The sequence below is a fragment of the Cricetulus griseus genome, chromosome 3 (assembly GCF_003668045.3).
Source record: "Cricetulus griseus strain 17A/GY chromosome 3, alternate assembly CriGri-PICRH-1.0, whole genome shotgun sequence".
Lineage (NCBI taxonomy): Eukaryota > Metazoa > Chordata > Mammalia > Rodentia > Cricetidae > Cricetulus > Cricetulus griseus.
Genome location: NC_048596.1, coordinates 22,579,200 through 22,640,147, shown reverse-complemented (window position 1 = coordinate 22,640,147; position 60,948 = coordinate 22,579,200). Strand labels below are relative to the sequence as shown.

Here is a 60,948-nt window from a genome sequence, read left to right as displayed (position 1 = left end):
CAGAATTAATCCATGCTTCTCAAGAGTAGTTTCACTTTATAAATACATTTTTTTATTTTATTAGCACTATTTGGACAATAATCAGTATAGCTAAACCACAAATTCAAATGGGTACCCTGTAAAAGAAAAGTGTAAACAGCATATTTTTATCTCTATCAAAAGGACAAGGTCTACTTGAGAGAGATTAAAGGTTATCTGATTGGCCAGTCAATGATGTTTCAAGAGGAACGTGTTGATCCAGCAGGTGTTATAAAAGCCCTGTGCTGGCTGATCACAGCTGTGTTAGTGAGAAGGGTCTCCATGGATCCAGTTTTGGTGTTGGTGTTTATTCTCTCCTGTCTGGTTCTCCTCTCACTCTGGAGAGAGTGCTCTGAGAGAGGGAAGCTCCCTCCTGGCCCCACTCCTCTCCCACTTATTGGCAATTTCCTCCAAATAGATGTGAAGGACATCAGAAGATCCTTGACCAATGTAAGTATTCTTTGTGCTCCTCCAATACATTGATGAAGAAGATTCATTAAAAGCTGCTTTTCAGAGAAACCCACAGAGACAACTGACCTGAACAAGGGGTTGCTCATGGACCCCAGACTGATAGCTGGGAAACCAGGATAGGACTGTTCCAGACCCCCTGAGTGAGAATGTCAGTTTGAAGATCTGGGAAATCTATGGCGCCTCTGGTAGTAGATCAGCATTTATACCTAGTATATGAATGGATTTTGGGAGCCCACGTCATGTAGAGGGATACTCTTTCAGCCTAGGCACACAGGGGAGGCTATAGGCCCTGCTACAAATGATATGACAGACTTTAAGATCCCTCATAGAAGGCCTCTCTTTCTCTGGGGAGCAGAAAGAGGTTGAGATGGGGGATGAGGGGCAGGAGAGGAGGGGAAGGAGAGGAAACTGGGATTGACATGTAAGAGAAGCTTGTTTCTAATAAACATCAAAAAAAAAAAACGAAAGCTGCTTTTAATGAAAATCTAGTATCAGAGGCAGTATTGGTATAAATAATCATGAAGCCAAAATGCTTTCAAAGGATTGTGTTCTTTATGACTTAAACAACAGGCCTTTTCAGTAATTCAGTAATGAGAGAGGTTTCAGGTGAAAGGACATTTATATCATTGCATTTTATAAAAAAGAAAAAAATCCCATAAAATTGCAAAATTTGTGATTATTTCCTTTCTTAAACAGCTTTTTTCCTATGATGTTTGGTTGAAGGTCAATATTGGGTAATAGGTTATTCAGTAAGTCAGGTAGAATTTTAGATATCCTTTTTTACTGGGCTTATCTATTTGATGCTGGCCTCTAAAAGAACTGATGCCTAATTTAACTAAATACAAATGGACATGGAATAACACAAGAAATTCAAGAAAGAAGTCAAGCTTCCAGCATATTTGGTGATATTTATATCTAGTTTTAATATTTGTAAAATCCAAGTCTGGAGCTAAGAATGCTGCCAGAGCAGGAACGATTTTTCCAGAAAATATTGCATGCCTATGTACAGTGTCAGTGGCACCCACACTCTATGTTTGTAGTAGCAGACTGCCAAACTTGGACTACTCAAACAAATTTTTTTTGTGCTGACTTACAAATTTTCATCTCATATCTAAGTGGGCCTGTCTTAGTTGCTTTATTTCTGCATCAGCTCATCTGTTTCTTTGGTCTTAATGTCTACTTTTTGTTAGTGCCAGACTGCTGATATCACTATAGCTCCATAATATAATTGGAGGTCAGGTCTTGTTATACATTGAACAGATTTTTTGTTCCTAGGAGTCCCTTGATTATTCTTGTTTCTTTGCGGTCCCATATGAAGTCCACTGTTGTTTTTCTAAAACTGTAAATATGGCATCAGAAGTCTGATGCATAGCATTAAATGTATAAATACAGAAGTATGGGTTTAGTAGATTGGGTGTTTTTATCCTTGGTTTCTGGTTCTTCTCTGGTCTACTGGCTGGAGTGTTAGAGTAGAGCATCTCCACACCTGTGGCTGGACTTCCGCATGTTGGAGTGGAGTGACCTTTGTTCAAACAGGGCATTTCTGCCCAAATTGGGGGACTGGGACATGGTGGGAAGTATGAGAGGGGTAATTGTGGGTAGGGTAGGCAGGCACTGAGAGACTTGGGGCAGTCAACAGTCAGGTGGCCTACATGGAGTTTTGGTGGCCAGCTTCTTGCTGACTGTTTTAATGTGAAAATTCCTTGTAATCTTTGTGCAACAAATACCTGAGCCCTTAGAAGTTAGTTCACTGTAGGTGATCAATAACTGATTATCACCATAATGTGATATAAAATAGGCTTCTGAACCATTGGAAGCTGAGTTTTGCCAGAGTAAAAATATTAAAATACAGTGAATGATAATGTTACTGTGAAGGAGGTTGACTCCATGGAGATTAAAGTGACTTTTACTTGCTAGTATTTACAATTTTCTTTCCTATTTCCAGTTCTCAAAAGTCTATGGCCCCGTGTTCACCCTGTACCTGGGCACGAAGCCCACTGTGGTGCTGCATGGGTATGAAGTAGTGAAGGAAGCTCTGATTGACCATGAGGAGGAGTTTGCTGGAAGAGGAAGCTTACCTATGGCAGAAAGACTTAATAAAGGTCTTAGTAAGTAACTGCACATGTTCTTGTGAGTGCTGCCTAGTGTTGACTGTGAAGGTGAAGACTGAAAAGAGGGGCTGGACTTCTTCCTGAGGTACGGGTTGGCCCTCTCTATGGTTTCACCTATCAGGTCTCTCACCTGTTCCCAGAATCTATTTCTAGTGTTTTACCATTTCTTCAGGCATTGTTTTTAGCAATGGAAGCATATGGAAAGAGACAAGGTGCTTCACAGACATTACTCTGAGGAATCTGGGCATGGGCAAAAGGAGCATTGAGGACCGTGTTCAAGAGGAAGCACAGTGCCTTGTGGAGGAACTGAGGAAAACCAATGGTAAGTGCAGGTTTAAACATTTACATTTCAGTTAGGTATGTGTGCACATCATGTTAATCATATCCTATCTAAAATTTTTGTTGTTTTGAACAATGATTATAGGTTTCATATTAATTTTCTGTTAACCTGCAGGACTAAGCACTTCCATTATGCAGGAGTAATTTGTCTTTGTGGTTCATTTCATCACGGAATAAGTGGTTGTGTTAATGGTGACAGAACCCAGTCAGAGGATATTTGTTTACGTTTTCTTGGACCATAGTGGTTTGACCAAATTAACTAAGCAGTACAGGGATTCTTCTAGGTCTGTGTTTTCATTCCTGGGTAACAATGATGTTATTTAAGGTTTTTCTTTCTCAGTTGACTGTAATACATTTTCACCAATAACTGTGTCTTCTACAGCATGATATAAAATTGTATTGTTATTTGTTTAAAAATTATTTACTATATTGTGAATGTTACATAATATGTTTTGATCATGATCCCCCAGCAACTCTTCTGAGACATACCCCCACTTTCCAATCTATCCTACTTTGTGTAGTTTCTTTATTTAATATCAACTAAACCTGATTTGTGCTTGACATATATGATTTTTAAAGAAAAATTTTTAGTGCTTTTACAATTTTGTACTTGTTTAAAAATATGTTTTAAATTGAAATAGAATTACACAATTCCTCCCTTTTCCCATTCTATTCCTTTCCAGATACTCTTCCTTGCCCCCTTTTCATTCTTTTTCCGTTCTTCACTCATTAGCCACTTGTCTTTGAGTATTATTGAATATGTGCATGTACATAGACACATATCTATATAACTTCCACCCCACCCAACATATCAAGCCACATAATGCTCACCCACAATCAGAGAGTCTAGTTCAGTCCCATGCAGGTTCCCAAGCTGTCAGTACATAGTGCATGAGCTCCCACTAGTTCAGGTCAGCTGTCTCTGTGGTCATCCCCATCATGCTCTTGACCCTGCCTTGTTCATATGATTCCTCCTCCCTCTCTTCAGATAAACTCCAGGAACTCAAACCAGTGCTTGTCTATGGATCACTGCATCTGCTAAATTCAGTTGCTGGATATAGGTTCTATGATGAAAATTAGGGTAGTCACTAATCTGATTAAAGGGGAAGGCCCATTCAGACTCCCTCTACACTATTTCTAGGAGTCTTAGCTGAGGTCATCCATGTAGATTCCTGAGAATTTCTCTAGCATCAGGATTCTCCCTACCCCCATAATGGCTCCCTCTATCAGGGTATCTCTTTCATTGCTCCCACCCTCCACCCCCTGACATAACTCTTCTTCATCCCTTATGTTCCCATTCCACATCCCCTCCTTTGTACCAACCTTCCCTGACCCAGCAGATCTTAACTATTTTCCCTTCCTGGGGCCCTCCATGTGTGTCCCTCTTAAGGTTCCCTTTTTACCTAGATTCTTTGGGTTTGTAAACTGTAACCTGGTTCTTTCCCCTTCCATCTAATATCCACTTATGAGTGGGTTCATGATGTATTTTCCTTTCTGGCTCTGGGTTACCTCTCTCAGGATTTTTTTCTAGTTCAATTTATTTACCTGCAAATATCAAGTTGTCATTGTTTTTTTTTTTCTGATGAGTAATACTCCATTATGTAAACGTACAACATTTTCTTTATCTAGTGTTTGGTTTTGGGGCATCTAGGTTGTTTCCGGATTTTGGCTGTTACAAATAATGCTGCTGCTATGAACAAAGTTGCACAAATGTCATTGTGGTATGACTGTGCATCCTTTTTGTATATACCCAAGGGTGGTATTGGTGAGTCTTGAAGTAGATTGATTCCCAATTTTCTGAGAAACTGCAATTCTGATTTCCAAAGTGGCTCTATAAGTTTTCACTACCATCTGCAATGGAGGAGTGTTCTCATTACTCCACTGTCATCAATGTTCTTAACCTTAGCCCTTCTGATAGCTGTAAAATGGTATCCCAGAATTGTTTTGATTTGTATTTCCCTGATGGCTACAGATGTTGATCAATTCCTTAGATGTTTTTTGGCCATTTTAATTTCTTATGTTGAGAATTTAGTGTTTAGGTCTGTACTTGATTTTTTACATTTGATTATTTTTGTTTTGTTGTCTGGTTTCTTCAGTTCTTTATATATTTTGGAGTTCAGTCCTCTGTCTGGCATGGGATTGGTGAAGATACTTTCCAGTTCTGTAGGCTGCTGTTTAATCTTGTTGACCATGTCCTCTGCTTTAGAGAAGCTGCTCAGTTTTAGGAGGTCCCATTTATTGGCTGCTGCTCTCACAGTCTGTGCTATTGCTGTTAATTCATGAAGTGTTCTCATGTGCCCAAATGTACAAGGTTACTTCCCACTTTCCCTTAAATCTGGTTCAGTGTAACTGGATTTCTGTTGAGGTCTTTGATTCAATTAGACTTGAAGTATGTGAATGGCACTAGATATGGAACTATTTGTATTCTTCTATATGTCAACCACCAGTTAACCCAGCAATATTTGTTTAAGTTGTTTTCTTTCTTTCCATTGTACAATTTTGGTTTCTTTGTAAAAAAATCAGGTGTTCATAAATGTGTGGATTAATGTTTGAGTCTTTGATTCAATTCCCTTGATCCACTTGTCAGTTTTAATGCCAATACCAAGCTGTTTTTATTACAGTAGCTCTATAGTGGAGCTTGAGGTTAGGGATGTTGACCCTGAGGGTTTTGTTTTCCCATATGAAGTTGAGTATTCTTTCCAGGTTTGTGAAGAATTGTTTTGGGATTTTAATGGGGATTTCATTGAATGTGTAGATTGCTTTTGGTAACATTGCCACGTTTACTATGTATATCCTAACTATCCAAGAACATGGGAGATCTTTCAATTTTTGATATCTTCTTCAATTTCTTTTTCAAAGACTTAAAATTCTTTTTGTATATTTTTTCACTTGTTTGGTTAATATTACCCCAAGATATTTCATGTTATATGTGGCTATTGTGTAGAGTGATGTGTCTCTGATTTATTTCTCATCCATTTTATCATTTATATATATGAGGGTTACTGATTTTTAAAATTAATCTTGTATCATGCTACATTACTGAATGTGTTTATCAGCTCTAGGAGTTTCCTGGTACAGTAGTTGGCGTTACTTAGATTATACCATCATGTCCTCTATAAATAGTGGAAGTTTAATTCTTCCCTTCTAATTTGTATCCCCTTGATCTCCTTTTGTTGTCTTATGTCTCTAGCTAGAACTTTGAGTACTATATTGAATAGATATGGAAGAGTGGACTCTCTTGTCATGGTCCCGGTTTTAGTGGGATTGCTTTGATTTTTAATTAGATTGTTTGGTGTTTTGGTGACTAGCTACTTGAGTTCTTTATATATTTTGGAAATCAGCCCTCTGTAGTTATATGGTTGTTGAAGATCTTTTACCATTCTGGGGGCTGCTGTTTTGTCTTGCTGACTGTGTCCTTTGCCTTACAGAAGCTTCTAAGTTTCAGTATGTCCCATTTATTAATTGTCAGTCTCAGTGTCTGTGTTACTGGTGTTAAGTTCAGGAAGCAGTCTCCTGTACCTCCCACTTTCCATTTTAAGAGGTTCAGTCTGTCTGGGTTTATGTTCAGGTCTTTGATTCATTTGAACTTAAATTTGTGCCTGGTGATGTGTATGGAAATATCTGTCATTTTTTACAAGTCAGCATTCAGTTATGCCAGCACTATTTGTTGAGGGTGCTAACTTTTTTCCATTGTATAATTTTAGCTTCTTTGTCAAAATTGCGTGTTCATAGGAGTGGGGGTTAATATCAGGGTTTTAAATTAGATTTAATTGTTCTACTTGCCTATTTTTGTGTCAATACTAAGCTGTTTTAATTACTATAGCTCTATAGTAGTGTTTGAAGTCAGGGATGCTGATGCCTCTGGAAGTTCCTTTATTGTTCAGGGTTGTTTTGGCTATCCTGGGTTTATTGCTTTTCCATATAAATTTGTTCTTTCAACTTCTGTTAAGAATTGTGTGGGGGTTTTGATGGAGATAGCATTGAATCTTCAGATTGCTTTGGCAAGATTGTGATTTTTACTATAGTGATTCTACCTTTCTGATGTCTTCTTTGATTTCATTCTTTAAAGACTCAAAGTTCTTGTTATACAGGTCTTTCACTTGTTTGGTTAGAGGTACTCCAAGATATGTTATGTAGTTTGTGGCTATTGTTAGGGATGATTTTTCTCTGATTTTGTTCTCAACCCATTTATTTTCTATATATAGCAGGGTTACTGATTTTTTGAGTTAATCTTGTATCCTTTCACTTTACTGAAGGTGTTTATCAGGTTTATGAGCCTCCCTGTAGAATTATTTGGGTCACTCATGTAAACTATCATACCTATCTACAAATCTTAAAAGTTTGACTTCTTCCTTTCCAATTTTTATTCCCTTGATTTCCTTTTGTTGTCTTGTTGCTCTAGCTAGAACTTCAAGTACAGTATTGAAGAGATATGGAGAGAGTGGACAGGATTGTCTTGTTCCTGGTTTTAGAGGAATGCTTTGAGTTTCTCTCCATGTAGTTTAATGTTGGCTGTTGGCTTGCTATATATTGTTTTTATTGTTTGGTTATGTTCCTGTTATCCCTGATCTCTCCAAGACCTTTATAACGAAGGGGTATCTACTTTTGTCTCAGGCCTTTTCAGCATCTAGCGAGATGATCATGGGGTTTTTGTTTTTCAGTTTGTTTATATGATGGCTTACATTGATTTGATTTTCATCTCTAGGATGATGTCTACTTCATCATGTTGGATGATTTTCATGATGTGCTCTTTGATTTGATTTGCCAGTATTTTAGCATTAATGTTCATGAGAGAGATTGATCTGTAGTACTCTTTCTTAATTGTGTGTTTATGTGGCTTGGGTATCAATGCAATTATAGCCTCATAAGAAGAGTCTGGCAATGACCTTTCTGCTTCTATTGTGTGAAGCATTTTGAGGAGTAGTGGTATCATGTCTTCTTTGAATTTCTGGTCAAATTCTACACTGAAACCATCTGACCCTGAGATTTTTTTGTTTGGGAGAGTTTGATGAGGGATTCTGTTTCATTAGGAGCTATAGATCTGTTTAAATTGCTTGCCTGTTCTTGATTTAATTTTGGTAAATGATATATATCCAGAAAATTGTCTATTTCCTTTAGATTTTTGAGTTTTGTGGAGTACAGGTTTTCAAACTATGACCTGATGATTCTCTGGACTTCTTTTGTGTTTGTTATTTTGTCCCCCCTTTCCTTTCTGATTTTGTTAATTTGCATGTTCTCTCTCTGCCTTTTGTTTAGGCTGGATAAAGGTTTGTCTATCTTGTTGATTTTTGCAAAGAATCAACTATTTGTTTCATTGATTCTTTGTATTATTTTCTCTGCTTCTACTTTATTGATTTCAGCCCTCAATTTGATTATTTTCTTGCATCTCCTCCCCAGGGGTATGTTTGCTTCTTTTTGTTCTAGAGCTTTCAGGTGTGCTGTTAATTCTCTAGTATGACTATTCTCCAGTTTCTTCATGTGGGCACTTAGTACTATGAACTTTCCTCTTAGCAATGCTTTCAAAATGTACCATAAGTTTCAGTATGCTGTGTCTTCAATTAGAAATTCAGTCAATCTTAAGGATTGACTAGAAAGCTATACTCCACCAAAGTGTAAAATCTAAAAGAAACATATTTATATATATCCTATACATTCAAATCAAATTGAAATAAAGAATTCAAATAGACGCATAATATCCAATGAGATGGAAGAAGTCATTAAAATTCTCTTAACTATCATTAACTATCATAGGCCAGGAGGAGTTGTATTCAGTGTGTAATTCTACCATAGCTTTAGAAAATTTTCCTGAAATTATTTGGTAAAATAAAAAATGATGAAATATTTCTAAAAATCTTTCTACAATGTTGGTATTGCCTTGAAACCAAATGTATGCAAAGCATAGAAAAGAAAGAAATGATGGAATCAAGAAAGAATGTAAATTTTAGGCTAACATCTCTGATGAACGTGGAGAAAATATTTTGTCAATAAAATATTTCTAACCAAATACATAATGAATCAACAAGATTATCCAATGTGATCTAGTTGGTTGAATTCCAGAGCTTCAGGAATGGTTCAACACATGGAAATCAATAAATGTAAACAATTTCATTATTTCTTCTTACATGTAACCTATCAATTTGCCTTACATTCTACTGACACATGTAGGACAACACATATCTGAAAGATGCACAAGAAGGAAGCAAGGACTTTATTTCTTAATTATATGATGTCTTTAATTAAGCAGAAACTATTTTTGTTAACCTTTTAACTCTGTCTTTAATCCTGCCTGTCATTTCTGCTCAAGTTCACCTTTTCATTTGTGTGTGTGTGTGTGTGTGTGTGTGTGTGTGTGTGTGTGTGTGTGTGCGCGTGCGTGCACACGCAGAAAATGAATCACTTTTCTTTTGCTACTTCTATAGATGCTACTTACCTAAGAAGTTCCTATTCTGAAAAAAATCAGGTTAGATATTTGATTTCTAAGGTCTATGAGTTATTTCTTCCAAATAAAGTGAAAGGAAAGACTAAAAATCAAATTTAATCTGTGAATGGTATGTATACATATAAGAGTAGTCCCAATATTTTACCCTTCATTGTTTTTGGCTTAAATAAAATATTTCATGATAGCATAGAATATAATCAAGTTTCTAAACCCTGGCATAGTGAAAACAATATTAAGGAGTTTCCTGTTACTTACTTGTTTAATAATTTATTCACACACAGTTAATTCATGTGATTCTTATGTGATGTCTAGAGGTTTAAATTTTGATAAGCTTGAATGTAAAGTGTATTTATCATTTGATCAAATTAAATTCACTATAGAAAGGACATCAGAAGAAAATGCCCTGGGACCTGGAGAGCTGGCTTATCACTTTGGAGAGAATGTTTCTTCTGAGTAGCAGCAATGGCTTCCCAGTGCCCATGACATGCAGCTCCATGAGATTTGGCATGCTCTCCTAGCCACCACAGATATACACCACACATACCACACACACCACACACATCACATCACACCACACCACACCACACACACCATACCACACACATCACATACACATACTCTCACGCATGTGAGCACATGCACACAGATAAAAGTAAGACTAAAAAACAAATTTCCTTATGATTTTTCAGCCTGTAATATCACACACGTGTCTGCCACACAAATTTTAAGTATTATACCAGCATAGTCATTTAATAATGTGATTTGGGGAAATGTTTATAAATCTGTAAACCACACTTTCCCCCAACTATGCTGTGTAGATTTTTTTTTAATATAGTAATTCATTTTGGTTTCAAAACCACTTTTTATTTTGTTTTTAAATTAATTTTTGTTAGTTCAAATTAGAAATAAGCCTGCTTCACATGTCAATCCCTGCTCCCTTTCCCTCCCCTCCTCCCCAGTACTCCACCAATCCCCAACCCATCTGCTCTCTGTTCTCCTGGGAGGGTAAGGCCCTCCATGGGGGATGCTCAAAAATCTGTCATGTCATCCTGGGCAGGGCCAAGGCCCTCCCCTGTATGTCCAGGATGAGAGAGCATCCCTCCTCATGGGATGGGCTCCAAAGTCCTTTCTTACTCCAGGAATAAATACTGATCTACTACCAGAGGCCCCATAGAGTGTTGAGGACTCCTCACTGACATCCATGTTCAGGGGTCTGGATCAGTCTTAATGCTGGCCTCCCAGCCATCAGTGGGGGGGTCCATGTCACTCCCTCCTTGTTCAGGTCAGCTGTTTCTGTGGCTTTCACAAGCCTGGTCTTGACCTCATCACTCATCACTCTTCCCTCTCTGCAACTGGTTTCCAGAGTTCAGTTCAGTGTTTACCTGTGGGTGTCTGCCTCTGCTTCCATTAGCCACTGGATGAAGACTCTAGGATGGCATATAAGACAGTCATAAGTCTCATATAGGGGAAGGGAGTTTGGGGTAGACTCTCCCCTATTGCTTTGATTGCCAGTTTGTGTCACCCTTGTAGATTTCTGGAAAGCTTCCTAGTGCCAGATCCCTCTTCAAGAACCTATAATGGTTCCCTCTGTTATGGTATTTCTCATTGTGCTCTCTTCTATACTTCCCCAGACTCAACCTTCCTGTTCCCTGTTTCCCTCTTGTCCACTCCCTCCCTCTTCTTCCCCTCTCTTTCTCCCAGCTCCCTCTCCTGTATCCCCATGCTCCACATTAGCTCAGGAAATTCTGTCACCTTCCCCTTCTCTTGGGGTCCTCCTTGTTTCCTAGTTCCATTTGGTGAAATGGATTGTAGGTGGGAAAACATTTGCTATATGTCTAAAACTCATATATGAGTGAGTACATACCATGTTTGTCTTTTTGTGACTGGGTTACCTCACGCAGGGCGTTTTTATCTAGTTCCATCCATTTGCCTGTGAATTTCAACATTCCATTGCTTTTCTCTCGTGAGTAGTAGTCCATTGTGTAAATGTACCACATTTTCTCTTCAGTTGAGTGGCATATAGGTTGCTTCCAGGTTCTGGGCATTACAAATAGTGCTGCTTTGAACATTGTTGGACAGATGTCCTTGTGCGAATGTGCATTCTTTGGATATATGTCCAAGAGAGGAATTGCTGCATCTTGAAGTAGACTGATTTCCATTTTCCTGAGAAACCACCATACTGATTTCCAAAGTGGTTGTACATATATGCACTCTCACCAGAAATGGAAGAGTGTTCCCTTTTCTCCACATCCTCTCTGGAACAGACTGTTATTGGTGTTTTTGATTTTAGCCATTCTGGCCGGTAAAAGATGGTATCTCAGAGTTGTTTTGACTTGCATTTCCCTGTTTTCTAAGGGTGTTGATCACTTTCTTAAGTGTCTTTCAGCCATTTTAGATTCCTCTGTTGAGAATTCTCTATTTAGTTCTGCACCCCACTTTTAAATTTCATTTTTTTGGTGTTTTGGTAGCTAGCTTCTTGAATTCATTGTATATTTTGGATATCAGCCCTCTATCAGATGTGGGGTTGGTGAAGATCTTTTCCCATTCTGTGGGCTGTTGTTTTGTCTTGCTGACTGGGTTCTTTGCCTTACAGAAGCTTCTCAGTTTCAGGAGGTCCCATTTATTAGTTGTCAGTCTCAATGTTTGAGCTACTGGTGTTATGTTCAGGAAGCATTCTACTGTACCAGTTCGTCCAAGGGTACCTCCCACTTTCTCTTCTAAGAGGTTCGCTGTGGCTGGATTTATGTTGAGGTCTGTGATCCATTTGCACTTAAGTTTGTGCATGGTGATGGATATGGATCTATCTGTAATCTTTTCCATGCCCGAATACAGTTATGCAATCATTATTTGTTGAAGATGCTTTCTTTTTTCCATTGTGTAATTTTAACTTCTTTGTCAAAAACCAGGTGTCCATAGGTGTGTGGGTTAAATATCAGGGATTTCAATTTGATTCCATTGGTCTGTCTGACTACTTTTATGCCAATACCAAGCTATTTTCAGGACTATGGCTCTATAATACAGCTTGAAGTCAGGGATGGTGATGACTCCAGAAGTTCCTTTATTATACAGGGGTGTTTTGGCTATCCTGGGTTTTTTGTTTTTCCATATAAAGTTGAGTATTGTCCTTTTAAGTTCTGTGAATAACTGTGTTGGTATTTTGATGGGGATCGAGTTGAATCTGTACATTGCTTTTGGCAAGATTGCCATTTTTACTCTGTTCATTCTAAGTATCCAAGAGCATGGGAGATCTTTCCATTTTCTGGTATCTTCTTTAATTTCTTTCTTTAAAGACTCAAAGTTCTTATTTGTACAGTTCTTTCACTTTTTTGGCTGCTGTGTAGGCTTTTATTGAACATAATCATCATTTACTTATTTTAAAAATAAACATTATTGTCGCTAACACTGAATGAAGTGTGTGCCTTATGAAGATTTTACAGTAGTGTAACATGTGCTTTGGAAATGCCTCTATACCATCTTCCTTCTGGGCCACTCCATCCCCAGTTACCCTATTGTATCCTTCCCCAGGCTTCTTTGTTATAATCAAAATATTGTGTATATTCTTTTATGTGTATGTTTGCCTGCAAATCCACGTGTGAACCACTTGTGTACCTGGTGTCACAGAAGTCAGAAAAATGTGTCATATTCCCATGGAGCTGAGGTGACAGAAAGTTATGGGCCATCAGGAGGGTGCTCTGGTCTGAATTTTGATTCTCTCAAACAGCAGGAAGTACTTTGAATGCATAACTATCTTTATACCACTGACCTTATTAGACTTTGTGTCTACTTTTCCAATATTTTCTTTACTTCCTATGAAACAAAATGTATTGTAGTAAAAGATGAAATGAGAAAAGGGAAGTCTCTGTCAAGTCCCTAATATTATTTCTACCTCTTGGAATCAACTATAAAATAAAAATTTTCTTTTTATTTGGTAATGCAAACAAATCCACATGGAAGTGGATGTTCTTAAGCTTATACATTACTCTCATTTAACTAGGAGGAATTCTCCTTATGCTTTTCCTTCTAATATGAGAACTCACCTGCAGGGTTGCCATTTCCTCCTTCCTTGGATCAACACTTGCTTTGGTTACTCATTGTGGCTGCAGAGCTTCCAGGTGTACACTCTTCTATTCAAATTCCAGTGTTATGTGGTAATTAGGCATTCCAGTAAGAAATAATTCTGTTCCAAATACTAGAAATGTTGTGTTTATAAAATATTTTTCCTTTTATATACCAGATAATTAAAAGTGCAAAAATCTGTGTAACAGATATGCTCTGTTCTTATTTAACTGGTGAGGGTGAGGCCATCTCAAGTTTAGGTTAAAGTGATCATTGATTCTACATAAATGGATGCTTAGTTGCTAGGAAAACTGTAGATAAGATATGGTCTAAAATTTCTAAAGAATCTTTACCTATAACAAAAGCAAAATGTCTCCTTTGTATATTTTAATAGTATTTCTCCAATTGTTTCTAATGCTCCAGGATCACCATTGATCCCAAGTTCATCTTGAGCTGTGCTCCCTGCAATGTGATCTGCTCCATTATTTTCCAGAAGAGTTTTGATTATAATGATCAGGATTTTCTTACCTTTATGGAAAAAATATATGAGAATGTCAGGATTCTGGGCTCACCCTGGTTGCAGGTGAAGTAAAGATCTTTTCCTTCTGGGAAAACACTTATAGTCTTTCATTCTCATAGGTCAAATTCAATATGGACCAAGAAGTGAGGTGAAAAGACATCATGGTTCTGAACAACGTATTACGGAAAGAATATCTGGAAGTCAGGTCGAATCCCTTTGCTATACAAATAGCAAAACTAAAGGGCAAATTCCAGGTTGGCTCATTTCCAATTGATGTCTCCAGAACTGTTTGTACAAAAGATTGCATTATTTCTAGAAGCGTTCCCAGTTCTTCATAGGACATTATTCTATGAATAATTCTTATCCTGTTTTCTATTATTAAACATATATATCCTTATCATATTACTAGGTAGGAATATTTTGGTTCAGAAAGAATATTCTCTTAAAGGATAAAGATTACCAATGACAATGAAATCTGCCAGGAAACACTGAATAGTTTTAGAGGTTTGATGGGTCAGCTGGAATCCTAGTTGACAAACAGACTGGCAGAAAGATGAGTGATTTAATGCTGTGTGGCCCACATCCTTCTTCTCAGAGTTGTCCTAGGCACAAGTGTCACCTCCTGAACTCTCCTTAAAGAGTGGCCGTGATCTGGGCACTCAGGATAACAAGGTACCAGACAGACAGACACTAATATATTAAGCAAATGTCAAGAGAGTTAGAATGGTTCATGTCCTATGGAGAGACACATAGTTGAAAAGGTGAAGCAGTACAGAGATTGGGCTGAAGGTAGCTTGATTGCCACCCAGCACCATGGTGATGTCTGGGCATTGTCTGCTATCAGAGCACATGTCTGGGTTCATGGCCCTGTTGAAGCCTTTTTCTGTGTTGATGTCCATAGCTCCTGATACCACTGAAGGCCAAGAGGAAAGGGCTGCACAGGTTTGGTACTGGCACTCACTGGCTGCAACACTAGGGAGAGTGGGCCCCATATTTCCTCTGGGAAACACAGTGGAACTGATCCTTTTGACAGTGGAGTGGAGCCAACCCAAGCTTGGGGGATCTGACTCCACCCCTGATCTGCCATATGGTGGCTTGGGTGGGAGAGAACTGCCCTCCCCCTTGACTGCTTGTGGCAGGTGGGACAGCTAGCCCTGAGGCCATAATAGCAGGAAAGCTCCCCTTGCCACCACCACTGCAGAATGCAGGGAGCAGAACCTGCACTTTGCCTGGGCAAAGAGCAGAGATGATAGTATCCACAGGGGTGCAGGTGCATCAACTCTGAAGTTGTGAGTGTGAGAGAGCTAGCCCCACTACTTGTCTGTCATGTGGTGGTGTGGTTGGGAGAGATGTCCCCTTTACCCTTTTTCCCTTACCACCTGAGGCAGATGAGGGAGCTGACCCTTCCCCTTACCAGCTGCAGCACTCAAGAAAGCAGGCCCTGCTCTAAACCTGGGCAGCAAAGTAGAGCTGACCCACTTGGCAGAGGCAAAGGTGAGCTGACTTCACGGGTGTGAGAATGGGAATGATGACCACACCTCTTCATCTGCCATGTGGTGGTAAGGGTGAGGGAAAGATGCCCTCCTCACCTTGCTGCTGCCATCTGTGGAGGGTGAGGTAGTTGACCTTCCTCCTTACCAGCTTCAGCACCTGGGAAAGTGGTCCCTGCACCTCCCCTGGGCAGTACAGCAGAGCTGACCCTATTGACCCCATTGATTGGTGCTGGGGGAGGAGTGTGAACCAGCCTAAAGTATGTGAACATAGGGTATATGGTCACTCCCCTCATCTGTCTCCTGATGGTATGGGTGGGGATAGATTCCCTCCCCTCCATTGAAACCTGTGGCAGATGGTAGGGCTGGCCCTGAGTCATCAGAGTGAGAGAGTTGTCCCTGGCCTTCACCACCTGCCAAATTTGGAAGAGTGGCCCCTGCACCTTGCCTGGGTAACACAGTTGATCTGCCCCTGATGGTGTACAGGTGGAAGAGCCAACTCTGGGGGCATGAAAGAAGCTCATTGCTATAAGGGTTGAACCATCCAGGGCAATGCCATAGAACTCACCCTGGTCATGAGGTCAGGGGGAGAATTGGAGGGATTGGCATCACACCAACTACCCAGACCCAGAACTAGGATTATGAGTAGATGCATCTCAACATCCACTCCATCTATGTTCTGCTGGAGCACAAGGAGGTGCTGGTTCTGCAGGTACAGGGATACAAGATCTTCACAGTGCAGGGCAACAACAGGATATCCAAGTAAACTCCCAGTAATGGCCTGGTATTGAGATTGTAATAGAAACCAAAGTCTTTGAGCCAGACCAATGACTCCTTGCAGTGATCACTTGCAAGTAAAGATATATGGATAAAGGGGTTTACTGTGTGACTCTTTTTGTCACACTGCAACTTTCACTGTGAGATTTTTTTCTCTTAAATTTATTTTATTTTATTTTTTTATTTATTTTATATTGAGGATAGTTATGGTATGTACAGGTAGATAGGATCAAGATGCACAGTGTGAAGAACACAAAGAATAAATACAAAGCAAGTTAAAAAAAGAACAATAGCTGTGATCATAGAGAAAACCCTAAGGACTGTGCTGTACTTTGCTTTCAAAGCCTCTTGGAGTCTCACCCACTTCATTCCATGTCATAGGCCAGTTTACAGGAGTTCAAAATGCATGTGCTATTTTTTGCTATAAATCAAGATGCCTGTCTCTCTTCATTACTGCTATCATCTAAGACTTGTAAACAACAATGATTTACATCATATCATATTTCAGACTTGAAGGAATAAATAGAATAAGTGGTCAGTCAAATTTCATAAATATTCTTTATACTGAAAAGGAACTGTGAATGTGGAACCTTGATTATGATCTTTGATGATCTGGTCAGGATGCCAGAGAATTGCTACATACATGAAATAAAATACATCTTTCATTTGTGGGACACTATTTTTTCTTCACATCAGAATCTATAAACCCAAGTGGGTCTTGGATTTATGGATATGTGTGTTTCCTCCAATATTTTCCTTTAAAATTTTTTTGGCAAGGGCTGGAGAGATGGATCAGTGATTAAGACTGTGTTTTAATCCTCCTAATCTTCCAAAGGACCTGAGTCCAATTTTTATCATCCATGTTAGTTGGCTCAAAAACACTAACTTTCAGGGATCTGTTATCTTTGGCCTCCAAGGCACCCACACATACATGGCACTCACATGTATGCATGAATACACAAGTCACACACACCACTAAATGTAAAACAGTACATATTCTCAAAATTTTCTTTGATTTTGTAGGTCTGCAATAATTTCCCTTCACTATTTGACTACTGTCCAGGAAGTCATCACACAGTAATAAAAAATTACAATTATATCAGAAGTTACCTTTTCGAGAAAATAAAAGAACACCAGGAATTATTGAATGTTGCAAATCCTCGGGACTTTATTGATTATTACCTGATTAAACTAAAGCAGGTAAAATATTAATATAAATTTATTTTATTGTGGCATTTTGTGGCTTTTTGAACACCAAAATGTTTATCAGAGATGGTTTAAGTCAGTTGTAAAATGAAAAGTAAAGACCCAGAGACTGTTACTGAGTTTCAAACTTCAAGCTGAATATCAAAAAGGCAAAGTCACTGGCCACCAGCTTCTTACCTCTACCTCAAGCTGAATTTGTCTAAATTAAAGGAAGGTTTTGTTTTAACATAGTAAAATTATACATGAAAAAATTGTTATCAAAAAATGATTATAATTACAACATTTAGTCCACTAGTATTTGGCAAAATTTAATGAAAATATTCTACCACATATCCTATCTTTGTGAATCTAAACTTTTATATGTAAAATCTTTTATCATAACTAAGGGAAACCATAACCATCACTATCTGTCTTCAACTCCATCCAAGATCCCAGAAGGATAATATATAAACTCTAGAATGATGCAGTTTGGAAAGAACTATGCCACATCCCCATGTAGTGTTTATAAATGTTTGTCTTCATTTAAATGGGGTTGGTTATAAATGATTAATGATACAGTCAGTCTCCATCTAAAGAAAAAAAAGGAATATGTTGTAGAAATGATTACTTTACATTGGTATGGGTTGTGTTTTATTGATAAGATTTTAAGTCATTTTGTTATATGTATATTTCTACTCTTAAGTATTGTGTGATGGGGAATGTACTGTGTATGTTTATCTTATTGATTGTTAAGTAAATTTCTGTTTGGCCAATGAAACAGCAAGTTAGACAGGACTAGGAGTCAAAGAGGATTCTGGGAAATGTAGTAGAAAATGATCCAGGCAGGAAGTGACATAGGAAGGAGACTCATATCTAAGCGAGGAAACAGAAAGTGTCCCTTTTTCCTGTTTGCCTCCTCCAGCGGCAGGATGTGAGCCACCGGCAAGGAGGGATGACAATAAGGCATTCAATAAGATAAGTCTTATAAAATATATAGATTTATGATAATTAAGACTGAGCTAGAAGATGAAAAGTCCTAGTCACTGGCCAAGCAACATTGTACCTAATGTATCTCTGTATTATTTTGTCCATCCACTCGGTGGGCAGAACTCGGGTGGCTGGTGGAGACCGCCCACGTGGAGGTAGGGCTGAGGGGCATTTGGCAGAAAGATTTATCATAACAATTGTGTTTATACAGCTCATTTAAAACACAACTTATACTTAAATACAGATTATAGATAATCACTCAAATAGTTCTGTTACTTAGGTTTTCAAGATATACAAAGATATATTTCAAATGGATAGGTAGTCATCAAAACTTTTCAAATACCTACAGTATATGGCATTTAAAATGGTTTATTAGGGTTTTTGACAATGACAAGACACAAGTGCTCATGGCAACACCACTCTGCTGCAAAGAATGAGGTAGTACTGCCTTCTTGTACTTGCATAAAATGTTTGACATACGTCTAAATTCATTGTGTTTCAGTATTTTCTCTTTTCTTTGCAGCAAAATTCATTTTCACAATTTAATAACACAACACACTTATTCCTCATAAATGGTCATTTGTGTTATTTCTACCCTATATATGAGAGATTGTGAGTCAACTGATAATATCTTTCTTTTTTTTTCAACTTTTTTTTATTTGAATTAGAAACAGGATCGATTTACATGAAAATCCCAGTTCCCTTCTCCCACCCGTCCTCCCCTATCACGCCCCCCCCAACTAAAACCCTATCTATCACATATCCTTTCTGCTCCCCCTGGATGATGAGGCCTTCCATAGGGTGTCATCAGTGTCTATTGTATCCTTTGGAATAGGGCCTAGGCCCACCCCCAGGTGTGTTGGCTCAAGGAGTATTCCTCTATATGGAATGGGCTCCCAAAGTCCACACCTATAGGAGGATAAGTACTGAACTTCTACAGGAGGTCCTGTAGATTTCTGAGGTTTCCTCACTGAAACCCATGTTCCTGGGGTCTGGTTGAGTCCCATGCTGGTATCAGTCTGGGGAGCAAGAGTTCCCCTGATGTCAGTTTAGCTGTTACTGTGGGTTTCACCAGCCTGGTCTGTGCTCTTCACTTGTCCTTCTCTGAATCAGTTTGGTGATTAGTTGTGGGTGTCTGCTTCTACTTCCACCAGCTGCTGGATGAGGGCTACAGGATGGCATATAAATTAGTCAACAATCTCATTATCAGGGGAGGGCATTTAAGGTAGCCTCTCCTCTGTTGCTTAGATTGTAGGCTGGTGTCATCTTTGTAGATCTCCAGATATTTCCCTAGTGCCTGATTTATCTGTAAACCAAAAATGTCTCCCTCTATTATCATATCTCCATTCTTGTTATTATCTATTCATCCCCTGACTCAACCTTTCTGCTCCCTCATGTCCTCTGCATCCCTCCTCTTCTCCCCTTCTCATTCTCCTAGTTCCCTGCCCCCTCTTCCCATGCTCCCACTTTGCTCAGCATATCTTGACCCTTTTCATGTCCCCATAGGACCATGTATTTCTATCTTAGGGTCCTCCTTGTTTATTAACTTCTTTGGCAGTGTAGATTGTAGGCTGGTAATCCTTTACTCTATGTCTAAAATCTGCATATGAGTGAGTACATACCATGTTTGTCTTTTTGTGATTGAGATACCACGCTCAGAATGGTTTCTTCTAGTTCCATCCATTTTCCTGAAAATTTCAAGATTCCATTGTTTTTTTCTGCTGAGTAGTACTCCATTGTGTAAATGTACCACATCTTCTCTATCCATTCGTTGGTTGAGGGGCATCTAGGCTGCTTCCAGTTTCTGGCTATTATAAATAGTGCTGCTATGAACATCGTTGAACAGATGTCTTTGTTGTATGAATTTGCTTCTTTGGGGTATATGCCTTAGAGTGGAATTGCTGGATCTTGTGGTAGACTGATTCCCATTTTCTTGAGGAGTCACCATACTGATTTCCAAAGTGGCTGTACAAGTTGGCACTCCCACTAGCAGTGGAGAAGTGTTCCCCTTTTCCCACTTCCTCTCCAGCATGAACTGTCATTAGTGTTTTTGATTTTAGCCATTCTGACAGGAGTAAGATGGTATCCCAGAGTTGTTTTGATTTGCATTTCCCTGATGGCTTAGGATGTTGAACACTTTCTTATGTGTCTTTCAGTCATTTTAGATTCCTCTATTGAGAATTGTCTATTTAGTTCTGTACCCCACTTTTTAATTGGATTGTTTGGTGTTTTGGAGACTAGCTTCTTGAGTTCTTTGTATATTTTGAAGATCAGCCCTCTGTCATATGTGAGGTTGGTGAATATCTTTTCCCAGTCTGTGGGCTACCGTTTTGTCTTCCTGACTGTGTCCTTTGCCTTACAGAAGCTTCTCAGTTTCAGGAGGTCCCATTTATTAATTGTTGATCTCAGTATCTCTGCTACTGGTGTTATATTCAGGAAGTGGTCTCCTGTACCAATTAATTCAAGGGTATTTCCCACTTTATCTTCTAATAGGTTCAGGGTGGCTGGGTTTATTTTGAGGTCTTTGATCCATTTTGACTTAAGTTTTGTGCAGGGCGAAAGGCCTGGGTCTATCTGTAGTCTTCTACATGTTTGCATCCAGTTATGCCAGCACCATTTGTTGAAGATGTTCTCTTTGTTCCAGAGTATAAATTTGGATTGTTTGTCAAAAATCAGGTGTTCGTAGGTGTGTGGGTTAATATCAGGGTTTTCAACTCTATTCCATTGGTCTACCTGTCTATTTTTGTGCCAATACCAAGCTGTTTTCAGGACTATAGCTCTGTAATAGAGTTGAAGTCAGGGATGGTGATGCCTCCAGAAGTTCCTTTATTGTACAGGGTTGTTTTGGCTATCCAGGGTCTTTTGTTTTTCCATATAAAGTTGAGGATTGTTCTTTCAAGGTCAGTGAAGAATTGTGTTGGGATTTTGATAGGGATTGCATTGATTTATAGATTGCTTTTGGCAAGATTGCCATTTTACTATGTTGATCCTGCCTATCCAAGAGCATGGGAGATCTTTCCATTTTCTGGTATCTTCTTTAATTTTTTTTTAGAGACTCAAAATTCTTACGGTACAGGTATTTCACTTTTTTTGGTTGGTGTTACCCCAAGGTATTTTATGTTGTTTGTGGCAATTGTAAAGGGTGATGCTTCTCTGATTTCTTTCTCCACCAATGTGTCATCATCATATATAGTAGAGCTACAAATATTTTTGAGTTAATCTTGTATCCTGCCACTTTGCTGAAGGTGTTTATCAGATGTAGGAGTTCCCTGGTAGAGTTTTTTAGTTCACTAATGTAGACTATCATATCATCTGCAAATAGTGAGAGTTTGACTTCTTCCTTTCTGATTTGTATTCCCTTGATCTCCTTTTGTTGTCTTATTGCTCTAGCTAGAACTTCAAGGACAATATTGAAGAGGTATGGAGAGATTGGACAGCCTTGTCTTGTTCCTGATTTTAGAGGAATTGGATTGAGTTTCTCTCTATTTAATTTGATGTTGGTTGTTGGCCTGCTGTATATTCCTTTTATTATTTTGAGGTGTGTTCCTGTTATCCCTGATTTCTCCAAGACCTTTATCATGAAGTGGTGTTGAATTTTGTCAAAGGCTTTTTTGGCATCTAGTGAGATGATCTTGTGTTTTTTCCTCAGTCTGTTTATGTATGTGGTGGATTTCATTGATGGATTTTCACATGTTGAACCATCCTTGCATCCCTGGGATGAAGCCTACTTGATGATGGTGGATGATTTCTCTGATGTGTTCTTGGATTGGATTTGACAGTATTTTATTGAGAATTTTTGCATCAATGTTCATGAGGGATATTGGTCTGTAGTTCTCTTTCTTAGTTGTGTCTTTGTGTGGCTTAGGTATCAAGGTTATTGTAGCCTTGTAAAAAGAGTTTGGCAATGTCCTTTCTGTTTCTATTGTGTGGAATAATTTGAGGAGTATTGGTATTAGTTCTTCTTTGAATTTCTGGTAGAATTCTGCACTGAAGCCATCTGGCCCCAGGCTTTTTTTGGTTGGGAGACTTTTGATGACTGCTTCTATTTCCTTAGTGGTTATAGGTCTGTTTAAGTTGCTTCTCTCTTCTTGATTCAATTTTGGTAAGTGATAACTGTCCAGAAAATTGTCCATTTCCTTTAAATTTTCAAATTTTGTGGAGTACATGTTTTCAAAGTATGACCTGAGGATTCTCTGGAATTCCTCAATGTCTGTTGTTATGTTCCCCTTTTCATTTCAGATTTTGTTAATTTGCAACTTCTCGCTCTGCCTTTTGGTTAGTTTGGATAATGGTTTGTCTATCTTGTTGATTATCTCAAAGAACCAACTCTTTGCTATATTGATTATTTGAATTGTTTTCTTTGTTTTGACTTTATTGATTTCTGCCCTCAGTTTGCCCTGGCATCTGCTCCTCCGGGGTGAATTTGCTTGTGTTTTTTTCTAGAGCTTTCAGCTGTGATGTCAACTCTCTGGTGTGGCTATTCTCTAGTTTCTTCATGTGAGCACTTAGAGCTATGAATTTTCCTCTTAGTACTGCTTTCAAAGTGTCCCATAAGTTTAGGTATGTTGTGTCTACATTTTCATTGAATTTAATTTCTTTATTTATTTCTTCCTTGGCTCAGGAATGGTGCAATCATGTGTTGTTCAATTTCCATGAGTTGGTAGGTTTTCTGCACTTTGTTTTGTTTGTGATTTCTAACTTTAAAGTATGGTGGTCTGAAAAGACAAAGGGTAATATTCTAATGTTTTTGTACCTGTTGAGGTTTGCTATGTTGCCGAGTATGTGGTTGATTTTTGAGAAGGTTCCATGTGATGCTGAATAGAAGGTATATTCTTTTGTGTTTGGATAGAAAGTTCTATAGATGCCTGTTAATCCCAAATGGGTCATAACTTCTGCTAGTTCCTTTGTCTCTTTGTTAAGTTTCTGTCTGGTGTTCCTGCCCAGTGGTGAGAGTGGGGTGTTGAAGTCTCCCACTATAACTGTGTGAGGCCTTATTTGTGACTTGAGTTTTAATAATGTTTCTTTTAAGAATGTTGGTACCTTTGTATTTGGGGTGTAGATGTTTAGAATTGAGACTTCTTCCTGACGGATTTTTCCTGTGATGTATATGAAATGGCCTTCTTTGCCTCTTTTTATTGATTTTAGTTTGAAGTCTAACTTGTTAGATACTAGGATAGCAACCCCAGCTCGTTTCTTGTGTCCATTTGATTGGAATATCTTATCCCAACCCTTTACTCTGAGGTAATGTCTGTCTTTGAATTCAAGGTGTGTTTCTTGTATGCAGCAGAAGGATGGATTCTGTCTTCGTATCCAATCTGTTAGCCTGTGTCTTTTTATAGGCAAGTTAAGACCATTAATATTGAGGGAAATTAAAGTCCATTGAGAGTTTATTCTTGTTTGTTTTTGATTTGTTGTTGGTACTGGTGTTGTATGAGGACTTACCCTGCCTTTTATTTTGTGTTTTTGTAGAGTGGGATTATTTATTGCTTATGTTTATGTGAGTGTAGTTAATTTCCTTAGGTTGGAGTTTTCCTTCTAGTACTTTGTGTAGGGCTGGATTAGTGGTTACATATTATTTAAATCTTTTTTTTTTCGTGGAATATCTTGTTTTCTCCATTTATAGTGATTGAAAGGTTTGCTGGGTATAGTAGTCTGGGCTAGCATCCATGTTCTCTCAGAGTTGGTAGAATATCTATCCATGTCCTTCTGGCTTTCAGAGTTTCCATGGAGAAGTCTGGTGTAATTCTGATAGGTTTGCCTTTATATGTTACTTGACCTTTTTCCCTTGCTGCTCTTAATATTTTTTTTATTCTGTACGTTTGATGTTTTAATTATTATGTGAGGAGGGGACTTTCTTTTGTGGTCCACTCTATTTGGTGTTCTGTAGGCTTCTTGTACTTTCAGTGACATGTCTTTCTTTAGGTTGGGAAAGTTTTCCTCTACGATTTTGTTGAATATGTTTTCTGCACCTCTGAGTTGTGTTTCTTCATCTACTTCTATACCTATTATCCTTAGGTTTGGTCTTTTCACAGTGTCACATATTTCCTGTATATTTTCTGTTATGGATTTGTTGAACTTCAGATTTCCTTTGCTTGACGAGTTTATTTCCTCTAGTATGTCTTCAGTGTCTGAGATTATGTCTTCCATCTCTTGTATTCTGTTGGTTATGCTTGCATCTGTGGTTCCTGATTGTTTATTCATCTTTTCCAATTCTAGCATTCCCTGAGCTTGTGTTTTCTTTATTGTCTCTAATTCTGTTTTCAGGTCCTGAACTGTTTCCTTCAGCTGTTTAATTGTATTTTCGGGCTTTTTCCCCCTTTCCTTGATTTCCTGCATCTTTTGGTTTGTCTTTTATTCCATTTCTCTGAAGGATTTTCTGATTTCCTCTTTTAGGTTCTCTATCATCTGCATGAAGTTGTTTTTAAGGTTGCTCTCTTCTGCTTCTTCTGTGCTGGGATGTTCATGTCTTGCTGGTGTAGAGTCCCTAGTCTCTGGTGGTGTCATATTGGTTTTCCTGTTGTTGGATATGTTCTTTTAATGTCGTCTTCCCATCTCTTCTTCCAGTGGGTACAGGTGGTGTCACTTCCTTTCCTGATGTGTATGGGTCTGGTGTTCTCTTCAGGTGTGTGCAATTGGCTCCGATATTCTGATGGGTCTCAAGTTTGTTGCAGGCAGGTCTAAGGCACTTGCTCTCCAGGTGGGTGAGAGCAGCAGTGGTGCAGAGATGTCAGCAGACTCTAGGTTGCCTGGTCCTCAGGGGTCCAGCTGTCCTGTCTGCAGACCCCGGGCACAATTTGCCTGGGTGGGTAGGTGGAAGTTGGGCCCAAGGAAGGGGCCAAAGCAGCTCACCTCTGCATTCTCTGCAGCCAGTGGGGGCCGGAATAGCCCAGCAATCTCAGCAGACTCAGGATCCCAGGGTCTTTCTTTCTTGACCAACCGCAAAATATTTGCATTAATATACTATTTAGTATCTTTGATATCCAAATAGTTGTAATTTTGAAACTTTATTAACATCAACTCAGTGAGTGTGAAGTGGTACCTCAGGACAGATTTAATGGGTATGTTTTTAAATAAACTGTGAAAATTGAAATCTTTTTAGATGAGGCTTTGTCTTTCTGTGTCTTCAGAGAATTTGTATTCAGATATTTTTTCTATTGTTTTTTTTTTTTTTTTTTTTTTTTCTGTGTGGAGCTATAGAATTGTGTGTGTATCTAGATACTAACCTTTCCATATAAAAGACATGTAAACATATTTACATCCTGTATGTTGTCTTTTTCACATTTTTAATTATGTCCCAAATGTTTTATCTTTTGTCATGGATGAAGTCTGGGGTTTTGGTACTTTGTTCTGAAACCTATGAGTCCAAATAATAAGGAATGAGGTTTATTTACTTATTTTACTCTTCCAACATGCTTCAGTTCATGTAGCTATATTGCTGATCTTTCATCACTTGCTGAAGACCCTTCCTTTAGATGGAGCAATCTTGGAACTCAGTTGTAAAAATCTTGGCCATAGATATTTGGGTTATGTCCTGGCTATCAAAGCTCTCTTGGTTTGACATTGACTTTTTTGTCAACACTTCACTACTTTAATTATTGTAGCTCTTCAATAAGATTTTCTAAAAAATTTTCTCATGTTTGACACATCAGTTTAATTTTATTTTTGTAATATTTTGTTTATTCTTTGAGAATCTCATATGCAATTTGAACATAACCCTCATTTTGTTTATCCTCTTCTTCATCCCCTCATCTCTTCCAATCAAACATTGTCATTTCTTTTTCCCCCTCTTTTACCCACTGAGTCCAGTTTCCATTGCTCACCTAACCTCAAGACTGATATGTGGTAAACCTACCAGGGGTCACATCATTGAAGGAAATTGACTCTCTCCTTCCCAGAAGCTAATCTGCTAGAGGCTGGATTTCCTATTTCCTGTCTACACTTTGTGCCTTGTTTTTTTTAATCAGATGAAGCCTACACAGTTTTTGTGCAGGTTGTTGCAGTCATTTCAAGCTCTTATGTTCATCTGTCCTTTTGTGTCAAGAAAACAATGCTTCCTTGATGTTATTTATCACTGATGGCTCTTGACATTAATGCCCCCTCTTCTCCAAAGATACTTCAATCTTCTGGGGAGGAGTGTGACATGATTTGGAGTGAGCAGGTCACAATACTTTATTTTCTGCACATTGAACAGTTGGTTGTCTCTGTATTAACTGCCATCTTCTGTAAGGAGAAGTTTCTTTGATGAAAAAGAGAGTTCTCATATATAGATATAGTAGTATGTCATTATGAATCATTTTAACACCATGCCCATTTGTCCATTAGACTAAGATTTGACCACCAATTCTAACCTCCTTTAACAGTGACAGATATGGGTCCTACCTAAAGAAGTGGGCCTTAGATCCAATGAGAAAGATTGTTTGCTCCCATGAAATTGGTGTAACTTGCATTACTGGGCATTACTTATCAGGCCTGGCATTGTTGTAACTTGCAGGTTCACAGCTGAGTGAAACTGAGAATAACTTTTCTCCCGCAATAGCACAATAGCACATTCCAGCACCACAAATATTGGCCAATATGGATGAGGCTTCTTGATGAGTATCAGATTGATTTCCTCATGTTCTGTGACTGAAATATATAGTGTCATAAAGATAGGGTTTTACTGTCAAGTTCTGGAGAGTAACCAAGAATATTTGCAATGATCTGCCATATTTAAGGATCTATGTGGCTCTATTGGCCAATGGCTCAAAAAAGATGTATATAATCTTTTACCGGTTTTGGGGCATGCATCCTAAGATTAGACCTACCAACACTCTTCTTCATATGGTTTTAATAGGAGAAAATAGAAATTGAAATAAATGTTTCCATTATTTTTTTTTAAGGCATAAAAGAACAAAACTGTACATACTTACTTGCAGATAATCACATCAATGGAAGAGTTAGGCTAGTAATGAATTAGGGTGAAATTGAAAGTTATAAAAATCTGTACCATAGACTTTGAAGTTGTATGCTAGTTTTTTCTCTACTCTACATTTCAGGATCTTTGTTGGCAATAACATAAAACAAAATTTTGTACAAGTCTTATTATAAAATACTTGTACATAAATAAAACATCATGTCAAATTACCTAGACCCATAGTCTATACAATTCAGTAAACTTCTAAACAGGAAGGATAACCATTTGGAATGAAATCTATGGAGTTTTACTTTGAATTTTACAGTTTCAGTAACAAATATATAAGCATGTGTAAAACTGTAGAGCCATTGTAATCAGAGGTGCTAATAAATAATTTTACAAATTATCACATCAAATTATTCTTAGTCAAACCACAATCAACAACCGGAATTTTCACTTGAAAATCTGGCAACCACTGTGAGTAATCTGCTTGGTGCTGGGACAGAGACAGCAAGCACAATGATGAGATATGCTCTCCTGCTCCTGCTGAAGCACCCACATATCACAGGTAAGGACACAGGTGGTGACCCACAGCGTTCCTGTCTGATGATGGAAAGACACTTGTAGTGTCATGTGTGTTGTTATTCTTAGAGAAGTCTCATTCCTTCACTGTTTGTGCCATTCACTGGCTGTAATGAACAGCATGAGCAAGAGAAACAGACTCTGGCTTTCAGAAAAGTAATGAAATTCTGCTTAGTGTCTGAGTTCTCTGGAAGGTAAATGGCTATAGGCATGGCCAGGGTACATTTTCCTGTGGATACATGTCCTTCTCTTCTTAAAAGCCATGTGTTTAGATCAGCTAAAATATTTCAGTTTCCTTTCCTCATTCGCATGAATTGAACTTAGGGGTGGAGAATAGGAAACTCACCTCACTGAAGCATAAGTAGAAAGCCTAGAATTTTCTGAGACTGGCTGAGATAATGTGCATTTTTGAGAAATATCCAAAATATTTAGATTCTCTAAAAACATTTCTATTGATGCAGAAAATGTAGATTGAGGAATTTTATCACTTCAAAAGTCCATTTTCTTAGCTTCTGTTGAACAAAGATTTATTTCAACTGTACCAATAGTGTTTCCTTTTACATTGTACACTGTACTTTAAAAGAGTAATACTTTAAAAGAGCATATATGAAACACACCCTCCCTCCTGTGCCCAATATATACTGCATGATAAATGCACAAATATAAATAAAAATTCATATTTTTAGGATAGGAAGAGATAACAATAAGCAGCCAAGAAAGCTTCACCAAATTACTGAAACAACAGTATGAGGAATGAGAAAAATATAGAACAGGAACTATGATGTTGAAGCATAAATGTTAGATGAACCTGCATGTAATAAGAAAAATAACCTGTGAATCTGTATCTACAGACCCCTCAAGTCTCTTGTTCTAAAGCAATGAAGTTTAGTAGAGAACAATGCTATATACAGGATGCTGGCCTTGCTCAAGTTTCCTTCCCATTCCCATTCAACAGGTGACCCACCGCTCCAGGAAAATAAGTTCTTAAATGTAACCGAGTCAAAGAAGCCCTTTACCTGACACATTGATGATTGACAGGGAATGAGCAATGCATGGGGATCAAAGGAGAAGCCAACACAATTCAAGTCCCAGAATTCTGCATGTCAGGGCCCTTTCTGTTTCTTAATCCATGAATGTGAGCAATAGGGTCTATCCTCCAGATAAAAGGAATCAATCAGCATGTCTTATTTTACCACCTTAATAGAAAATATTTTCCATCTGTTAATCAGAATGGATTCCAAACATCTACTCAAGACAGGATCATAGAGTTTTAAGACTGAATAGAAGCATGAAACCCTTCAGGGAGATCTCTTAGTTTCATAAACCAGAATTCTCCAAATCAGCTGGCTTCTTGTAAGTTTATAAATTAAAAGACAGATGAGAGCTTCAGGTTTGCCATAGATTTATTCAATTTTCCATTTCATCATGATACTTGTGAGAATGTTTTTTCATCCTAATATCTGAAGTAAAATCACAGGAAGTCAGGGGCTCCAAGAATCTGAATGGCTCTTGTGGGAAGGTGAGAGTATCAGAGAGGTTGCTAGGTACCAGTTCTGGGAAGCTCCCAATTCAGTATTTACCATGTGAGTGCTGTAGGCATTTCACAAAAAAAGTGAGGGATGAAAGAGAAACAATTTGTAGTTTAATGCTTCTTTTTATTTTTATTCCCAGCTTTTAAAAATACCTACTTAAATTTCCAGTAGAATCCTAACTCACAAAATAGAAAATTATAAAACATAAAAATGTATCTATTTATCAAAAGACTGCTAATAATGGAAATAATCATAATTTTCATAATAATGAATAATATTTATGTAATTACAATTAATCTAACAATGGATATTGTTACAACAAAGTATTATAAACTTATCTGCTGTTTTTCCCTTTTTCAATGAAAAATGTTTTTCTTATGTAATATGTTATGATTATGGTTTCCCCTCCCATTAATCCTTCCTGTTGTTCCCCATCTCCCCTCACATCTAGATGCACTTCTTTTCTTCCTATCAATAGAAAACAATTAGGCTTCTAAATAATAGTAATATAATTTATTATATATTATATGACACAAAAAATAACAAATCAAAATTGGACATAAAATAGAGGAAAGGAACATAAGAGAAGGCACAGGAAACAGACACCCATTCATTTATATATCAATGAATCCCATAAAAACACGAAATTGGAGACAATATTATATATGCAAATGTCCTACTGCAGACCTACAGGCCCTGAGCATGCTGCCTCAGTCTCTATGAGTTCCTATGCTCTTTGACTATTTTGACATTAGAGGACTTTGTTTTCTTAATATCCTCCATCCCCTCTGGTTCTTACACTTTCTGCCTCCTATAGCACAGGGTTCCCTGATCCCTGAGGGGGGATTTGATGGAGATATTCCATTTAGGCCTAAGCATTCCAAGGTCTCTCACTCTCTACATAATGTCAGGTTAAGTGTTTCTGCATCTGTTGCTGTCTTTCGCAAGATAAAGCTTCTCCAAAAATGGCTGAGCAAGACACTGATTTATGAGTATAGGAGAATGTCATAAGGAGTCATTTAATTGCTTTGTTTTTGTTGTTGTTCATTTTTTTATTTGTAGAAAATAAGTATTTAGTTTTACCATGGGTTCCTGAGATATCTAGTATCCCATTATCAGCCACCCATGCAGTTTCAGGAATGGGTTAGATATCAAAGGTGGACCTTAATTCAAATCAGTTCTTGGTTGGTTACTCCCACAAGCTTTGTGCCACAATTGCCCTATCATATCTAGCAGGCAAGACACCATTTTGATCACAGGGTTTGTGGCTGAGTTGGTGTTTAGTTTCTCTTTTGATAGTATACAGAGTACATTCTTTTACTAAGATACTGAAACATAGGCATAAAGACCTATACAGGCATCAGGTTTACTTCTCCATGTTTACAGAGTTGTGTAGGTGTTACTTCAGCAATGGGGGTCTTGCTGTCAGTTTCTGGAGAGGAACCCATTGTCTTGGCCACAGCCTTGGTTGTTTGGAGATTTCACAGTATGCTTGTGACCAACAACTCAATTAGATGTGGCCTAACTCTAGAACTAGAAGTTTCATTTGATGACAAGGGATGTTCAGTTGGGCTCTGTCTCTTAAATATTTGGCAATTTCATTTAGATTACCTTCATATTTGTTTTAAATATATATTTTGGATGTTTCTACTGTATTAAGATTCCATACTATCCCTCAAATAGCCCTGAATTTTAACTGTATCTCCCTGTATTCACTCCTGCATTCCTGTCTCTGCTTCCCACTTAATTTCCCACATATATCTGTAATTATCTATTCTACCTCCCTTTCCTAACAAGAACTATCTGTCCTCCATAGTCCCTTAGTTACATATAACCTCTGTGGTTCTACAGAATGCAGCTTGTTTATCATTGTTTAACAGCTAATATCCACATGTTAGTTTCATCCATTTACCTGAGGATTTAATTATTTTTATTCTTTTTTAATGGGTAATACTTCATTGTTAAATGTACTGCATTTTAAAAATCATTCTATGCTTCTGTTTAGTGACATATTCATTGTTTCCAATTCCTGGATATTATGAATAAATCAGCAATGAGCATGGCTGTGCAAAAGTTTCCATGACAGGATGAAGCAATTGTATGTTCAAGAGTAGTTTAACTGTAACTTTGATGCAGATTGATTGGCAACTTCCTAAATTACTATCACACTGATATCTAAAGTGGCTGTACAGGTTTGCATTCCCACCAACAATGCATTAATATTCCTTTAGATCCTCATCCTCACCAGAAGGACCTGCCACTTTTTAAAAAACTAATATTCTCCATTCTGTTGGGTGTAAGATGAAATATCAAATACTCTTATTTGCATTTCTGTGATGACTAAGGTTTTTGTTCATTTTCTAAGTTTCTTTAAGTTTTTCTCAGCCATTTGAGTTTCATCTTTTGAGTATTACCTGCTTATACTTCTACCCATTTTTAAAATTGGGTTATTTGTTTTCTTGAAATCTTGGTTTTTGAATTCTTTATATATTTTGGATATTACCCCCTGTTGGATGTGTAGCTGGCAAAAACCTTTTCCCATTCTGTAGCCTGCTGCTTTTGTCCTAATGATAGTGTCTTTTGCCATACAGAAGCCTTTCAGTTTCATGAAGTTCTAAAATGTTATTGGCAATGAGGGAAGAGAAAGGCTGTATGGGCTTTGCCTGTGTTTATTCATATAGATGATGTAGATATAACTGAAAAATTCATTTCCAATATCTAAAAGTCATAAATGTTATACATATGTGGCATATTAGAAACAGTCATTTTACAAATATGAATATATTTCAGAAGTAGTTGAAGAGGTTGAACTTGTTCAATATGGGGTGTGAGAAGAAAATTTTTAATTGTACACATGCACACACACACATGCTCATAAATACACATACATTAGAATGTGACTGTAACAGAATATTGTATTTTGGTAGAGATTTAGTATCTGACTTCTCATGTCCTTCACCACAGACTTAACCATGGTGACTACATTGTTTTACTTGATACTTCTAATTACTCAAACTTTATACCCACTATGGCTACTAAATAATAAGTATATGCTGACCTATCATAATATCTATATAGAAAGTTAGTGATATAAACCTACAACATAGCATTTCTGTTTAAATATATGTATAAATGCTTTTGCACTTGAAATAAATATTGAATATTTATAATTCTGTTGGAACACCTACATTATGCTGTGTATGGCCTGACACTGTACTAAACATGTCATTTTTCTATTCGCCCATTTCTCACTGTGACAAACCAGCTAAAGTCTAGGAAGAGATTGATCAAGTGGTTGGCAGAGACCGAAGCCCTTCCATGCAGGACAGGAGCCGCATGCCCTACACAGATGCCATGGTTCATGAGGTTCAGAGGTTCATAGACCTGGTCCCCACCAATATGCCCCATGCGGTGACCTGTGACATTAAATTCAGGGACTACTTCACCCCCAAGATAAGCTTGCTCTTCCCTGCTGCTACTGTGTCCTCTTGATGCTCCCAGTTTGGTTCCAGTGTGGTTCCAGTCCTCTGAGCCACCCAGGGCTGCTTGTGGTTTGTACTGCTCCATGATCTGGAGGCAGCACTGCTGCAGATACACAGATATCCTGTAATGCTACTTCCACATTTGCTCTCTCTTCCAAACACTGTTGGGCCAAGCTTATGTATTTCTGTTTGAACGTTCAAACATTTTGTCAAACTCCCAAAGTCTTTTCTAGATTTTCATCATTATAAGAAAAAAAATGTTCAAATTGGAATCGATATTTTGAATTCTTCAACTCCTTAATAAGGCTAATTCATTCAATCATTTATTTGTGATATTGATTTCTTTTCCGTGTTTCTTTTCAATAGAGTAGCCTGTAATTATCTTCTTAGAGGTTTCCTGAATTATTAATGTCTTTCATTATATCTCTAGTACCTCTGCTGTTCTTTCCATCTGCTTAAAGGAAACAATTATGCTGGTCTTATTTTTAACTGAAAATGAATTTTATTATTTCTATTTATTTATTTATTTTAAATAGAAAGATTATTTTAAATGTTAATCCCTGGTCTCTCTCTACCTCCCTTCCTCCCCTGCACCCCCAACTAATACCCTACCTATCCCATACCCTATCTGCTCCCCTGGAAGGGTGAGGCCTTCCATAGGGGTCTTCAAAATCTGTCATATCCTTTGGGATAGGGCCTAGGTCAGCCCCCTTGTGTCTAGGTTTAGGGAGTATCCCTCCATGTGGGAGGAGCATCCAGAGTCCATTCCTATGCTGGGGATAAATACTGATCTACTACAAGAGGTGCCATAGATTTCCAAGGTCTCACTAATACCCACATTCAGGGGATCTGGATCAGTCCCATTCTGGTTTTCCAGCTATCATTGTGGGGACCAAGAGCTCTCCCTTGTTCAGGTCAGCTGTTTCCATGGGTTTCATCAGCCTGATATGGAGCCCTGTGTTCATCTGTCCTCCTTCTCTGCAACTGGATTTCAGTTCAGTTCAAGGTTTAGATGTAGGTATCTGATTTCTAATTCCACCAGCTGCTGGATGAAGGCTATATGATGGCATTTGAATTAGTCATCAATATCATTATGAGGGGAGGGCATTTAAGGTAGCCTCTCCACTGTTGCTTAGATTGTTAGTTGGTGCCACCTTTTAGCTTTCCAGATCTTTCTCTAGTGCCTGATTTCTCTTTAAACCTATAATGTCTCCCTCTATTATAGTATCTCTTATCTTGCTCTCTTCTGTTCTTCCCCCTACTCAACCTCCCTGCTTGGCAAGATTGCCATTTTTACTATATTGATCTTACCTATGTGAGAACATGGGAGATCTTTCCATTTCCTGGTATCTTCTTTAATTTCTTTCTTTAAAGACTCAAAGTTCTTACTGTACAGGTCTTTCACTTTTTTTGTTAGTGTTACCCCAAGATATTTTATGTTGCTTGTGGATATTGTGAAGTGTGATGTTCCTCTGATTTCTTTCTCATTGCATTTATCATCTGTATATAGTAGGGCTACTGCTTTTTTTGAGTTAATTTTGTATCCTGTTACTTTGCTGAAGGCATTTATCAGCTGTAGGACTTCCCTGGTAGTTTTTTAGGTCACTAATGTAGACTATCATATCATCTACAAATAGAGAAAGTTTGACTTCTTCCTTTCCAAATTGTATCCCTTTGATCCCCTTTCTTGTCTTATTGCTCTAGCTAGAACTTCAAGTACAATATTGAAGATATATGGAAAGAGAGGACATCCTTGTTTTGTTCCCGATTTTAGAGGGATCGCTTTGAGTTTCTATCCATTTAGTTTGATGTTGGCTGTTGGTTTGGTGTATATTGCTTTTATCATGTTTAGATATGTTCCTGTTATTCCTGTTCTCTCCAAGATCTTTATCATGGAGGGATGTTGGATTTTGTCAAAGGCTTTTTCAGCATCTAGTGAGATAATCATGTGGTTTTTCTTATTCAGTTTGTTTATATGGTGGATTATATTGATCGATTTTTGTATATTGAACCATCCTTGCATCCCTGGGATGAATCCTACTTGATCATAGTGGATGATTTTTCTGATGTGTTCTTGGATTCCATTAACCAATATTTTGTTGAGTATTTTTGCATCGATGTTCAAGAGGGATATTGGTCTGTAGTTCTGTTTTTCAGTTGTATCTCTGTGTGGCGTGGGTTTCAAAGTGATTGTTGCCTCATAAAAAGAGTTTGGTAATGTCCCTTCTGCTTCTATTGTGCAGAACAGTATGAGGAGTACTGGTGTTAGCTCTTGTTTGAATTTCTGGTAGAATTCTACAGTGAAGCCATCGGGCCCTGGGCTTCTTTTGGTTGGGAGGCTTTTGATGACTGCTTCTATTTCATTGGGGGTTATAGGTCTATTTAAACTGCTTATCTGATCTTGGTTTAATTTTGGTAAGTGATATCTATCCAGAAAACTGTCCATTTCCTTTAGATTTTTGAATTTTGTGGAGTACAGGTTTTCAAAGTATGACCTGAAGATTCTCTGGGTTTCCTCAGTGTCTGTTGTTATATCCCCAATTTGTTTTTGATTTTGTTAGTTAGCATGCTCCCTTGTAGGGGAAGCTGTAGCCACGCCTTCTTAGGGGCTGGCTACAGGAGTACCTGGGCAGGCTTGTGAGGGCGTGGTCAGAGTGAGTAGGGGGACTGCATTTCGGGTTCGGTTTCATTTTCTCTTTGCTTCTTGCTGTACAGACTACCACTGGCTGGCTGGTTCACTCTGTAAGTAAGGCTTTTCCCTATTAAATACCCTTATATTTCTACCTGACTCTGTATTGGTAATTTCCTACTATATCTGGTGTCAGAAGTGGGATATTGGAAACCCACACCCCATTTGGGACAGGCTATAGGTTCCATCGGGCCCACGGCCTAGGCCCGGAAAATACCCTCTCTCCACAGGCGTTCCCGGGTAGCAGCCGACGCATAGCAGCTGAGCTGCTCAGAACCACCCACCCAGTTTCTAGCTGCCTAGAGATAAGCGCAGCCGCTTTTGTGACCTCTCTCCACTGCTGACCGACTGCTGCCAAACGCCTCGGAATAACTGAAGGCCTGTGTTACCTGCTGGTCAAATATATTTAATGTATCTGGAGTAGAAATCAAGTAAAATCATGGCGGAATATTTATCATTTGCTAAAATTGGTAATGTTTTTGCTTATTACGTGAATTCACTGTTTGAGAAGGATGCTAATTTGCCAATTATTGGCCTATATGCCATAATGGCAGTTAGCTTGCTGGTACAAATAGTATTACTAGCCAGAGGACTCAGAAATAGAGATAAGGATAACCTCACCACCTACTTACAGGAAATAACAGCTTTACGATTAGGTCAGACCACAATTGTGCAGCAAATGGAACAGAAATTGGATGATAAGCTTGGCTCTGTGTCCAATACACTAAAGACAGAGCTGTCTATTGAGATGCAGCGTATTTATGATAAGATAAACACAGAGAGATCCTCCATCTCTGAGGCCTTAAGGCTAGGCTGTCAGAAGACCATGACCAGCTAAAGAATATCTATAGCCAGCTAGAAACTCAGATAGGCAATGTTACTCATCAACTAGATGAACGGTGCAAAATACCCAGCATAGGGTTAAAGAATTGGACAATGCCATTCAATCAGTTATTGAAGCATCCAAGGTAGCAGATCAGAAATTTGAGTCTAGATTTGAATGTTTGGAAGATAATTTACAGTACAGGGCTGACAGATTACATAGGTCCATACGGTCGATTGCTGAGGACTCAAAATCAGCAAATCATGACCTGGAATCTAGACTCCAATACCTAGAAGGCAGTTTCCATGCCATCCAGATGCTGTCTAAGGATGATCTATGAAAGACCTAGAAAAACGTGTAGATGAACAGGTAGAGCAATTTACAGATTCACTAACGTGCTTGGAATTTTTTATGATTAAGGAGATTAAAACTTTTCAAAAGGATATCATTGCTAGGCTTAAAGGTCATTGGGATGCCTCAGAAGCGGAATCACTCCAATCCCAGGCACCTACTCCACCCAGGTATCATGACTATTCTATTAAGGTTGTTACTCGTACACCATTAGTGTACCCAGCTACCATGGTAGAAAAGCCAGCTTCTAAGAAACACCCTCATGGACGAATGGTTTATGAATGGCAACCTATACAGCCAAAGGATCTTAAGAATATTAAAGAATCTCTTGTCTCATATGGTCTCCATTGCCCATACGTAAAACAGCTATTACATGCATGGGCAACCTTTAACAGGGTGACACCCACAGATTGGGAATGATTGGTAGCAGCTGTACTTGAGAATTCATGACAAATCCAGTGGAAGGCATTAATAAGGGAAGAGGCAAAGCTCCTTGAGTGTCAGGGCATAAAGGAAGGTTTTGAAGCCCCTCTAGATAAGCTTCTTGGTCAGGGTATTTATGCTGACCCACAGGTTCAAGCTAAATATGATGACGATATACTGTCTCTATGCAGGAAAGCAGCATTAAATGCCTGAGATAAGGTTCGTGAGCCAGGAGAACACCTAGAAGCTTATACCAGAATAGAACAGGGACCTACAGAACAGTTCCAGGACTTCTTACAAAGGTTAGCTAGGGCGGTAGAATTACAGGTAACAGATCCAGAAACAAGACAATCAATTATATATACAATAGCTTATGAAAATACAAACCCTATATGCAAAAGAATATTTTTGCCTTTAAAGATCAGATCAGCTCCGTTAGAAGAATGGGTTTTGTATGCAGCCAACATTGACTATAATGTGCAAGATACTGGAGCTTGGGTAGGAGAAGCCATTTCAAAAGGTTTAAAAAGGCAACAGGAAATTAAAAGTTCTAGAGGTGAGGATGTAAGGGCTCGGCAAGGAGAAGCACATTACAGAGGTCAATATAGGTACCAAGAGGCTAGAGGTTACTGCTACTATGAACCAGAACCTTGGGTAGGAAGAGCCTTCCCCTGGAGACCACGAGGGCTCCAGGAACCTAGATGTTTCAACTGTGGTAAAATGGGACATACTAAGAGAAATTGTAGACAAACGAATTCTAACAATGCCTCATAAGGAATGCCACTGCCTTCTGGATTGTGTAGAAGATGTGGTAAGGGTAGACACTGGACCAATGAATGTAGATCGACCAGGGACATACAAGGAAACCCCTTAAGTTTGGGAAACCCCGATGGGCGCCTCAAGAAGGCCCCCACATCGAGGAAGATCAGGTCATTCCCAATAGCAGTGGAAGACAATCTCTCACAGGAACAATAGATAGTTCTTTGCCTATTGTGAAAAAAGATATTGCTCTATATGGTAGTTTGAATAATGAAAAAGAATCAAGTGTGAATGGACAAAATGAGAAACGCATATTTTGACAAGCTTCTATTAATGATAAAAGGCCTCAGTTAAAAATAAAAATTGATAATAAAGTTATTTCTGGCTTAGTGGACATTGGGGCGGATGTAACTATTATTACTCAAAAGTCTTGGCCTCAAAAATGGCCTCTTAGAGCGGCAAATGTACAATTTTTAGGAATTGGAACTCTATCTAGAGTTCAACAGAATGTTAACTCAATGATCTACATTGGACCGGAAAGACAGAAAGGGATACTAAAACCATACATGGCAGATATAGCTATAAATCTCTGGGGTCGTGATCTCTTACAGCAATGGAATACTCAGATTAATATTCCTCTAGTGTCAGATACAAATTATGTACCATCTTTAGATAGTAGAAAAGATCTTGTAAGACGCTATGGAAAACGGTTACCTACCATCCATGCTGTACAGAAACTAGGTACAAATTGATGGAACTTCAGAGGAGCCAAAGGCCCTGCCATTGAGGTGACTTACAGATGAACCAGTTTGGGTAGGACAATGGCCTGTGACATGTGAGAAGCTAGAGGCTTTAGAAAAGTTACTACAGGAACAATTAGATGCTGGACATATAGAGGAATCTACCAGTCCTTGTAATTCTGCTGTATTTGTTATCAAAAAGAAGTCAGAAAAGTGGAGGGTGCTGACAGACCTGAGAGCCAAATAAAGTAAATCAACCAATGGGCTCTCTGCAACCTGGAAAGCCATTACCTTCCTTAATACCTAAAGGATGGCCTATCATAGTCATTGATCTAAAAGACTGTTTTTTCACAATACCGTTACAGGAAAATGATAGAGAAAAATTTGCATTTACTGTTCCAACTCTTAATAATTCACAGCCAGTTAGGAGATATCAATGGAGGGTTTTGCCACAAGGAATGCTAAATAGCCCTACTTTGTGTCAACACTTTGTACAGCAACCTTTGGGAATAATTCGTAAGAAATTTTCACAATCTATTGTTTATCACTACATGGATGATATTCTTTTACGAGATTCTAATAAGGAAACTTTGGAACGTATGTTTGAAATGGTAAAGGAAGTTCTGCCTCGTTGGGGGTTACAGATTGCACCAGAAAAGATACAAAGAGGAAATTCTATTAACTATTTAGGTTACAAGATAGACTTACAGAGAATCAGACCTCAAAAGGTACAAATTAGGAGAGATCGGTATCAAACTCTTAATTCTCTTCAGAAATTAATAAGGGAAATCTCTCAATTACAGACAATTATTGATATAGAAGGACATGACTTAAAGCATTTAAAAATGGCCCTTAAAGGTGATAAGGACCTAAACAGTCCTAGAATATTATCTGATGAGGCAGAAAATGAGTTACAATGGGTAGAAAACAAAATATTGAATGCACATGTAGATCGGATAAACCTTAATTTAGACTGTATTCTGGTTATCTTGTCATCCAGAGAATACCCTTCTAAAATTCTGATGCAGAGGGAAGACACTATATTGGAATGGATATTTCTGCCACATAAACAGAATAAAAAGTTAAAGACATATATAGAAAAGATTTCTGATTTGATTTTAAAGGGTAAATTAAGACTTCGCCAACTGACTGGAAAAGATCCAGCAGAAATTATAGTACCTTTAACTAATAAAGAAATTTCTTTCTTATGGAAAGATAATGAATATTGGCAAATAGCTCTTACTGACTTTTTGGGAACAATTAGCAACAACTATCCCAAAACTGACAGAATTAAATTCATAAAAAAGACAGTCTGGATTATTCCACATATTGTAAGACAAACTCCCATTTCTGGAGTTCTTACCTTCTACACTGATGCCAACAAATCAGGTAAGGCAGGTTATAAAGCAGGTGAGGTAAGTAAAGTAGTTCAAAGTCCATATACATCTGTACAGAAGGCAGAATTATATGCAATTCTCATGGTACTTAAGGATTTTACAAAACCTCTTAATATAGTTACTGATTCTCAGTATACAGAGAGAGTCGTGTTATATATTGAGACTGCAGAATTTGTTCCTGATAATACAGAATTAACTTCTCTGTTTTTACAATTACAGAAACAGAAGTAATCCTATGTATATTACACATACCAGATCCCATAAGGGTCTGCCTGGCCCACTAACACAAGGCATTGATGAGATTAATCGTTTATTAATTAAAAGTATGCTAGAAGCCTCAGAATTTCATAAGAAACATCATGTAAATAGCAAAGGTTTAAAAAAGGACTTCTCTATCACTTGGTAACAAGCCAAGGAGATAGTAAAAAACTGTCCTACTTGTTCCTTTTATAATCAAACTCCATTGTCAACAGGTTGTAATCCTAAGGGCATTCGGAAAAATGAGGTTTGACAGATGGATGTCTTTCACTTTACAGAGTTTGGAAATTTGAAATATATACATCATACCATAGACACATTCTCAGGGTTCCAATGGGCTACTGCTCTTAACTCTGAAAAAGCTGATTCTGTTATTATACACCTGCTAGAGATGATGACAGTTATGGATATACCTACACATATAAAAACTGACAATGCTCCAGCATATGTCTCTACAAAATTGGAACAATGTTTCAATTATTATAACATAAAGCATATTACTGGTATACCACACAATCCTACAGAACAAGCAATAGTTAAGCGATCTAATAGAACACTTAAGGAGATGCTCAACAAACAAGCTTAAAAGACTAAACCCCCCAAACATAGGTTACATAATGCTTTATTAACACTAAACTTTCTTAATGCCAATAAAAAAGGACAAACAGCTACAAAAAGACACTGGATCCAACTTGCTCCATTTCAACTGACACTCCGGCCAGAGGTTCGGGTACTGACTTCAATCAAGTTGAGGATTTCAAGCAAGATCTTCAATCAAATAATCCCATCTAACATGGACTGGATACTAACATTTTCTTTCTACAGGACCCCTCACGACTATCATCGTCCCATTTCAGCAGGAAGTAACTTGGAAAATGCTATGCCCCCTTTCCCCATTGTTGTCACTTAGGATAGTGTATATACCTAGTTAGGAATAGCTTCCTATTGTTTATGGTTCGGTTTGGAAGGAGGTGTTCAGGCTTGGACACCTCTTTCAGATGACTTTAGGGTTTAGTTAAAATAGATAGTTAGGAGGTTACATAAGCAGATTGTTGTAAGTTTTAATCCTCTTTTAGACTAAAAGGGGAATTGTAGGAGAAGCTGTAGCCATGCCTTCTTAGGGGCTGGCTACAGGAGTACCTGGGCAGGCTTGTGAGGGCGTGGTCAGAGTGAGTAGGGGGACTGCGTTTCATGTTCGGTTTCATTTTCTCTTTGCTTCTTGCTGTACAGACTACCACCGGCTGGCTGGTTCGCTCTGTAAGTAAGGCTTTTCCCTATTAAATACCCTTATATTTCTACCTGACTCCGTATTGGTAATTTCCTACTATACTCCCTCTCTGCCTTTTGGTTAGTTTGGATAGAGGTTTGTCTATCTTGTTGATCTTCTTATAGAACTAACTCTTTGTTTCATTGATTCTTTGTAATGTTTTCCTAGTTTCTACTTTATTGATTTCAGCCCTCAGTTTGATTGTATTCTGGCATCTACTCCTCTGTGGTGAGTTTGCTTCCTTTTGCTCTAAAGCTTTCAGTTCTTCTGTCAATTCTCTAGTGTGGCTTTTCTCCAGGTTCTTCATGTGGGTACCTAATGTTATGAACTTTCCCTTTAGCATTGCTTTCAAAGTGTCCCATAGGTTTGGGTATGATGTGTCTACATTCTCATTAAATTCTAGGAGGTCTTTAATTTCTTTTGTATTTCTTCCTCAACCCACGAATGGTGCAATTGGGTGTTATTCCATTTCCACGAATATGTAGGTTTTCTGCAATTTTTATTGCTGTTGAATTCTAACTTTAAAGCATGTTGATCTGATAAGATACAGGAGGTTATTTCAATTCTTTTGTAACTGTGGAGGTTTGCTTTGTTGCCATCTATGTGGTCAATTTTAGAGAAGGTTGCATGTGGCGATGAGAAGAAGGTATATTCTTTTGTGTTTGGATGGAAAGTTCTATAGATATCTCTTAAACCCAGGTGGGTCATAACTTCTGTTAGATCCTTTGTTTCTTTGATAAGCTTCTGTCTGGTTGTCCTGTCTAGTGGTGAACGGGGAAGTTGAAGTCTCCTACTATAAGTGTGTGTGGTTTTATTTGTGGTTTGAGCTTTAGCAATATTTCTTTTATATATTTGCCTGCCTTTGTATTTGTGGCATAAATGTTCAGGATTGAGACTTCATCTTGATGGACTTTTCCTGTGATAAGTATGAAATGCCCTTCTTCATCTCTTTTGACTGATTTTAGTTTGAAATCCACTTTGTTAGATATTAGGATTGCTATACCAGCTTGTTTCTTGGGCCCATTTGATTGGAAAATCTTTTCCCAACCCTTTACTCTGAGGTAACGCCTGTCTTTGAAGTTGAGGTGTGTTTCTTGTATACAGCAGAAGGATGGATTCTGTCCTTGTATCCATTCTGTTAACCTGTATCTTTTTATGGGCAGGTTAAGACCATTGACATTTAGAGATATTAATGTCCATTGATTGTTCTTGGTTGTTTTGGATTTATTGTTGGTGGTGTCATTGTGTGTGGATTTCACCCTCCTGTTTCTTTTCCTGTTTGGTAAAATTGGATTATCTGTTACCTATGTTTTTGTGAGTGTAGTTGTCTTCATTGAGTTGGAGTTTTCCCTCTAGGACTTTCTGTAGTGCTGGATTTGTGGATATGTATTGTTTACATATGTTTTTGTCGTGGAATATCTTGTTTTTTCCATCTGTAATGATTGAAAGTTTTGCTTGGTACAGTAGACTGGGTTGACATCCATGCTCCCTCACTACTACCTACCTTTTAGGTATAAATTATCCCACATTTCTTATCTATGCTTTGCCACCTGGTTAGTGGCATGTTAACTCATTTCCTACACATCATGCTTCCTCAGTGACTGGCCAGCATGTCCTCTGACACTGCCCTACTCTTTCTCATCATTCTCCTAATTCGGTTGTCCCACCAAACCTTCTGCCTGTTTACTGGCCAATCAGCTTTTTATTAAATCAATCAGAGTGACAAATCTTCACAGTGTGCAAAAGTATTCCATAGCACATTGATTGTCACATTTCTGATGAGAATGACAATTGTAACTTTAATATGACCCTATCAAGTTTGATTTTTTAGGAATACAAAGGTAGTTGTATAGACCAGATGAAAAATTTTGGTCTGATTTGCTTAAGGATACAAGAGATACTTTATTGTGGAACCAATTATGAATGAGCATGGCCCAGGAACACAGATTTTTACTTTCAGATAAATTTTCTTCACAAAAGTCTGTCCATTCTTTTCAAAATCGTTCTCTGCACCCATATTATGGTTCTATGTATTGTTTCCACTTTGATCACTGTATATGTTGCAAACATATATGTACACTGAATTTTCTCTACCACATATTACTTATGACTTCTATGTTAAGAAAATTCTGTCCATAATGTTTCTTCCTCTTACTTGTATTAAAACCAAGTTGTTGGCTTAAAACTAAGTTCAAAACATTCTCTGAAATGGTTCTGTGTGTACTTATTTCATTCTGTGGCCATTAGTGCTACTTTGAATACACTATAACACTTTTTATCAAGAACCAGATGCTACAGATGGTAAATTCAGAATTTTTATATGAATTTCTTTATTCAGAATGGAAGAAATTCTCTCTCCTGGGGAGTTTTGTATTTCTTCATGGTGGGGTGGCACAATAAGTTATTGGTAAGGTTCCAGTTACTAACATCATGTACAGGTCATGGAACTAATTACTTCAGGTGGCAATGGGTTTTACTGTCTGATAACGGATTTAGTATATGGGTTAGATTGCCATCATGCTCTGTTTGGCTAAAGGACACTCCTGAGGTAAGACCGTTGATGTCTATGGCTGATATACAGAACTTGTTTATATTTATGTCATAATTCCAACTAAATGGTAAGTAGAACTAGGGCAAGATTGGAACAATACATCTCCTCATAGCTTCTTTGGGTTTAAAGCCAAGTTTGAGGAGAGTGTTGCCTCAGCTAAACTTATATCCCATCATCCCTCTGCTGCTGGATGATTTTATAACTGGTTTCTTTGGGGTCTAGTCAAGTAGAGTAGAATATAGCATCCCTTCCTTTATGAAACAACCTGGCATTTTTGAAGTTGATTCTCCCTTCTGACAAATAGGAAAAGTGGTTTTTAAATCAGAATGGAGTCATTGATCTCAGTGGAGCTAATAGTATGAGAAGGAACCAATGATCTTTGCTGTAATTGTCCTCATAGATTTCAGACGTTCTTTTCCACTCTGCCTGGCCTCACTCTCCTCCCTGCTCCTTATGTGCTCTCTGTGTTGAAACTTCCCTACTATTCTTTGAACCTTACCCCCACTATGGAGCTGAAGGTCAACTAGGTTATTTCCCTAATGTGTTTTAGCTCTATGATTTTTTTGTAACTTGATTTCTCTCTGAGTGTTGTTATAGGGAACAACGGTTATAACATCACTGTCATCAGTGCTGTATGACAGCAAGGAATTCCCCAACCCAGAGATATTTGATCCTGGCCACTTTCTAGATAAGAATGGAAACTTTAAGAAAAGTGACTACTTCGTGCCCTTTTCAGCAGGTAAGAGAAAATCATTTCCATGGATCCAATGACATGAGAATCTGTGGAAGCTTATATATTAGATCCCTAATGGCCAGTAGACTTGCAATGATCAGGGGTACAGACTTTCAGTGTTCATGCATTGCCATGAAAAGAGATTCCTTCTCTGTCAGGATATAAAAGTGAGGCCTTGATTGGCCATCCATAGTTCAAAATTGAGAAAGATAGAGTGTAGACTATTTGTGTACTTTCTTTAGCTAATCAAAGAAATACCAAAGAAAGCCAATTTTATTTATACTTTTCTCAGTCACCATGAAAATGGAGACACTTACATTCATGTCTTTTTTTATGCGTCAATCACCTCCTTGCTCCACTATGTAATTACAAGTCAACAAAATATTGACAATTCTTGAAAGCCTAAAGTGCCCTTGGTAAACAGCTGAGTGAACAATACTTATCAAATATCAATTGGACTCAATAAGAAAGTATCCCAGGTCTCTTGGATATTAGGGATAAATCAGCATATTTATCTATAGATGACTACAAAGTAGAGTCATAGATAGGTTAATAAATGGTAGTTTATTGGGGAAAAGTACTCACACAAGGGACCCAGTGACCAGGTTTGCACCTGAGCAGGATGGACTCAGAAATGCTTCCCAGTCAGCTCAGCCAGGTGAAAGAAAGCCGTTTGTGTGCCATTCTTTTTCTTAAACCCTTGTTATGTAACTCTGACCATGCCCAAGGCGGCGTGGTCAGTGTTACCTGTAATTAGGAATTTTCCCTAAATTTCTCCTTTTAGTCTAAAGAGGGTTTAAACTTAACTGTAAGCTATCTATAATTAACGACATAAAAATGAATTATAAGAAGTTATAATAATCTACTCATATCACATCCTAACTATGTCTATTCCATCTAAACCCTAAAGTAATCTGAAAGAGATGCCCAAGCCTGAACACCTCCTTCCAAACCCAACCGTAAAAAACAAGAAACTATCCCTAACTAGGTGTACATTATCCTTAGTGTCAACAGTGTGGGAAAGGGGAAAGTCGCCATTATATTCTCTGGGTTACTTCCTGCTGAAATGGGATAGTGATAGCCTTGTGTGGTCCTGTTAGAGTAGTGAAAATCTTTAGTGGATTGTCTGCAACACATGTGTATGGGACACTGTAACCATGCCTGCTAGGGCCTGGCTACTGGTGTGTCTGACCACATCCTCGAAGGCATGGTTAGGGTGATGTAGGGAAGGTTTAAGAGTGAGAGGTGTGCATGTGGAAGGTCCCTTCTATCATTTTATCTTTTGCTTGCTGTACTTACTCCTGCCCTGCCAGCTGGCTAGGTCGCTCTGTTAGTAAGGCTTCTCCCTAATAAATACCCTTATATTTTTACCTGACTCCATATTAGTAATTCCTACTTTATCTGGTTGTCAGGAGTGGGATCTTGCAAACCTAGGCCCTGTTTGGGAGTGCCTGCAAAGGGGGGAAAGTAGCCATCATATTCTCTGAGTTCACTTCCTGCTGAAATGGGACAGTGATAGCCTTGTGTGGTCCTGTAGGAAGAAAATGTTACAGTAGTCAAAGTCTTGAGTGGATTATCTGCAACACATGTATCCAGTCCTTGTTTGGTGGGAGATGCTTGATTGAAGATCTAGGTCGATGTCCTTAAATTGATTGAAATCCTTGTGTTGATTGAAGTCAGTACCTGAAGCTCTGGCCAGAGTTTCAATTCAAACAAATCAAGTTGGATCTAGTGGACTTGATGAGGTGGGGCCCATTTCCCTTTTGGAGAGTTCAAGGAAGTTCTTTATTGTCTGTGGGGAACTTAAACATTAAAGTTAGCAGAGAAATTTTATTTTTTATCTGTATGTATACACAGAAAGGCTACAATAAGGAAATAATAATTATGAGGGAATTTATACTTTTAGAGGAAGATCTGGGAATAGACAAATGACGGTTCCCAATTTTTTCTTATTCTGTACTACATCAACTGGCTTCTTAATACAGTACAGAAACTCTGAATTTTATTTTAGCAAAATATTTGGATTTAGAGGAAGAAAGCCAAATCCAACTCTAAAGCCAGAATTGGTTTAATTGAATAGGGACTAGGAAGTAAAGAGCAATAGATTTTATAGAGAGACATTTTTAGAGTTTACCATATGACAAATTACTTCTGTTTGATGGTTCTTTTTGGATAGCTACTTCACTTCTTCAGATATCTATCCATTCAGTGTCCTTTTATTTCCTGGAGATGAGTTTTTCTGTGAAGAAAAAAAATAAAATACTTCCCTCTCCTTTGTGAGGTTTCTATACAGTTTATGAGATAAACCTTGGTGGATGACCTGTCATTTCTCCTCATTGAGAGGCTTTTCTTTTTCGACTCAAATCTTGATCAACTTTGATGGTATCCAAAGCTTTTCTGTATAAACAAAGGCAAAACCCCTTTGATGGGGGAGGTCCTTCTGTGTATATGCTTGTCTTATTGGTTGATAAATAAAGTACTGTTGGCCAATAGGAAAGTAAGATAGGTGGGACTAGGAGTCAAGGAGGATTCTGGGAAATGTAGTAAGAAATCCAGGCAGGAAGTGACATAGCAGGCAGACTCAGAATATAAGCAGGGACAAGAAGGAAATTGTCCTCTTGCTCTTCCTCTTTCTCCTGCTCTCTTCTCTATGGAGCTGCCATGTGATCCTGGGAAGAGGACACCAGCAGAAGGCGTCCTCTATAAAATAAATCTTATAAAATATATAGATTATGACAATTAAGACTGAGCTAGTGTATAACAAATCCTAGTCAATTGGCCAGCAGTACTCTAAACTAATATAAGTCTCTGTGTCTTATTTTGACCACCCACGTGGCAGCTGGTAGAAGCCGGGCGGCAGTGGAAAGACTTATCGTGATACCCTTTCCCCAATGTAACACATGTCCTGGTTTCCATACAGAGGTCAATACATCTTTGAAGTATACCGGCTGATTCAGTTCAGCAGTTTTTTTCCATAGTCAAGTGTGTTTCTGCAACTGTTTGCCCTTTCTCATTGGCATTAAAAAAGTTTAGTGTTAATAAAGCATTATGTAACCTTTGTTTTGGGGTTTTTTGTTCCCTCTGCCTGTTTTTGTAGCATCTCTTTCAGTGTTTGATTAGATCTTTCTACCACTGCTTTGTCCTGTGGGATTGTGTGGTATACCTGTTACATGCTTTATGTTATAATATTTGAAAAACTGTTCCAATTTGCTAGAGACATATGCTGGAGCATTGTCAGTTTTTATTTGTGCAGGTATACACATAATGGCCATTACCTCTAACAGGTATGTTATAACAGAATCAGCCTTTACAGAGTTAACAGCAGTAGCCCATTGAAACCCTGAAAATGTGCCTACAGTATGATGCGCATATTATAAATTTTCAAATTCTGGAAAGTTAAAGACGTCCATCTGCCAAACCTCATTTCTCCAAATGCCCTCCAGATTAAAGCCTGCTGGTAATGGAGCTTGATCATAGAAGGAACGGGTAGAATAGTCTCTCACTATCTCCTTGGCTTGTTGCAAAGTGATGGAGAAATCCTTTTTCAAACCTTTGCTATTTACATGGTGTTTCTTATGAAATTCTTAGGCTTCTAGCATGATTCCTATTAATAAATGATCAATCTCATCATTGCCTTGTGCTAGTAAGTCTGGCAGACCTGACTGGGATCTGATGTGTGTTATATATATTGGATTGGTCCTGTTTCTGATTGTTTCTTGTAACTGTATCACAGTGATTTCTGTATCATCAGGAATGAATTCATCAGTCTCAACGTGTAAAAGGACTCTCTCTGCATACTGAGAATCAGTAACTATATTGAGAGTCTCTGTAAAATCCGTAAGTACCATAAGAATTACATATAATTCTGCATTCTGTACAGAGTTATACAGAATTTGAACTACTTTATTTATCTCTCCTGATTTATAGCCTTCCTTACCTGATTTGTTCGCACCAGTGTAGAAGGTAGGGACTCCTGAAATAGGTGTTTTCCTTACAATATATGGAAGGATCCAGACTGTCTTTTTTTAAATTTAATTCTTTCGGTTTTGGGATAATTGTTCCCAAAAAGTTAGTACAAGCTGTCTTCCAGTATTCATTCTCCTTCCATAGGGAGGAAATTTCCTCATTAGTTAAAGGAACTATAATTTCTGCTGGGTCCCTTCCAGTCAGTTGACAAAGTCTTAATTTGCCTTTTCGAATCAAATCAGAAATCTTTTCTATGTACATCTTTAGCTTTTTATTCTGTTTATGTGGCAGAAATATCCATCCTAATATATTATCTTCCCTGTGCATCAGAATCCCTGAAGGGTATTCTCTGGATGGTGAAATAATAAGAATACAGTCTAAATTAGGGTCTACACAGTCTATATGTGTGTTTAGTATTCTATTTTCTACCCATTGTAATTCTTTTACCACTTCCACGGATAATATTCATGGTCTGTTTAAGTACTTGTCACCTTTAAGGGCCATTTTAAAATGCTTTAAGTTATGTCCTTCTACTCCAATTGAGAAATTTTCACTAGCAATTTCTGCAGGTCATTAAGAGTTTGATAACGACCTCTTCTAATTTGTACTTTTTTGTGGCCTTATTTTTTGTATGTCTATTTTATAACCTAAAATTATTAATAGAATCTCCTCTTTGTATCTTTTCTGGGGCAATCTGTAATCCCCAGTGAATTAGAACTTCCTTTACTGTCTCAAACATCTTTTCTAACATTTCCTTCTTAGAATCCAACAATAATATGTCATCCATATAATGGTATATTATGGATTGTGGAAATTTCTTACAAATTATTTCCAAAGGTTTTTGGATGAAGTGCTGGCACATGGTAGGACTATTTAACATTCCCTGTTTCAAAACCATCCTTTGAAATCTCTTAACTGGCTGTGAATTATTATAAGTGTGTACAGTGAATGCCAATCTTTCCCTATCCCTTTCTTGTAATGGTATAGTGAAGAAGCAATCTTTTAGATCAATGACTATGATAGGCCATCCTTTAGGAATCAAGGAAGGCAAAGGCATTTCAGGCTGTAGAGAGCCCATTGTCTGAATTACTTTATTGATGGCTCTCAGGTCTGTCAGCATCCTCCATTTACCGGACTTCTTTTTGAAAACAAATACAGGAGAATTCCAAAGGCTTCTAGATTCTTCTATGTGCACAGCATCTAGCTGTTCTGGAACTAACTTTTCTAAAGCCTCTAACTTCTCAGAGGTCATAGGCCAGTGTCCTACCCAGACAGGTTCATCTGTAAACCATTTTAAGGGTAGAGCTTTTGGTTTCTCAGAAAGTTTAGCATTTGTACTTTCTTTATGTACAGCCTGGATGGTTGGTATCTATTTTCCAAAGTGCCTTACTATATTTTGTCTACCATCTAGAGATTGTGTATGATTTGCATCTGATTCCTAAGGAATGTTAATCTGGGTATTCCATTTCTGTAAAAGATTACTACCCAGAGATTTATTATGATAGCTGTTACATATGGCTTTAACCTTCCTCTCTGTCCTTCCTGTCCTATGCAGATAACCCACCATCACACTCTGACATACTCTAGATAGAGTTCCAATCCCTAAAAATTAGACATTCACCTCTTTTAGGGGCCATATCTAAGGCCAGAACTTTTGTGTTATAATAGTCTCATCTACCCCAGTGTCCTCCAAAACAGTAATAACTTTATTATTTATTGTTACTTTCAACTGATGCCTCTGATCCTTTATAGAAGTTTGCCAATATATGCATTTTTTGTCTCTTCCCATCACGTTTGATTCCTCATCACTAGCCAAACTACCATCTAGAGTGGTACCATTCTTCTTTTTTGAAAACTTGTTTTTCTTTTATTTCAAAAGATACAAAATCTGTGGGAGTAACAAAATTCTTAGTGCTGTATGATGTCAAATTCAGGTAAGTCAGCTTGGGAAAACAAATATAATTTGAAAGCTGCACTTACAGCTTAGGAAAATAATATACATCATTTTTCCCCCAACAAATGACCCAGAGTCACTGTAAAACTTCACTCCTCCATATAAAATTGTTTGGAAGTAGGTAACTGATATTTACCCTGTCAAGTCTAGAGTTCCTGTCATATTCATTGACTTAAAATTGGGATCTAGATTTTGACATTTCCCAATGTCTCAGATGAAACTTTAGAGGTCGTATTGGGAAATTAGCCCTAACTGTCAAGCCTGATGTTTTTGAGCCCAGTGCATTTTCCTGGTATTTGTGTCAGAAAAGTCCACTAGCTATTTCACAAAAGAATAAAATCACCATATACACATAGTTCCATCATTTTGCAATTGAAAATGAGAGGTAAAGGGCATAGAAAGAAGTATTCCTATCTCCAGTTTGCCTGTGCCAGCATGATCTTCTCTGAAACAGTACATTGGCTGTGCAATGTCCCTGCCTGTAGACATTTAAACAAGCATACAAAGATTTTTACAAGGTGGCATCTACTCTTGCCTCTTCCATTGCAAGGAATTCATGCTTTAGAAACACACTTCCTGCTGTGATTGAATATGTCATGCTATTAGATGCCAGCCTGGTTTTCTTAGCTGTTATACTTGCTAGTGGTATTTTTAATTGTTCATATTTTTGTAGAAATATCCCTCTTCTTAGTTCAAATGAAACTTCAAAGTCTTCTTTTTAATAAAATGTGGTAAACAGGATTCTCAAAAATAAAAACACAGCAATATGATGTTTTCAAACCAAAGACTTCTAAGTTAATGATCAACTTCAAATGCCATAAATAGCCAAAAGAATCAACAAAATATGTTTGTATTTTTAGCTTGATCAGAACACTAACAAAATTGTTTTACCATTCCCTTCATTTTCACTGGTCATTTTCCCTTCACATTATTTTTCTTTATTGACAGTCAAGTCTACTCAGGTCTTCATTATTACTTTCCTTCTATGAATTTTGTGTTTGAATGTATTCTTTCCTTTCTAGTTCATAGTTCCCTAGGCAACCAAAGATTGTTTATGTAAAAATGTCTGCTATTTGATACAAACATTGATGAAGATAAAATTCTCTTTTAAAACTTTTCTGTAGAATATAGGTTTTGTTATTTTTGTGAGTTTTCATCTCAAGAATCTATCTTCCTTCCTTCCTTCCTTCCTTCCTTCCTTCCTTCCTTCCTTCCTTCTTTCCTTCCTTCCTTCTTTGTTTCTTTCCTGGTTGTTCAGAAACATGCTAATTATATTCTAGCAAAATGTAATTAAAAGCAATATTGATTATTTTGCTTTACTTTCTTGTAGTTTATAGAATTCTGAATGATTTTATATTTATTAATACTATCTTTTCAGTTTACCATAATCCTAAAGACTAAATACATTACTTAATACTTTGTCAACTACAATGAAGGTATCAGTGTAAACAGAAAAAAAGTACTTTATTAAGACCTGAGTGGGCATGTTCAAAAATTCCCAACAGTTTTTAAGCAAGTATTATCTTTGAGCCTTAGTTTCAACATCTGTAAAAATAGAGCTAGTTCTAGTTTACTTTCTGTTGCACTATGGCCAAAGGCAACTTGGAAAAGAAATTATTTCTTTGGCTCCCGTTTTCTTATCACATCCCCACATTGAGGAAGTCTCAACAGGAACTGAAGCAGAGACCATGAAGGACTACTGGTTGCTAGCATCACTCCTCTGACTTTGTCAGCTACTTTCTTATATAGCCTATACCTTCTTGTCTAGATATGGTACCAAGCACAGATGAATAGATCCTCCTATATAGATTTGAAGTCAAGCTAACACCTCACAGACTTGTAAACATGGTAATCTAATGGAGGCAATTCTACAACTGAGGATCTCTCTTCCCAGGTGTCTCTAGGATTGCATCAAGCTGACAGTTAAGACATCTAACTACAATATTACATTCCTTATCAACTTTGACACACAAACACATCACTTTAAAAAGCCACAACTTTAGCCAGGCAGTGGTGATGTATGCCTTTAATCCCAGCACTTGGGAGGCAGAGGCATACAGATCTCTGTGAGTTTGAGAACAGCCTGGTCTACAAGATCTAGTTTCAGGATAGGTTCCAAAGCTACACAGAGAAACTCTGTCTAGAATAACAAAAACCAAAAACCAAAAAACCTGAAACCTTACACAGGTGCACACACATACACATAAATGAAAATAAATCTTAATAGTATTATATATTAACCATGATTTTCCTTTCTTGTTTGTCTCTGAGATTGCATGCTAATATCATAATATAAAATATAATACAACTTTAAGCTTTCAAAAATATTTAAATTTTCATTATTTTAAAAATCTAATATCTCTTTAAAATATCCAAAGTCTCTTACTGTAGGGTCCTGAAAAATAAAACATAAATTGCATGCTTTCTTACTTCAAAAAGGAAGAACCAGGGTACAATTACAATCAGATAAAGGCACATCCAAAATATTAGAGTGTAAAAAGTTCAGTGCTGCACCTCTTGGACACACACATGCTCTTCTGGCCTCCTTGAAAAATCAACACAGGAACTAAAGAAGAAACCACTCTCAGGTTAATGTGAAACAACCTTTCTTTCTCTCTTTCCCCCTTTTTATTAGAAAGAAAATTATTTTACATGTCAATCCCAGGTCCCTCCACCTCCCTTCCTCTCCTGCACCCCCAACAAACTCCCTACGCATCCTATACCCTTTCTGCTCCCCATGGAGGGTGAGGCCTTCCATAGGGTTTCTTCAAAGCCTGTCATATTCTTTGGGATAGGGGCTAGGCCAACCCCCTTGTGTCTAGGCTCAGGGAGTATCCCTCCATGTGGGATGGGCTCCTAAAGTCCATTCCTATGGTATTGATTAGTACTGATCCACTACAAGAGGTCCCATAGATTTCCAAGGACTCCTCATTGACACCCACATTCAGGGGGTCTGGATCAGTTGCATGCTGGTATCCCAGCTATCAGTCTGGAGACCAAGAGTTTTCCCTTGTTCAGGTCAGCTGTTTCTGTGGATTTTACCAGCCTGGTCTGGACCCCTTTGCTCATCATTCATCCTTCTCTGCAACTGGATTCCAGTTCAGTTCAGTGATTAGTTGTGGGTGTCTGCTTCTACTTCCACCAGCTGCTGGATATATTGGGTGGCATATAAGTCAGTCATCAATCTCATTATCAGGGGAGGGCATTTAAGGTAGCCTCTCCTCTGTTGCTTAGATTGTTTGCTGGTGTCATCTTTGTAGATCTCCAGACCTTTCTCTAGTTCCTGATTTCTCTGTAAACCTAAAATGTCTCCCTCTATTATGGTATTTCCATTCTTGTTTTCTTCTATTCTTCCCCTGACTCAAACTTTCTGCTCCCTCATGTCCTCTGCATCCCTCCTCTTCTCCCCTTCTCATTCTCCTAGCTCCCTCTCCCTCTTCTCATGCTCCCAATTTGCTCAGGAGATCTTGTCCCTTTCTCCTCCATGGGACCATTTATGTTTCTCTTAGGATCCTCCTTGTTTACCAGCTTCTCTGGCAGCCTGGGCTATAGGCTGGTAATCCTTTACTCTATGTCTAAAATCCACATATGAGTGAGTACATACAATGCCTGTCTTTTTGTCACTGGGTTACCTTACTCAGAATGGTTTCTTCTGGTTCCATCCATTTGCCTGCAAATTTCAAGATTCCATTGCCTTTTCTCCCCACCACATAGTACTCCATTGTGTAAATGTACCACATTTTTTTTCTATCCATTCTTCAGTTGAGGGGCATCTAGGTTGTTTCCAGGTTCTAGCTATTACAAATAATGCTGCTATGAACATCGTTGTCCTTGTTGTATGAATATGCTTCTTTTGGGTATATGCCTAAGACTGGGATTGCTGGATCTTGTGGTAGACTGATTACTATTTTCTTGAGGAAATATCACCTTAGCTCTGAAGCTGACCACTAACTTAGTATATAGGTACGTTACCAGCACATCATAAGCCTCCACATCAAATTCACATAAAGCAAGAGTATTCCCAATTTTCTGCATTATCAGATCTTCTGCCATAATGTGAGTTTACCTGTATCAGTTTCCCTTCCACTCACAGTAACTGTGTTTGACCAGCAGGTGGCACAGTTGTGGTGGTGCAGTGTTCAGCTGTGGATGGCTAAGTTTGGTTTCAATCTGAAAAATATCTGAATTGCTTTTGGACTGAGTTAGAATGGATGTAAGGGATGGGCTTTTGTTAGAAGGAAGGCCTTTGGAACCCCACAGTTCCATAGCTGGTTCTGGGCACTGAGGTGGTATCTGGCACAATGCAGCTTCGAGTTAGGCAGTGGCCACGGGCGCAGAGGCTAAAACATAAAGGGAGGAGTCTTAGATTGGAAAACCCATGGAAGGCACTGGGCAGAAACCAGGCTTGGGCTGGGAGACAGACCCGGAAGGATGAAGCCCCAGGCAACAGTGGCAATGCCTGGCTAACAGATGGACGTTTCTCCCAGTGGGCCAGGAGGGAGAGGGGAAAGGTTAATTGGGCACTGATTGTCTGGGAAATAAACCCACAGGCCACCGGTGATATTACTTATGATTGGTTCCCCAGATCATAAGTAACCCGTGGGTTCAAATTCAGTCCCCAAACTTGTCACACCAGATATAGATGACTACAAAGTAGAGTCAGACATAGGTTGATAATTGGTAGTTTATTGGGGAATAGTACTCATGCAAGGGAGCCAGTGGCCAGGTTTGCACCTTAGCAGGATGGACCCAGAAATGCTTCCTAGTCAGCTCAGCCAGGTGAAAGAGACAGCCACATGCATGCATCCCTCCTTCTTAAACCCTTGTTACATAACTCTGACCAGGCCCAAGCCTGGGACAGCTGTACCTGTAGTCAGATATTCTCCCTACATTTGTCTCTTAAACCTTATGTATTAATGGGAAAAATGGAGCGACATTCTAATACACAACTTCTTTGCTGCCTCAAAAGGCATGGGTAATGGAGAATTACAAAAAGAAACCACATACATATAAGTAAAAGAAGGTCATGAACCATAAGATCAGAACATTTTTTTATACAGTTCCGAATGCCAGAAGCTTCAAGATCATCATGAGATGATGGAGACATTGTTGATGTGGCAGGACACTCTGCACAGATAATCAAGAACCCTGAGGGATACTGAGTCAACATCTTCAGTGTGCATGCTGCCTTTGTATGTTTAGCTTCTGTCCTTGGTTTTGTTATTTTTGATAATGAACACAGAATCCATCTTCCTCAGTCTACCAGACAGTCTGTTTACACATGTGAATTACCACACCTAGCTAAAAAGTATTTTTAAGCAATGTAATTTTCAATAGTGTAGGTTAATTGAGCAAGAAATTAGTTCCACATTTTTCTATTTGCCTAGTTATCTGTCCTTTCATGTAGACAAACTTCTACCAACCCATCCAATAACTTACCTCACAGCCTCTTGTGTCAGTTACATGTACAGTGATTCTCACATTTACAATTGAGAATAATAATATTTTTAATTTGTCCCCATTAGGAAAACGGAGATGTGCAGGAGAGGGCCTGGCATGCATGGAGCTGTTTCTATTCCTGACCACCATTTTATAGAACTTTAAGCTGAAATCTCTGGTTCACCCAAAGGACATAGATACAACTCCAGTGCTAAATGCCTTTGTCTCTCTGCCACCCCACTTCCAGCTCTGCTTCATTCCTGTCTAAAGAAGATTAGACTTTCTGGCCAGGCTCTGTTGTTTTTTGCAATCCACTCTAAGACTTTCAGTCTATCAGGGACAAAGTGTCCTTCCTCCCCTCTCATGTATTCCCATCTTGTCAAGTCCCAGGAAACACCTGTCAACCATTTTGCAATTTCTGGAGTCACTGCACAAATATACTTCTATTTTCTATTCTTTGCAACAGTGCTATTATCCCTTGTGCTTATAAGTATCTGGTCTTGAGCTAAAATAGAACTTTACTGTTATATAACTAATATGATAATTCATTATCATTTTTCTTTTTCATGTGTGCAATAATAAATATATTTGATCTGTGTACTTTTTCTGAGACTAGTTACAATTCAGGTAAGAAATGAAAGAAACTACAGTTCCTAAAATATCATGCTAGACTACATACTGTGAAGGATAGAGAATGCAAGGGTGAGTGCTAGAGAGATATTTCATCCACTTAAGTGTTTGCCACACAATCTGAAGACCTAAATCTAAACTCTTGTATGTATATAATGGCCAGGCATGGTGGTATGTGCTTGTTATACCAACACTGGGGAGACAAAACAGGAGATTTTCCAACCTTGCGGGACACCCAACCAAGCCTAATTAGTGAGCCCTATTTCCCTACCTCAAAAAACAAGCTTGTCATTTTCCAAGTAACAACACCCAAGGTTCATCTTTGACTTTCACATATGTGTATGTTCATGTACATACATTCTCTCACATATATGCATCTTATTATGCACACACATCCACCCACCCACATACATACATGCAAAACAGGATGCAAAGAGGAAGGTACCAAAGCTCTTTGGTTGAGCATCACTTGGTATCACTGGAGTATTTGGTGTTTGTTTTTATTAAGTTTATTTAATTTAGAAACAATGTTATTTTATATATCAATCCCCATTCCCTCTCCCTCCCATCCACCCATGACCTCCACACACACACCCCCATCCCACCCCACACCCACTTCTCAAGAGTGTGAGGCCTTCCAAAAGGGATCATCAAAGACTGTCATCATTTCGGGTATGATCTAGGCCCTCCTCCCTGTATCTGGGATGAGAGATTATCTTTCCATAGTGAATGGGTTCCCAAAGCCCATTTGTGCACTAGGGATAAATACTCATTCTATTGTCAGAGGTCCCATAGACTACCCAGGCCTCCTAACTGGCACCCACATTTGGAGGGATTGGTTCAGTCCAATGCTGGTTCCCCAACGTTACAACTGGGGTCTGTGTGCTCTCACTTTGTCAGGTAAGCTGTTCTTATGTGTTGCTCCATCATGGTCTTGACCCTTTGCTCATCCCTCCTCCTTCTCTACAAATGGATTCCAGGATATCGGCACAGTGTTTAGCTGTGGGTGTCCACTTTTGCTTCCACCAGCTACTGGATGAAGGCTCTAGGTTGGCATTTAGGGTAGTCATCAATATTATAGGGGAAGGGCATTTAAGGTAACATTTTCACTATGGCTTAGATACTTAGTTGGGGTCATCTTTGTGGTTATGTGGACATTTCCCTTGTGCCAGATTTTCTCTTTATATATATAATGGCTCCCTCTATTAAGGTATTTCTTTTCTTGCTCTCCTCTGTTGTTCCCCCAACACAATCTTCCTGATCACTCATGTTCCCCTGTCCCCCTCCTCTTCTTCCTTTCTTCTTTTCCTTCTTTCCATCCCTGTCTCCACTGTGCTCCCAATTTTCTCAGGAGCTCTTGTCACTTTCTCCTTCTCCAGGGGTATATGTGTTTCTCTTAGGGTCCTTCTTGTGTCCTAGCTTCTCTGTAGGTGGGGATTGAAGGCTAGTAGTCCTTTGCTCTATGTCTAATACACATATATGAGTGAGTATATACCATGCTTGTTTTTCTTTGACTGGGTTACCTCACTCAACATGGTCTCTTCTAGTTCAATCCATTTGCCTGTGAATTTTAAGATTTCATTTTTTTCCCATTGAGTAAAAATAAATGTACCACATATTCTTTATACACTCTCCAGTGGACAGGGATCTAGGTTGCTCCCAGGTTATAAAAACTATTATAAAAACACTGCTAGGAACATATTTGAACAGATGTCCCTGTTTTATGAATGTGCATCCCTTGAGTATGTGCCAAGAGTGGAATTGCTTGATCTTGAGGTAAACTGATTCCCATTTTCCCGAGAAACAGACATACTGATTTCCAAAGTCACCTAACAGCTAGCAGTGGAGGAGTGTTCTACTTTCTCTACATCCTCTCCAGCATAGACTGTCATTGGTGTTTTTGATTTTAGCCACTCTGGCAGGAGTGAGATGGTATCTCAGAGTTGTTTTGATTTGCATTTCCTGATAGCTAAGGATTTTGAGCAACTTCTTAAGTGTCTTTCAGCCATTTTAAGTTCCTCTTTTCTGAATTCACTATTTAGTTCTGTACCCCACTTTTTAAGTGGATTATTTTGTGTTTTCGTGACTAGCTTCTTGAGTTCCTTGTATATTTTGAAATCAGTCCTCTGTCAGATGTGAAGTTGTTGAAGATCTTTTCCCATTCTATGGTCTTCTATTTGTCTTGTTGACTTGCTCTTTGCCTGACAGAAGCTTCTCAGTTTCATGAGGTACCATTTATTAATTGTTAATCTCAGTGTCTGTCCTAATGGAGTTATGTTCATGAAGCACTCTCTTGTACCAATTCATTCAAGGGTACCTTTCACTTAGAGTTTCAGTGTGGCTGGATTTATGTTGAGGTCTTTGATGCATTTGGACTTCAATTTTGTCCATGGTGATAGATAAGGATCTAGTTGCAATCTTCTACATGCTAGCATCTAGTTATGCAGCACCATTTGTTGAAGATGCTTTTTAAAATATATATTATTTATTGAAACAAGTTTCTTTTATATGTCAATCTCAGTTCCCTCTCCCTCCCCTTCCCTCCTCCTCTGCCCATTCCACCCCTTATCCCAACCCCTATCTGTTCCCCAGGAAGGGTGAGACCTTCCATGGGGGACCTTCAAAGTCTGTCATATCATTTGGAGCAGGCCTAGGCCCTCCCCCATGTGTATCCCTCTATGTGGAGTGGGCTCCCCAAATCCATTTGTGTACTAAGGGTAAACACTGATCCACTACCAGAGATCTACCGATAGATTGCCCAGCCCTCCAAACTGACACCCTTATTTGGGCGCAGGGGGGGGGGGCGGCAGGCAGTCTGGGACAGTCCCATGCTGGTTTTCCAGCTATCAGTCTGGGGGTCCATTAGCTCCCCTTGTTCAGGTCAGCTGTTTCTGGGGTTTCCTCAAGCCTAGTCTTGACCCCTTGGTTCATCATTCCTCCTTCTCTGCAACTGGATTCCAGAGTTCAGTTCAGTGTTTAGCTGTGGGTATCTGCTACTGCTTCCATCAGCTACTGGATGAAGGCCCTAAGGTAGTAAATAAGGTAGTCATCAATCTAATTATCATAGAAGGGCCTTTAAGGTAGCCTCTTAACTATTGCTTAGATTGTTAGTAGGGTCATACTTGTAGAACTCTGGATATTTCCCTAGTGCCAGAATTCTCTTTAAACCTATAATGGCTCCCTCTATTATGGAATCTCTTTTCTTGCTCTCCTCTATTTTTCCCCTGACTAAAACTTCCTGCTCTATCATGTCCCTCTTCCTCTCCCCAGCTCTTTCTTCTAGCTCCCTTTTCCCCTACCCCCATGGTCACAATTAGCTCAAGAGATCTTGTCACTTTCCGCTTCTCTGTGGGACCATGTATGTCTCTTAATGTCCTTGTTTCCTAGCATCTCTGGTGGGGTTTATTGTAGGCTAGTACTCCTTTGCAACTCCTTTGTCTAAATTGCATACATGAGTGAGTACATACCATTTTTGTCTTTTTGTGATTGGGTTTCCTCACTCAAGATGGTTTCTTGAAGTTTCATCCATTTGCCTGCCAATTTCAAGATTCCATTGTTTTTTTTACACTGAGTAGTACACAATTGTGTAAATGTACCACATTTTCTCCACCCATCCAAGCATCTAGGTTGCTTCCAGGTTCTGGATTTTACAAATAATGTTGCTGTGAACATGGTTGAACAGATGTCCTTTTTGTATGAATGAGCATCTCTTGGATATATGCCTCAGAGTGGAATTGCTGGGTCTTGTGGTAGACTGATTCCCATTTTCTGAGGAACCGCCAGCTGATTTCCAAAGTGTTTGTATGAGTTGGGACTCCCACCAGCAGTGGAGTAGTGTTCCCTTTCTCCACATCATTTCCAGCCTAAGCTATTATTGGTATTTCTGATTTTAGCCATTCTGACAGGAGTAAGATGGTGTCTCAGAGTTGTTTTGATTTGCATTTTCTTGATGGCTAACTTTCTTATGTATCTTTCAGCCACTTTAGATTTCTCCATTGACAATTCTCTATTTAGTTCTGTATCCCACTTTTTAATTGGATTATTTGATGTTTTGGTGACTAGCTTCTTGAGTTATTTGTATGTTTT

At 38.4% G+C, this 60,948-nt stretch overlaps 1 pseudogene; it reads left to right on the top strand.

Moving 5' to 3' along the window:
• The first annotated feature begins 300 nt into the window (after positions 1-300).
• Positions 301-57,393, top strand: LOC113834832 (annotated as a pseudogene).
• The last annotated feature ends 3,555 nt before the right edge of the window (positions 57,394-60,948 follow it).